The 67,201-nt window shown below is 46.6% G+C and overlaps 2 protein-coding genes and 1 long non-coding RNA gene across 3 annotated transcripts in view; 1 reads left to right on the top strand and 2 right to left on the bottom strand.

Annotated features, from left to right (window-relative positions):
- The first annotated feature begins 2,950 nt into the window (after nt 1–2,950).
- LOC146548476 (uncharacterized) lies at nt 2,951–3,869 on the top strand. The gene is made up of 4 exons (XR_014890450.1): nt 2,951–3,037; nt 3,135–3,246; nt 3,497–3,585; nt 3,698–3,869. It is a non-coding gene; the product is annotated as an uncharacterized LOC146548476 (long non-coding RNA).
- A 10,160-nt stretch (nt 3,870–14,029) lies between these two features.
- Nucleotides 14,030–56,281, bottom strand: LOC146548477 (uncharacterized). Its single transcript, XM_085263353.1, has 10 exons — nt 56,278–56,281; nt 50,257–52,544; nt 48,283–48,350; nt 27,994–28,100; nt 24,063–24,776; nt 22,354–22,637; nt 20,695–21,210; nt 19,395–19,614; nt 15,884–16,598; nt 14,030–14,344 (listed from the first exon to the last, which is right to left on the bottom strand). Exons 1-10 carry the CDS (start codon nt 56,279–56,281, stop codon nt 14,257–14,259), a joined length of 5,004 nt encoding a protein of 1,667 aa, XP_085119479.1. The 3' UTR covers nt 14,030–14,256.
- A 7,107-nt stretch (nt 56,282–63,388) lies between these two features.
- The window catches only part of LOC146548478 (uncharacterized), a 32,412-nt gene continuing 28,599 nt past the window's right edge, over nt 63,389–67,201 (bottom strand). Inside the window, exons 4-5 of the mRNA XM_085263354.1 lie at nt 63,760–63,910; nt 63,389–63,615 (exon numbers count right to left, since the gene is read on the bottom strand). Coding sequence (XP_085119480.1) covers nt 63,389–63,615; nt 63,760–63,910 — 378 coding nt within the window. The remainder of the gene's footprint in view (nt 63,616–63,759; nt 63,911–67,201) is intronic.

A 67,201-nucleotide genomic window follows, 5' to 3' on the forward strand; every position in this document is an offset into this window, starting at 1 on the left:
AATGGGGACTCTAACCCACAAAATGACCAACCAAGGTCTGACCTAATGACCAACCGGGACTTTAACCCACAAAATGACCAAATTTCCTACCAAACTACTTGAGACTCTAACTCAATTTCTTTGGGACTTCAACCCAGTATTTAAACTTTTCCTGGCAGACTCTAACTGCTTTAGCAGACTTTACTGCTTTCATTTCTTCTTAGCAGAACTCTAACTGCTTCAACTCATGAGATTTTTCATCAAAATCAAAACAGACATCCACCAGTAATTTCAGTGAGTAGACTTAAATTTTATCATGTCCAATTTGGCACACTTTGGAAATAATTCAACAGGTAGTGCCTTACCTTTGGATCAGCCGGCTTATGTCCACTCACTTCGACCACTGGAATTCATGTCTGCCCGTCAGACCACCTAAGACCAAATTTCTCCATCTACACCTTCAATTCTCCCTCCTCAACCACCGGACGAGCCCCCAAATGTTAAGGTTCAAAATTGAGGAAGGAGAATACAAACCACCCATGGTCCAGGAGCTCTTGGTCAAACAATGATTTTAATGAATACACACGTGTGGGAAGACAACTCTGTATGCAGACAGCAAGTAGTCTTCAACTTAATCAAAGCATGAACAGATATTTTATAGCATCAGGGTTTGATTTACTGACGCCCCTTCATGCGTCACAGATACATTTTATACATAGATCAGATCAACACCACAATGACTTTTAACCCAGAAGATCATCTTCTATTTTCATGGCTGGTACTTTCCGTTCTTGTCTTAAAGTGAATCATTCCTCTTTCTTACCGAGACATGACTAATCTCTCCTCTAAATAAATCTAACTCATGTGTGTGTGTATGTTGACCTCACATGCTCTCTGTGTCACCTCTTCACCTACTAACTGTCTGTGTCTCGTCCTCAAATGCTCTTTCTCAATTCACCTGTTGCACTTCTGACCTTTCACCAGACCAGAGGCTCACTGAGACTATATGTATGTCTTCTACTAAATAAATGTTTTAACCAAGAACTTCTACTAAAACCTTAATATAAAATGACCTGATATAAGTGTTTTGTAAGCATGTATTGCAATTCCTTCTATGGCTCCAAGTCACTTGCACAATAGATTGTCCGGACATCGCGCCGAACAAAGCTTCCAACCCCCAATTAATTGACCGAGCTCCAACTCTTTAATAAGCACAGATATGCATTGTGTATAAAATAGTCATAACTGCACCTGAAATACAAGGTCAACATAATAACTGTATGCATAACATCTTAAGGCCTTCTTAAAGCTATCTGTTACATTGTTAAAGCCTCGTCTTAGCCTGCTGCTCAAAATAACTTCCTGCTTCTGCAAACTCTCTGCAAGCCTGTTTCCTGTCAGCCTGTGACTTTTAGCCTTTCTGAAAGACACACACTGTTCAACCCCTGAATGCAATATAAACTCCAGATTATATTATTAATGCAATGGTAATAATGATGATTATTTAACAATAGCAGTAAAATAATTTCCCTGCTCCACACAACACAAAACCAATGTTGAAACAACATTGAAATACTGATGAAACCTTACACTGACATTGAATTAACATTGATTCACTGTTGTTCTGTCATCGTTGATTGTTGATCTATTTATAGTTGACAAGGTGACAACAATCACGTTGAAAAATCATCAATTTATGGTTGAGCGGGAAATCAAAGCTGCTACCATTGGACTATTCCGCAGCACCCCTATCACATTGGTACATCCCTCCAGGTAACCATTGTCTTGTACAGTAGAGCGGGACATTAGATTTACTCTCAGCGGAATTGACCGGAGAAGGCATCAGTTCATGCACTGCACTGGCCTGCACCACGATTAGTATAAGGTAAGAATGAATGACTTTTGTTCTATTCGTTATTTCCACGGTCGCATTTGAATAACAGTAAAAAAAACAAACAAACTTGTTAATGTAAAGTTTCGGATAAAATGTGGGAGCCCGAAATTGTGTCTACTTTCATCTTACAATCCGGCAACAAATAAATTGCACTGTGAACAAAGTCTATCAACAAAGAAAACATTTTCGTTTCATACTTTTCCGTTATATTCCCTTACAAAGCTAGCTTTAACGCTTCGAGGGTTCCTTTGTTCTTGCCGTCGCCTCGACGCTTGACGCAGACTTTCGCTCTGTTGCTTTTTAGCATAGTACTACAAAAAATTGTAAATATGATTGATAAACGTAAAGGTAACTGTATAAATGTGTTCAATGACTTTGTTACTTTTAATGATTGGAGAGCACCCGCTTCGATTCGCACTCAATTCAAACTTTACGTTGCACGCTCACCTACCTTTACGTTGCACGCTCACCTACCTTGCTTTTGCACCTTTTGTCCACACGTAAACTGCGTTTTTGTTAACTGAAAACTGAGATTTTTAAAGACGCCTGCCAGGGCGGATATTTTCGAAAACTCCGTTTAGCATTTATGTGTGGACGAGGAAGACGGAGAAAACGCAGCGTCAAAGGTGTGCGCCTATTTTGACGCCACACTGTGCGCCAAGTTTTTGCCTCGGTGCCATGAATTCCTACAATGGCAGACTTAGAGAAAATACAGTTAATTTTATTATCTTCAGTGTTTAAATGCTTACATATACACACGCAGTTGTATGTAAAAAAAAAAAAGAGTTTGTTTTATCGGGTTTGCTTGTAATTGTTGCCTATATACATTTTAAGCTATTATTTATTATTTAGTTCAATCAATAGATCAAGTTTTGTAGTGACTATGAAATATATTGTAATTATCTGTTTCCTGTTTATCCTAGACAGGACAAAAAAGGACTCCAAATTTTAAAAAAAAGATAAAAATGAAAGACTGGTGCATTGTGCAGTTTAGCACTGGTGGTACAGAAATAGTCCCTAGATCATGGATAAATGGAGAGAAATTGTCATGGCCTCCATATCCTCCATGAGACACATTCAGGATCCACGACGCAGTAAAGAGGAGAGTTCATCCTGGTGCAACATGGCTCACCTATGCACCAGTCCGACTTCTAATAAGCCATGGTGGGTATCATCTGGATTGGTGTTGTATAAATGTAACAATAACAAGTTTTTCGTGTCCTAATTTATGTCTGGCCATACATTGTGTTTGTACTTCCAGACACATTTCACGAAGCAGAACGCAGTCTTCAGAAATATCTAAGTGAACACTGTGACACGTCTGACCTTCAGTCCGAAGCTGAAACTCAGACCAGTCATAAAAGAAAGCACAAGTAAAACTGTTTTTATTTCACAAACATATCTTTGATTGCTAAGAATTTATGATCTTGTCTTTTATACATATCTGCATAAATGCAAAACCGTGTACACTTGTGCACTTCAAAAATTCCTTGTATACTGTACCTTCTTGCACATCTCCGTTTCCTGTGTGTGTTGTTATAAATCAAACTGTAACTTCAGGAAAAAATATTCCAAAAGCACATTTGTAATTACTTATGACCATTTTCAACTTTTTTTCTTTAGACCAAATCCCCTGTACACATATAGTGACTCAGAGGATGAGCAGCCCACAAAAAAATGGTTTCCCCAGGCCCCTCGAGTGAAAATACCAGGTAATAAAATACTGTCTAGTGTCTTTGTACATATCTGTGTGTGACACAAGGAGACTTTTGACAAGTTGTCTGTATTCTTAAATACTTAAAAAAAATTATCTTTTTCTGTCAGACCTGACGAGAGCTGTTAACGAACTCCGTGAGGAGGTCAGAGCCATCCGCAATACCGGCTGCAATGAATCGGTAGATGCTGGGGTACTGCCTCTGGATTTGCCCTTGCACAACATTGAGGAGCTAAACAATGCAGAGCCAGCTCTTCAATCACAAGAGGCAAATAAGGCAATGGTAAGTATATAAAGGTTATGTACACTTTGTAACTATAAAGTGTAATAGCTGTCAGATGTGATTTAAATACATAACAACGACCTGTTGATTAAACACACAAGCACTTGCATACACATTTAAGACATGAGACACGCTAATTCCATCTCTTAAAATGTGTCTATAGGTGAGACGCTTTGCCTTGATTGGAGGGACCACACTGGAGGTGCGAGTCCGCCGTGTAATGACTTATGCTATTACAAACGAGCTGGCCTCGGTACTAAACTGGGCAGGGAAAAAAACCAAGGACCAGACAAAGCAAAAAAGGGCATTTAAAGATACAGCGCTCTGCAAATGCATATTTGGTAAGTTTTACCGTTTTTTTGCTATATTACTTTTTCTTTCTTAATAACAAGACTTTCATGTCCGGTTAATCTGGAGATGGAGTCTTTGGTCTTTGGCTTGTTTAGTCCTCGGGTTGTAGTTTGTACAGCCCGAGGACCCCATGTTTATTTTGTTTTAAAGGATACACGGCACACCATGCTAATAAGACTTATCACTTTTTCCACTCATAGCTCTTTGGGAATCAAATGCAGCAGTTTGCAGATTTACGCCTGGTGACTTTCATGTTTATCAGCCTAGGAGTTTACATACTTTCTCCCCGCTGAAGACAGTTAAAAAGAGCTTATTCATGTGCTCTAATTCACTTTTTTTGTTTGTGTGTGTGTGTGTGTATTTTTGTCCTAGATGGCCTGACGCAGCAGTTAGGGGCAAACTCTATGTCCGAGTTTGTCTTTGCACAAGCAGTGCAGAAATGGCTCCGATACGCCCCAGATCGTTTGGGTGGTGCAGGACGCACATCATGCATCCCCATCCCAGAGTAAAAAATTACAATCTTCTGTGAAACATATAAATGTAAATAGGAAACTGTCTTTTAATAAAGTATTTAGCAAACGAAACATGCCTATTTACCTTTTTTTGTTTATTTTTTTCTCTGTTACATCACATGCAATGCTTTCTTATTTTAGGATATTAATATTGACATGATACATTGTGAGACATTTGTTTTTTGTTTTTTTTATAAAGGGTGTCCAATTTGAGGAATAAGTACAATTATGTGTTTAGGTGGTTGAAGTATTGATGGAAACATGCAGTAGTTTAGTATTGGTTAAAATACCTATAAAGAAAGGTAGATTTCCAGTCATGATTTAACTGTTTTAATAAAAAGCAACTGTGCGAAAGAGGTGGAAAATCAACACCATAGCTCACCCCCAATTTTGTTGATGTTGTGTTGTATATATTTATACAACACAACATCAACAAAGTCTTTCTTTTAAAAGTTCTAGCTGAAACCAAACCTGTGATCGTATAGTAGCAGTATTATTTATTTATTTTTTTCTATACAACAGCATCAATTAAAACTTATACTTAACAGCGCCTACCTGGTACAAAGAAAACAGCACACAGTCTTCATTAACAGTGTGCAAAGCAACTGCAACATTCAGTTCTGTTAAAAAGAATTAGAACAATTACAATCTCATAGAGAAGCACATACACATAGCCTTTAAGCATGTTAAAGTGGCAAACACTCAGTTTTCTCTTTCATCAGGAGTTTTTATTGCATAGCTAGTGTCACTTATCTTTTTGTCCACCTCAAAGGGACCGGAAAACTGAGCATGGAGGCTAGACCCAACTAAAGGAAGCAACACCAGAACTTTTTCACCAGGAGCAAAATGTCGGACCACCGTCTTTTTGTCATACCGGGCTTTCATGTTGCCTTGAGGTTGTTCCAAATTGTCACGGGCCAACTGACATGCACGGAAAAGACGCGCTTTAAAACTGCAAACATAATCTAACACATTATGTTCGGCTTGCTGCGACTCGGATAACCACTTTTCTTTAAGCAGTCGCAGGGGACCGCGCACAGTGTGTTCAAAAACTAAGTCAGCCGGACTAAATCCAAGGGATTCCTGAGTGGTTTCTCTAACAGCAAAAAGCAAAAGTGGAAGTCCCTCAGCCCATTCTTTACCGGATTCAAGGCAGTATTTGCGCAACATAGTTTTTAGGGTTTCATGAAATCGTTCCAGTGCACCCTGACTGGGTAACCCAAAAGTTGAAAAGAATTTTGTGAGGGCTTTCACAACGTTCTTTGCCTTTAATGAACGTAATGGAATTGCCTCTGGAAAACGAGTGGCAGCACAACGGGTCCACACAGTCCAGCCGCGCTGGAATCGGGTGAAGAGGCGCTGGCGGAATCAGTTTATTTGGCTTTCCCACTACCTGGCAAGTATGACATGAGCGACAATATTTCACCACATCCAATCACATTCTTCTGCACCTCTGTGGTTGTAAAAGCAGTTGTATGTGAGTGTCAACTGTTAGTTGTGTTAGATTACCACTGTCAAGTTTAATAATCAAATTGGATATTTATGTTGATTGGTTACATTACAAGGAGATATCAGACCCCATAAAACCACAGTCATATAGTCTGGATTATCAGAATCACTCAGACTTTTGCTTTAAAATATCATAATTTTTATGCGTATATACTCTCTCTGTGTGTGTTTATATACAACTGCAGGATGTCACTCAATATTCTCCCACAGTTTGTGCTTGCTTGTTTTGTCTTCCAAATACTGCACGGTCTTTAATTTACAAAATGTGATGAGAGAACTATTGTGAGTTGCAGCAAAATTAAAAAAAAGCTGAATAAGTTAGTATTAACACTGACTATTGTAGAGAAATTATTATTATGAGAAATTATTCTCATCCTTTTTTTTTTTTTTTTTTTTTGCCTGTCCCGTTTGGCTCTTTTGCCCTCAGAATTATTGTCTAAAGGCAAAGAAAGATGCCCAACGGATTTACTTTACCAAATTGACCATCCCAGCCTTGCCGTAATGGTCCATTTGATTCATCTTTTATTGTTTATTTTATTTTCACTTACTGAATACGGGACAGACTTGACTGGGGGAAAGAAGGGGAGAAAGAAAGAGGGAAAGAGAAACAGCTGAGAAGAGGGACGGGGGAGAAGGGCAAAAAACAAAAACCAACAGAATGGGCAGAAAAAAAAAAGAAAAAGCATATGGATCACCTGCTGAGAAAGAAAAAAGAAAACAAGCAGAAGAGAACAAGAGTAATAGAATAAACAGCATCACAATGATATATGGGAATATGACAGTAAATACTAAATATTAAACATTATTGTGCAGCACATAAGATCAACAGAACACAGTGTGCTTTGAGGTAGGAGCCAAAAAGGGTGTAGTTTGTGGGTGTGATCACCCGTGTGTACACCTGTGAGCATGGACGCGCTTCTTTTTTTTTTTTAAAAGGTTCCTCCATGTAATGATCTGCTAGAGGGTGTGGGGGGGCCACAGCCCCGTCCTCCAGGGCATGAAGCAGGTATGGAGGAGATCAAAACTCCAGACATCCAGAGGCCCCCAGAACACAAGAGACCAAGGAAGACCAACAGAGGGGCAGCTGCGCCACTGTCCCAGAAAGAGCTGAGGAGAGTCCCAGATGAGGGCTCACTCAGCAGCCGCGGAGCAGAAGCCAGGGGGAGTTGCAGTGACGCGCCCGTGAGCTCCGCCGGCAGCCAGCCGTGCCTGAGTGACCAAGCCCCAGGCCGAGAGGCCGGGGGCACCCCACCTCCGAAGTGGCCCGAGCGAGCCCCAGACTCCAGGCCCCGATAAGCGGCCGCCAAGGAGTGAGCCGGTGTGTACCTGGACGCCCATCCCCGGACACAAAGAACCACCAACGCACCGATGTCTGAGGGAGTCCGCCACTGGCAGGGGACGTGGTGGTGGGGGGAGATAGGCCTCCAAACCTTGGAGGGCCTGAGATGTCCCCAGAGAGGTGGCGCCTGACACCCAACCTGACATATAGACACAGACATACAGGCACACACAGATACAAACATCCATTCCCACCCTCATGCTCTCATATGCACTTACTCCACACTCAACCAACGTGGAGACAGACATAAAGAGACGCTGTACACACGATCACACTCCCCAAGCGTACTCTACAAACCAGGTCTAGGTACCCTTGCCCCTGGAGGGGGGAACTGCACCCAGACCCAGGTGGTGTTACCCTTTTCCCTGCGGTGGGGGGGAGACCGCCCCGACTCCGCAGCAGCAGGGAGGCCCCACACTCCAGACTGCAGTCGGACGGCCAACTCCTCCTCCTAGCCCCCCTGCTCCAGCAGGTCGCAGAGAACGGGGGTGAGAGAAGACTCCAAACCTCCCTCCACCCGCTCATTGTAGTGTTGATGCATGTGTGTTCTAAGGTGCATTTAAAACCCAGGAGGGCATGGAGCTACCTGCCAGAGAGCAGCAGGTAAGCGCATGGTCCCTCCTGCTAGCCCTCAATGTCTACGTGTATTTAACATTGAGAGGTGGGCACCGACGCCAGGGGTGGGGTGTACACCCTGATGGTACTTTGGATTCCGTGTATCGTGCCCACCCCCAAGATCCTACATGTATGTGTAATGAGAGTGTGAGTAATGTGAATGTCTAAGTTGTGGGATAAAATTGAGGCAGAAGCAGCCAGAAGGGGACAGGGGGGGGGGGGGGGGGTTGCCTCCTCTGCACCCTGGTGACATACCCCAACTCCAAGGTCCTGCATGTGTGGGTGGTTGTGGTGGAGCGGGAAGAGGGAGGCAGCTGGAGATGGGGAGGGAAGGAAGGGAGGGGCAAGTGATCCCTCCCTGGGGCCAGCTCCCCCGCTGACCCCAGTAGGCACCCCCATACTCGCGACCCACCAGGGAAAGGGGGCCCAGGCCCATCCAGACCGGGGCCCAGCGCAACAGCGCCTCCCGGCCCCACAGAGGCCGGGACAGTCCACCCAACCCCACCACAGAGAAAACTGCACCCACCCCACCATCCACTCATCTTCCAGACTACATGAGACAATAGACGCCCAGGCTGAGATCTTCCTCCACCTCTCCTGTATCTCCCCCTCCTGCAGAGAGAGCCCCTGAGGAGAGGAAAGCTCCTGCAAGATGTGACAATCTTCCCCACCAGTTGAAGAGCCCCCCAGGTGGCTCGATGCACCGGCGGCACCCTGCTCCAGGGCTGGGCCCCCATGCACCCACCCGCCCACAACCCCGGCAACACACCAACCAGGACCCAAGCCCCCGAGGCCCCAGCCCGGGCCCCAGCCCAGAGACGGAGCGCCCCCAGAACCTCACGCCCATCCCGGACCCACCCAGGGGCAGCCAGGCTACCAGGTCAGTAACCCACGTCCGTCAGCACAGACCCTCCCCTAGCCCCGCTGCACGCAGCCGCGAGGAAACAGTCACCTGAGAGCCAACAGAGCCCCTAACCGGACATGACCGCTACCCCGGGTTGAGCCCCCCAAGGAAGATGCCTCCGGGGAACCCCCCGACGCCCTAAGCCTGTCCCTACCCCCACACCAATCACAACAGTGAAGGTGGGACCAAACTATGACCCCCCACCCCCACTAGGTGATGGAGCTGATCAAAGGAGCCCAGAGCAATTGATCTGATGTGGTGGCAGAGGCTGTATCAAGACTAATGTAATCTAATAGATAATTTCTATATTGGTTAGAATTAAGATTATTTTTATTTTTCCAGTTCATGAGGACTGTTTTCTTGGCTATGCATAGGGCAGTGAAAACCATATGGGCTATATTCTTTTCTGAAGTGACATTATCTAAGCTGCCCAACAAACACACTAAGGGGGAAGTTGGAATGTTACATTTCAGACACTTCGATAAGTCTTCACATATCTCGCGCCAAAACTTCTGAACTGGTGGACAGAACCAAAGAGCGTGGATATAATTGTCCGGTGAATTGGTTTGGCAGTGTGAGCAGTTGTTGGTAGACGTAAAGCCCATCTTGAACATTCGATGACCTGTATAGTGCACTCTATGTAATATTTTGTATTGAATTAATTGAAGACTGGGATTTCTAATTAGATGAAAGGTTTTTAAGCAAATCTGAGACCAGAAGTTTAGGTCTCAGTTAACTGATAAATCCGCTTCCCATTTTGCAATAGGAAGTGATATTGATTCATCTGTTTTAGAAAGCATTCTGTATATTTTGGAAAGTAATTTGGGGGTTTTAAGAGTAAGAAATTGAACCACACTTGGTGGTGTTTGTAGTTCAACTTGACCCGGTTTAAATTTCTTTTTTACTATGGATTTAATTTGTTGATATTCTAAAAATCTTTTCTTGTTGATCCCATATTGTGTAACTAGTCCGTCAAATGAAATAAATTCTGTTCCTTCTAGTATATGTTCTAAATATTTGATTCCTTTACCACTCCAATCTGGAAAGTTTATCATATTATTGTTTTGTAATATGTCAGGGTTGTTCCAGATAGGTGTACGTTTGCATGGGATTAATGAAGACGCCGTCAATTTTAGAAACTCCCACCATGCTGTCAGAGAAGAGCTGATGTTGATGCTTTTAAAGCATTCATGTCGTTGGATGTTTGAGCTGATAAATGGTAGGTCTGAGATCTCTAGATTATTGCAGAGTGCTTGTTCTACATCTAGCCAAGGTTCATCTAAGAGGGTGTGTTTTAGCCATCCTGAGATAAATTGAAGCCTGTTGGCTAAGAAGTAGTGCTGAAAGTTAGGCAGTTCTAGTCCTCCTTTATCCTTGGTCTTTTGTAGTGTTTTTAAGCTTATACGTGGGGGTTTATTTTTCCAAAGGAATTTGGACATACATGAATCTAGAGATCTGAACCAATCTTGTGGCGGTTTAGTTGGGATCATTGAGAATAAATAATTAATTTTTGGTAAGACCATCATTTTTATAGCGGCAACCCTTCCCATGAGTGATATGGGTAGACATTTCCATCTAGCCAGATCATCTTCTACCTTCTTTAAAAGTGGGATATGGTTTAATTTAGTTAGATCTGCAAGCTTGGGAGAAACATTAATACCTAAATATTATATATTTCCCGATTGCAGTGGTGTAGAAGAGGAATTATGGAGGGAGCAATTAATCGGTAGAACTGTAGATTTTGGCCAGTTAATTGAGTAATCTGATATTCTTGCAAAAGAGTTTATCAATTCAATCACCCCAGAGATATTGGTTTGTGAATTTTGGAGAAAGAGTAACACATCATCCGCATAAAGGCTGATTTTATGTTCCACATTCTTGCATTTTATGCCCTTAATTACTGAATTCTGTCTAATTGCTGCTGCTAGTGGTTCAATAAAAATTGCAAACAGTGAAGGGGAGAGTGGGCATCCCTGCCTGGTGCCCCTCAAGAGACAGAAGCTGGAGGATGTTTGGTCATTTGTTCTAACACAAGCTGTTGGGGAATTATATAATATTTTTAACCAGTTTATGAAAGAGGATCCAAAACCAAATTTGTGTAAAGTTGCAAATAGAAATTTCCAGTTAACTCTGTCAAATGCTTTTTCTGCGTCTAAAGAGAATATTGTAGTTTCTAGGTTTTTACTGTATGAGTAGTCTATCAAATTAAGTAATCTACGTGTATTTGTTGATGAGTGCCTACCTTTTATGAAACCAGTTTGGTCAGGATGAATTAAGAGGGGGGTTATTTTCTCCAGTCTCTTTGAGAGAGCTTTGCAGATTATTTTAAGGTCTACATTTATAAGGGATATTGGACGATAGCTTGAGGGATATACAGGGTCTTTGCCTGGTTTTAGCAGGAGATTAATGTTTGCAGAATTCATATTTGATGGAAGTCTGCCCTTTTCTTTAATTTCCAACAACGTTCTGTAGAAAACTGGTGCTAGAATCGACCAGCATTCTTTGTAGAATTCTGCAGGAAAGCCATCTGGACCTGGAGCCTTATTATTGGGCATACTTATCAGGGCTTCCTGGAGTTCACCTGGTGTCAGTGGTGAATCCAGTGCCATTGCTTGAGTGTCCAATAATTTTGGAAGAGTTATGTTGTCCAAAAACTGATCAATTTCTTTTTTAGACGGGTTTATTTGTGGTGAATACAACGTTTTATAGAAATCCCTGAAAATGTTGTTTATTTGTATCGGGTCATATATTGTGTTCCCAGATGAATCTTGAACAGCACATATAGTTGTTTTTTCTTTCTTTATTTTTAGCTGGTTTGCTAGAAATTGACCGGATTTATTACCGTGTTCGTAATTTTGTAGGCGTAGTCTTTGTACTAAGAATTTTGTTTTTTTATCAATTATCTCATTTAATTCTAGTTTTGTTTTGCGTATTTTGTTCAATGTTTCCTGATCTTGGTGGGACGCGTAGGCTTCTTCTAGTGATTTGATGTTTTTTTCTAATTCCTGAATATTTTTGTTTTCTTTTTTCTTTTTATGTGATGAGAAAGAAATTATTTTACCTCTCATCACAGCTTTCCCTGCTTCCCATAGAACAGAAGCTGATGTTTCGGGAGTGTCATTATAGTTCAAATATGAAGTCCACTCTTTTTTAAAATATTTAATAAAGTCTTCATCTTTAAGTAGTGATATATTAAATCTCCAGTTTTTTCTTGGCGTAGTATTATTCTTGTGCATTAGTGTTAAAGATACAGGACCATGATCGCTGACAGCTATAGGGTGAATCTCAGTGTCTGAAATGTCGTTCAGCAGTGAGCTGCTGACCAAAAAATAATCCAGACGAGAGTAGGAGTGATGGACATGTGAGAAAAAAGTATATTCCTTATAGGGGTGGGTTTTTATAATCGATTCATCGATTAAAATCGATTCTGGCTTGGATAACGTAAAATCGATTCATTTAAATCCTGAATCGATTTTTTTAATATAAATTTATTTTGCTTGAAATGCCAGAATCTTTGGTGACATCTCACAAAATTTCAAGAACCACCAAACAGTTAAGACAGTAAATGAGAGCAGGTACACGGATTCTGCACATAGACTTAAACACACAGTGCGACCCGCGGATCACAATCAGTTAGATGTCACCTTTCTCACGGTTGGGGCTGAAAGCCGACAGCTCGCTGATCCTGATGTTTTGGCGGGTCCGCGCTTTGTGTTTACGCCCTTTTTGCGCCGATTCTAAAGCTGTTAGTTTGATCTCTCTCCAAACAATATTGACCGAACCAGCAGCAAAAGAAGATCCAAACGATTCACATAAAATTGTCATGAATTCACTCTGACTTTTACTGTTTTGCTTCCACCGCGATGCACAGCTCTCTCTCTCTCTCCCTCTCTCTCTCTCTCTCTCTCTCTGTACTTCAAGAACAGTTTCCCTTTCTTCATTATTCGCTTGCTTGTTACGCACCAGTCTACCGTAGTTTACAGCGCTGTCAGCCGCTGTTTTTTTCCCTTTTACATTCTTCCGAAAAGAAAAACTCATTTCTGCTGTTCAATACTGAACAAATTTAAACTTTTTAAAATTATTCAAAATGCAAAACGCTTAACCGTGTCTCTAATAAAACCGCTGTAACTTCAGAGGTAATGTTCATATGTTGATTAATGGTTTTCTTTCGTTTTTGATGTACTGCAGAATATTTTTATAAAATCCCAGGCCAGGAAAACCACCTTCATGTTTTTCTGTGTTTTATCTTCAGCTACTTTGACACAAAGGCATCTGCTGTGATGCTCACACCTTTGATAAAGTCTTGCGTGTGTCAGCTTCCTTTTTATTGATACAAAAATATGTAAATGTACTGATTTGAATTATAATATTTCTGACTGTCAAAATTTCCTAGATTTAAATCGAATCGAATCGAATTAAATCGAATTAAATCGAATCGTGGATCGAATCGATTCAGGACCTTGTGAATCGGAATTGAATCGATTCTAGAAATCAGTGACGATACCCAGCCCTAATTCCTTACTGGTGGGGTGAAGGGAGCGCCATGCATCGCGAAGACCAAAGTCACTCATATACTGTTTGATTATATTTGTGGACTGCCAATTACGCTGAGTTCGCGCTGTATTGAGCCTATCCATGTCTTCATTTAGTCCAAGGTTGAGGTCGCCTCCAAGAACAAGTGTGCCATCTAAGTGTTCAGAGAGTGCACTGAAAAAACCGTGAAAGAATGAGGGATCATCAACATTGGGACCATATACACTTGCAATACATAGCTTTTTATCACGTATAGATAGTTTAATGATTAAGAATCTGCCCTTATTCTCATCCTTAAAAAGTCAGGGGACATTTATTAATCAATGCAAAAAGACTTTATTTATGATAGTTTTGAAAAGTGCCATGATAAGATCAGTGTTGAGATAGCAGACATTACAATATTTTTATCAGTTATCAAATCAAACGTTTGGATGATACATACACAAACATCATCTCGAGGAGGAAAACACTAAAACTGTTAAAATTAACTTTTCTCTGTCAAACCAAAAGTGATGAACCCACAATGAAGACAAATTAAAATTTACATACTTAATTATTTTACATTTCCACATGTATTTTGGTTTGTGACTTCATTTAACGAATGTGAACGTAAGAGAAAATTATTAAAAATATGAGCTAAGAACATGTGGTATTAGAGCCAGAACTAGGGACAAAAAGCTGAAGTTGTTAACAATAGCAGAGGAGGTGGTTTTTGTTGTGGTTGATGATTTAGTTGGGGTTGATGTTGCTGTACTTCGGGTTGTTGTTGGTGCAGTTGTGGTTGTTGTTTTCACAGTTGTGGTTTTTGTTGGGGCGGCAGTTGTGGTTGGCGCAGTTGTGGTTGTTGTTGGTGCAGTTGTGGTTGTTGTTTTCACAGTTGTGGCTTTTGTTGGGGTGGCAGTTGTGGTTGGCGCAGTTGTGGTTGTTGTTGGAGCAGCTGTGGCTGTTGTTGGGGCAGCTGTACTTGTTGTTGCAGCACCTATGGTTGAGGGTGCAGTTGGTATTGAGGTTGGAGCAGCTGTGGTTGTTGTTAGAGAAGCTGTAGTTGTTTTTGGAGCAGCTGTAGTTGTTTTTGGAGCAGCTGTGGTTGTTGTGGGTCCAGTTGTGGTTATTGTTGAGGCAACAGTTGTGGTTGTTGTTGGAGCATCTGTAGTTGTTGTTGGAGCAGCTGTCGTTGTTGTTGGAACAGGTCTAGTTGTTGTTGGAGCAGCTGTGGTTGTGGCCGCAGTTGTGGTTGTTGTTGGGGAGACAGTTGTGGTTGTTGTTGGGGAGACAGTTGTGGTTTTTGTTGGAGCAGCTGTGGTTATTGGTGGAGCAGCTGTGGTTGTTGTGGGTGCAGCTGTGGTTGTTGTGGCGAAAGTTGTGGTTGTTGTTGGGGCGACAGTTGTGGTTGTTCTTGGAACAGCTGTAGTTGTTGGAGCACCTGTACTTGAGGATCTAGTTGTTGTTGTTGGTGGCAAAGCTGTGGTTGTTGTTGGAGCAGCTGTAGTTGTTGTTGGAGCAGCTGTGGTTGTTGTGGGTGCAGTTGTGGTTGTTGTTGGAGCAGCTGTGGTTATTGTGGGTGCAGTTGTGGTAGTTGTTGGAGCAGCTGTAGTTGTTGTGGGTGCAGCTGTGGTTGAGGGTGTTGTTGTTGTTGTTGGGGAAGCTGTGGTTGATGTTGGAGCAGCTGTAGTTGTTGTTGGAGCAGCTGTGTTTGTTGTGGGTGCAATTGTGGTAGTTGTTGGGGAGACAGTTGTGGTTGTTGTTGGAACAGCTGTAGTTGTTGTTGGAGCAGCTGCAGTTGTGGCCACAGTTGTGGTTGTGGTTGTTGGAGCAGTTGTGGTTGTCTTTGGAGCAGCTGTAGTTGTTGTTGGAGCAGCTGTGGTTGTTGTGGGTGCAGCTGTGGTTGAGGGAGTGTTTGTTGTTGTTGTTGTTGAGGAAGCTGTGGTTGTTGTTGAGGAAGCTGTAGTTGTGGCCGCAGTTGTGGTTGTTGTTGGGGAGACAGTTGTTGTTGTTGGCGCAGTTGTGGTTGTTGTTGGAGCACCTGTAGTTGTTGTTGGAGCAGTTGTGGTTGTTGTTGGGGCAGCTGTGGTTGTTGTGTGTGCAGTTGTGGCTGTTGTTGCTGTTGGGGAATCTGTGGTTGTTGTTGGAGCAGCTGTAGTTGTTGTTGGAGCAGCTGTGGTTGTTGTGGATGCAGTTGTGGTAGTTGTTGGGGCGAGAGTTGTGGTTGTTCTTGGAACAGCTGTAGTTGTTGGAGCACCTGTACTTGAGGGTGCAGTTGTTGTTGTTGGTGGCAAAGCTGTGGTTGTTGTTGGAGCAGCTGTGGTTGTTGTTGGAGCAGTTGTGGTTGTTGTTGGAGCAGCTGTAGTTGTTGTTGGAGCAGCTGTGGTTGTTGTGGGTGCAGCTGTGGTTGTTGTTGGAGCAGCTGTAGTTGTTGTGGGTGCAGCTGTGGTTGAGGGTGTTGTTGTTGTTGTTGTTTGGGAAGCTGTGGTTGTTGTTGGGGCAGCTGTAGTTGTTGTTGGCGAAGCTGTGGTTGTTGTGGCCTCAGTTGTGGTTGTTGTTGGAGCAGCTGTGGTTGTTGTGGGTGCAGTTGTGGTAGTTGTTGGAGCAGCTGTGGTTGTTGTTGGAGCAGCTGTGGTTGAGGGTGTTGTTGTTTTTGTTGTTGAGGAAGCTGTGGTTGTTGTTGGGGCAGCTGTAGTTGTTGTTGGCGAAGCTGTGGTTGTTGTGGCCTCAGTTGTGGTTGTTGTTGGAGCAGTTGTGGTTGTTGTTGGAGCAGCTGTAGTTGTTGTTGGAGCAGCTGCAGTTGTGGCCACAGTTGTTGTTGTTGTTGGAGCAGCTGTGGTTGAAGGTGTTGTTGTTTTTGTTGTTGAGGAAGCTGTTGGGGCAGCTGTAGTTGTTGTTGGAGCAGCTGTGGTTGTTGTGGTTGCAGCTATGGTTGAGGGTGTTGTTGTTGTTGTTGGGGAAGCTGTGGTTGTTGTTGGAGCAGCTGTAGTTGTTGTTGGAGCAGCTGCAGTTGTGGCCACAGTTGTGGTTGTTGTTAGAGCAGTTGTGGTTGTTGTTGGAGCAGCTGTAGTGGTTGTTGGAGCAGCTGTGGTTGTTGTGGTTGCAGCTGTGGTTGAGGGTGTTGTTGTTGTTGTTGTTGAGGAAGCTGTGGTTGTTGTTGGAACAGCTGTAGTTGTTGTGGGTGCAGCTGTGGTTGAAGGTGTTGTTGTTGTTGTTGTTGAGGAAGCTGTGGTTGTTGTTGGAACAGCTGTAGTTGTTGTTGGAGCAGCTGTGGTTGTTGTTGGGGAAGCTGTGGTTGTTGTGGGTGCAGTTGTGGTAGTTGTTGGAGCAGCTGTGGTTGGTGTTGGAGCAGCTGTGGTTGTTGTGGCCTCAGTTGTGGTTGTTGTTGGAGCAGTTGTAGTTGTTGTTGGAGCAGCTGTGGTTGTTGTGGGTGCAGTTGTGGTAGTTGTTGGAGCAGCTGTGGTTGTTGTTGGAGCAGCTGTGGTTGAGGGTGTTGTTGTTTTTGTTGTTGAGGAAGCTGTGGTTGTTGTTGGGGCAGCTGTAGTTGTTGTTGGCGAAGCTGTGGTTGTTGTGGCCTCAGTTGTGGTTGTTGTTGGAGCAGTTGTGGTTGTTGTTGGAGCAGCTGTAGTTTTTGTTGGAGCAGCTGTAGTTGTGGCCACAGTTGATGTTGTTGTTGGAGCAGCTGTGTTTGTTGTGGGTGCAATTGTGGTAGTTGTTGGGGAGACAGTTGTGGTTGTTGTTGGAGCAGTTGTGGTTGTTGTTGGAGCAGCTGTAGTTGTTGTTGGAGCAGCTGTGGTTGTTGTGGGTGCAGCTGTGGTTGTTGTTGGAGCAGCTGTAGTTGTTGTGGGTGCAGCTGTGGTTGAGGGTGTTGTTGTTGTTGTTGTTTGGGAAGCTGTGGTTGTTGTTGGGGCAGCTGTAGTTGTTGTTGGCGAAGCTGTGGTTGTTGTGGCCTCAGTTGTGGTTGTTGTTGGAGCAGTTGTGGTTGTTGTTGGAGCAGCTGTGGTTGTTGTGGGTGCAGTTGTGGTAGTTGTTGGAGCAGCTGTGGTTGTTGTTGGAGCAGCTGTGGTTGAGGGTGTTGTTGTTTTTGTTGTTGAGGAAGCTGTGGTTGTTGTTGGGGCAGCTGCAGTTGTTGTTGGCGAAGCTGTGGTTGTTGTTGGAGCAGCTGTAGTAGTTGTTTGAGCAGCTGTGTTTGTTGTGGGTGCAATTGTGGTAGTTGTTGGGGAGACAGTTGTGGTTGTTGTTGGAGCAGTTGTGGTTGTTGTTGGAGCAGCTGTAGTTGTTGTTGGAGCAGCTGTGGTTGTTGTTGGGGAAGCTGTGGTTGGTGTTGGAGCAGCTGTGGTTGTTGTGGCCTCAGTTGTGGTTGTTGTTGGAGCAGTTGTAGTTGTTGTTGGAGCAGCTGTGGTTGTTGTGGGTGCAGTTGTGGTAGTTGTTGGAACAGCTGTGGTTGTTGTTGGAGCAGCTGTGGTTGAGGGTCTTGTTGTTTTTGTTGTTGAGGAAGCTGTGGTTGTTGTTGGGGCAGCTGTAGTTGTTGTTGGCGAAGCTGTGGTTGTTGTGGCCTCAGTTGTGGTTGTTGTTGGAGCAGTTGTGGTTGTTGTTGGAGCAGCTGTAGTTGTTGTTGGAGCAGCTGCAGTTGTGGCCACAGTTGTTGTTGTTGTTGGAGCAGCTGTGTTTGTTGTGGGTGCAATTGTGGTAGTTGTTGGGGAGACAGTTGTGGTTGTTGTTGGAGCAGTTGTGGTTGTTGTTGGAGCAGCTGTAGTTGTTGTTGGAGCAGCTGTGGTTGTTGTGGGTGCAGCTGTGGTTGTTGTTGGAGCAGCTGTAGTTGTTGTGGGTGCAGCTGTGGTTGAGGGTGTTGTTGTTGTTGTTGTTTGGGAAGCTGTGGTTGTTGTTGGGGCAGCTGTAGTTGTTGTGGGAGCAGCTGTGGTTGTTGTTGGGGCAGCTGTAGTTGTTGTTGGAGCAGCTGTGGTTGAGGGAGTTGTTGTTGTTGTTGTTGTTGTTGTGGAAGTTGTGGTTGTTGTTGGGGCAGCTGTAGTTGTTGTTGGAGCAGCTGTGGTTGAGGGAGTTGTTGTTGTTGTTGTTGTTGTTGATGATGAAGCTGTGGTTGTTGTTGGGGCAGCTGTGGTTGTTGTTGGTGCAGTTGTGGCTGTTGTTACGGCGGCAGTTGTGGTTGGCGCAGTTGTGGTTGTGGGTGTTGGAGCAGCGGTTGTTGTTTTTGGAGCACCTGTAGTTGAGGGTGCAGTTGTTGTTGTTGTTGCTGTTGGGGAAGCTGTGGTTGTTGTGGCCTCAGTTGTGGTTGTTGTTGGAGCAGTTGTGGTTGTTGTTGGAGCAGCTGTAGTTGTTGTTGGAGCAGCTGCACTTGTGGCCACAGTTGTTGTTGTTGTTGGAGCAGCTGTGGTTGAGGGTGTTGTTGTTTTTGTTGTTGAGGAAGCTGTGGTTGTTGTTGGGGCAGCTGTAGTTGTTGTTGGCGAAGCTGTGGTTGTTGTGGCCTCAGTTGTGGTTGTTGTTGGAGCAGTTGTGGTTGTTGTTGGAGCAGCTGTAGTTGTTGTTGGAGCAGCTGCAGTTGTGGCCACAGTTGTGGTTGTTGTTGGAGCAGCTGTAGTTGTTGTTGGAGCAGCTGCAGTTGTGGCCACAGTTGTGGTTGTTGTTAGAGCAGTTGTGGTTGTTGTTGGAGCAGCTGTAGTGGTTGTTGGAGCAGCTGTGGTTGTTGTGGGTGCAGCTGTGGTTGAGGGTGTTGTTGTTGTTGGTGGTGGCAAAGCTGTGGTTGTTGTTGGAGCAGCTGTACTTGTTGTGGGTGCAGCTGTGGTTGAGGGTGTTGTTGTTGTTGGGGAAGCTGTGGTTGGTGTTGGAGCAGCTGTAGTTGTTGTTGGAGCAGCTGTGGTTGTTGTGGGAGCAGCTGTAGTTGTTGTTGGAGCGGCTGTAGTTGTTGTTGGAGCAGCTGTGGTTGTTGTGGGTGCAGCTGTGGTTGTTGTTGGAGCAGCTGTAGTTGTTGTGGGTGCAGCTGTGGTTGAGGGTGTTGTTGTTGTTGTTGTTTGGGAAGCTGTGGTTGTTGTTGGGGCAGCTGTAGTTGTTGTGGGAGCAGCTGTGGTTGTTGTTGGGGCAGCTGTAGTTGTTGTTGGAGCAGCTGTGGTTGAGGGAGTTGTTGTTGTTGTTGTTGTTGAGGAAGTTGTGGTTGTTGTTGGGGCAGCTGTAGTTGTTGTTGGAGCAGCTGTGGTTGAGGGAGTTGTTGTTGTTGTTGTTGTTGTTGATGAAGCTGTGGTTGTTGTTGGGGCAGCTGTGGTTGTTGTTGGTGCAGTTGTGGCTGTTGTTACGGCGGCAGTTGTGGTTGGCGCAGTTGTGGTTGTGGGTGTTGGAGCAGCGGTTGTTGTTGTTGGAGCACCTGTAGTTGAGGGTGCAGTTGTTGTTGTTGTTGCCGTTGGGGAAGCTGTGGTTGTTGTTGGAGCAGTTGTGGTTGTTGTTGGAGCAGCTGTAGTTGTTGTTGGAGCAGCTGCAGTTGTGGCCACAGTTGTTGTTGTTGTTGGAGCAGCTGTGGTTGAAGGTGTTGTTGTTTTTGTTGTTGAGGAAGCTGTTGGGGCAGCTGTAGTTGTTGTTGGAGCAGCTGTAGTTGTTGTTGGAGCAGCTTCAGTTGTGGCCACAGTTGTGGTTGTTGTTAGAGCACCTGTAGTTGAGGGTGCAGTTGTTGTTGTTGTTGCTGTTGAGGAAGCTGTGGTTGTTGTTCTAGCAGCTGCAGTTGTGGCCACAGTAGTGGTTGTTGTTGGAGCAGCTGTAGTTGTTGTTGGAGCAGCTGTGGTTGTTGTGGGTGCAGCTGTGGTTGTTGTTGGAGCAGCTGTGGTTGTTGTGGGTGCAGTTGTGGTAGTTGTTGGGGCGGCAGTTGTTGTTGTTGTTGGAACAGCTGTAGTTGTTGTTGGAGCACCTGTAGTTGATGGTGTAGTTGTTGTTGTTGTTGGGGAAGCTGTGGTTGTTGTTGGAGCAGCTGTAGTTGTTGTTGTTGTTGGAGCAGCTGTGGTTGAAGGTGTTGTTGTTTTTGTTGTTGAGGAAGCTGTTGGGGCAGCTGTACTTGTTGTTGGAGCAGCTGTGGTTGTTGTGGGTGCAGTTGTGGTAGTTGTTGGAGCAGCTGTGGTTGTTGTTGGAGCAGCTGTGGTTGAGGGTGTTGTTGTTTTTGTTGTTGAGGAAGCTGTGGTTGTTGTTGGGGCAGCTGTAGTTGTTGTTGGCGAAGCTGTGGTTGTTGTGGGTGCAATTGTGGTAGTTGTTGGGGAGACAGTTGTGGTTGTTGTTGGAGCAGTTGTGGTTGTTGTTGGAGCAGCTGTAGTTGTTGTTGGAGCAGCTGTGGTTGTTGTGGGTGCAGCTGTGGTTGTTGTTGGAGCAGCTGTAGTTGTTGTGGGTGCAGCTGTGGTTGAGGGTGTTGTTGTTGTTGTTGTTTGGGAAGCTGTGGTTGTTGTTGGGGCAGCTGTAGTTGTTGTTGGCGAAGCTGTGGTTGTTGTGGCCTCAGTTGTGGTTGTTGTTGGAGCAGTTGTGGTTGTTGTTGGAGCAGCTGTGGTTGTTGTGGGTGCAGTTGTGGTAGTTGTTGGAGCAGCTGTGGTTGTTGTTGGAGCAGCTGTGGTTGAGGGTGTTGTTGTTTTTGTTGTTGAGGAAGCTGTGGTTGTTGTTGGGGCAGCTGTAGTTGTTGTTGGAGCAGCTGTAGTTGTTGTTGGAGCAGCTGCAGTTGTGGCCACAGTTGTTGTTGTTGTTGGAGCAGCTGTGGTTGAAGGTGTTGTTGTTTTTGTTGTTGAGGAAGCTGTTGGGGCAGCTGTAGTTGTTGTTGGAGCAGCTGTGGTTGTTGTGGTTGCAGCTATGGTTGAGGGTGTTGTTGTTGTTGTTGGAGAAGCTGTGGTTGTTGTTGGAGCAGCTGTAGTTGTTGTTGGAGCAGCTGCAGTTGTGGCCACAGTTGTGGTTGTTGTTAGAGCAGTTGTGGTTGTTGTTGGAGCAGCTGTAGTGGTTGTTGGAGCAGCTGTGGTTGTTGTGGTTGCAGCTGTGGTTGAGGGTGTTGTTGTAGTTGTTGGGGAAGCTGTGGTTGTTGTTGGAGCAGCTGTAGTAGTTGTTTGAGCAGCTGTGTTTGTTGTGGGTGCAATTGTGGTAGTTGTTGGGGAGACAGTTGTGGTTGTTGTTGGAGCAGCTGTAGTTGTTGTGGGTGCAGCTGTGGTTGAAGGTGTTGTTGTTGTTGTTGTTGAGGAAGCTGTGGTTGTTGTTGGAACAGCTGTAGTTGTTGTTGGAGCAGCTGTGGTTGTTGTTGGGGAAGCAGTTGTGGTTGTTGTGGGTGCAGTTGTGGTAGTTGTTGGAGCAGCTGTGGTTGGTGTTGGAGCAGCTGTGGTTGTTGTGGCCTCAGTTGTGGTTGTTGTTGGAGCAGTTGTAGTTGTTGTTGGAGCAGCTGTGGTTGTTGTGGGTGCAGTTGTGGTAGTTGTTGGAGCAGCTGTGGTTGTTGTTGTAGCAGCTGTGGTTGAGGGTGTTGTTGTTTTTGTTGTTGAGGAAGCTGTGGTTGTTGTTGGGGAAGCTGTAGTTGTTGTTGGCGAAGCTGTGGTTGTTGTGGCCTCAGTTGTGGTTGTTGTTGGAGCAGCTGTAGTTGTTGTTGGAGCAGCTGCAGTTGTGGCCACAGTTGTTGTTGTTGTTGGAGCAGCTGTGTTTGTTGTGGGTGCAATTGTGGTAGTTGTTGGGGAGACAGTTGTGGTTGTTGTTGGAGCAGTTGTGGTTGTTGTTGGAGCAGCTGTAGTTGTTGTTGGAGCAGCTGTGGTTGTTGTGGGTGCAGCTGTGGTTGTTGTTGGAGCAGCTGTAGTTGTTGTGGGTGCAGCTGTGGTTGAGGGTGTTGTTGTTGTTGTTGTTTGGGAAGCTGTGGTTGTTGTTGGGGCAGCTGTAGTTGTTGTTGGCGAAGCTGTGGTTGTTGTGGCCTCAGTTGTGGTTGTTGTTGGAGCAGTTGTGGTTGTTGTTGGAGCAGCTGTGGTTGTTGTGGGTGCAGTTGTGGTAGTTGTTGGAGCAGCTGTGGTTGTTGTTGGAGCAGCTGTGTTTGAGGGTGTTGTTGTTTTTGTTGTTGAGGAAGCTGTGGTTGTTGTTGGGGCAGCTGTAGTTGTTGTTGGCGAAGCTGTGGTTGTTGTTGGAGCAGCTGTAGTAGTTGTTTGAGCAGCTGTGTTTGTTGTGGGTGCAATTGTGGTAGTTGTTGGGGAGACAGTTGTGGTTGTTGTTGGAGCAGTTGTGGTTGTTGTTGGAGCAGCTGTAGTTGTTGTGGGTGCAGCTGTGGTTGAGGGTGTTGTTGTTGTTGTTGTTGAGGAAGCTGTGGTTGTTGTTGGAACAGCTGTAGTTGTTGTTGGAGCAGCTGTGGTTGTTGTTGGGGAAGCTGTGGTTGGTGTTGGAGCAGCTGTGGTTGTTGTGGCCTCAGTTGTAGTTGTTGTTGGAGCAGCTGTGGTTGTTGTGGCCTCAGTTGTGGTTGTTGTTGGAGCAGCTGTAGTTGTTGTTGGAGCAGCTGCAGTTGTGGCCACAGTTGTTGTTGTTGTTGGAGCAGCTGTGGTTGTTGTGGGTGCAATTGTGGTAGTTGTTGGGGAGACAGTTGTGGTTGTTGTTGGAGCAGTTGTGGTTGTTGTTGGAGCAGCTGTAGTTGTTGTTGGAGCAGCTGTGGTTGTTGTGGGTGCAGTTGTGGTTGTTGTTGGGGCAGCTGTAGTTGTTGTTGGAGCAGCTGTGGTTAAGGGAGTTGTTGTTGTTGTTGTTGTTGGGGAAGTTGTGGTTGTTGTTGGGGCAGCTGTAGTTGTTGTTGGAGCAGCTGTGGTTGAGGGAGTTGTTGTTGTTGTTGTTGTTGTTGATGATGAAGCTGTGGTTGTTGTTGGGGCAGCTGTGGTTATTGTTGGTGCAGTTGTGGCTGTTGTTACGGCGGCAGTTGTGGTTGGCGCAGTTGTGGTTGTGGGTGTTGGAGCAGCGGTTGTTGTTGTTGGAGCACCTGTAGTTGAGGGTGCAGTTGTTGTTGTTGTTGCTGTTGGGGAAGCTGTGGTTGTTGTGGCCTCAGTTGTGGTTGTTGTTGGAGCAGTTGTGGTTGTTGTTGGAGCAGCTGTAGTTGTTGTTGGAGCAGCTGCACTTGTGGCCACAGTTGTTGTTGTTGTTGGAGCAGCTGTGGTTGAGGGTGTTGTTGTTTTTGTTGTTGAGGAAGCTGTGGTTGTTGTTGGGGCAGCTGTAGTTGTTGTTGGAGCAGCTGTAGTTGTTGTTGGAGCAGCTGCAGTTGTGGCCACAGTTGTGGTTGTTGTTGGAGCAGCTGTAGTTGTTGTTGGAGCAGCTGCAGTTGTGGCCACAGTTGTGGTTGTTGTTAGAGCAGTTGTGGTTGTTGTTGGAGCAGCTGTAGTGGTTGTTGGAGCAGCTGTGGTTGTTGTGGGTGCAGCTGTGGTTGAGGGTGTTGTTGTTGTTGGTGGTGGCAAAGCTGTGGTTGTTGTTGGAGCAGCTGTACTTGTTGTGGGTGCAGCTGTGGTTGAGGGTGTTGTTGTTGTTGGGGAAGCTGTGGTTGGTGTTGGAGCAGCTGTAGTTGTTGTTGGAGCAGCTGTGGTTGTTGTGGGAGCAGCTGTAGTTGTTGTTGGAGCAGCTGTAGTTGTTGTTGGAGCAGCTGTGGTTGTTGTGGGTGCAGCTGTGGTTGTTGTTGGAGCAGCTGTAGTTGTTGTGGGTGCAGCTGTGGTTGAGGGTGTTGTTGTTGTTGTTGTTTGGGAAGCTGTGGTTGTTGTTGGGGCAGCTGTAGTTGTTGTGGGAGCAGCTGTGGTTGTTGTTGGGGCAGCTGTAGTTGTTGTTGGAGCAGCTGTGGTTGAGGGAGTTGTTGTTGTTGTTGTTGTTGAGGAAGTTGTGGTTGTTGTTGGGGCAGCTGTAGTTGTTGTTGGAGCAGCTGTAGTTGTTGTTGGAGCAGCTGTGGTTGTTGTGGGTGCAGCTGTGGTTGTTGTTGGAGCAGCTGTAGTTGTTGTGGGTGCAGCTGTGGTTGAGGGTGTTGTTGTTGTTGTTGTTTGGGAAGCTGTGGTTGTTGTTGGGGCAGCTGTAGTTGTTGTTGGCGAAGCTGTGGTTGTTGTGGCCTCAGTTGTGGTTGTTGTTGGAGCAGTTGTGGTTGTTGTTGGAGCAGCTGTGGTTGTTGTGGGTGCAGTTGTGGTAGTTGTTGGAGCAGCTGTGGTTGTTGTTGGAGCAGCTGTGGTTGAGGGTGTTGTTGTTTTTGTTGTTGAGGAAGCTGTGGTTGTTGTTGGGGCAGCTGTAGTTGTTGTTGGCGAAGCTGTGGTTGTTGTGGCCTCAGTTGTGGTTGTTGTTGGAGCAGTTGTGGTTGTTGTTGGAGCAGCTGTAGTTGTTGTTGGAGCAGCTGCAGTTGTGGCCACAGTTGTTGTTGTTGTTGGAGCAGCTGTGGTTGAAGGTGTTGTTGTTTTTGTTGTTGAGGAAGCTGTTGGGGCAGCTGTAGTTGTTGTTGGAGCAGCTGTGGTTGTTGTTGGAGCAGCTGTAGTTGTTGTCGGAGCAGCTGCAGTTGTGGCCACAGTTGTGGTTGTTGTTAGAGCAGTTGTGGTTGTTGTTGGAGCAGCTGTAGTGGTTGTTGGAGCAGCTGTGGTTGTTGTGGTTGCAGCTGTGGTTGAGGGTGTTGTTGTAGTTGTTGGGGAAGCTGTGGTTGTTGTTGGAGCAGCTGTAGTAGTTGTTTGAGCAGCTGTGTTTGTTGTGGGTGCAATTGTGGTAGTTGTTGGGGAGACAGTTGTGGTTGTTGTTGGAGCAGCTGTAGTTGTTGTGGGTGCAGCTGTGGTTGAAGGTGTTGTTGTTGTTGTTGTTGATGAAGCTGTGGTTGTTGTTGGAACAGCTGTAGTTGTTGTTGGAGCAGCTGTGGTTGTTGTTTGGGAAGCAGTTGTGGTTGTTGTGGGTGCAGTTGTGGTAGTTGTTGGAGCAGCTGTGGTTGGTGTTGGAGCAGCTGTGGTTGTTGTGGCCTCAGTTGTGGTTGTTGTTGGAGCAGTTGTAGTTGTTGTTGGAGCAGCTGTGGTTGTTGTGGGTGCAGTTGTGGTAGTTGTTGGAGCAGCTGTGGTTGTTGTTGTAGCAGCTGTGGTTGAGGGTGTTGTTGTTTTTGTTGTTGAGGAAGCTGTGGTTGTTGTTGGGGCAGCTGTAGTTGTTGTTGGCGAAGCTGTGGTTGTTGTGGCCTCAGTTGTGGTTGTTGTTGGAGCAGCTGTAGTTGTTGTTGGAGCAGCTGCAGTTGTGGCCACAGTTGTTGTTGTTGTTGGAGCAGCTGTGTTTGTTGTGGGTGCAATTGTGGTAGTTGTTGGGGAGACAGTTGTGGTTGTTGTTGGAGCAGTTGTGGTTGTTGTTGGAGCAGCTGTAGTTGTTGTTGGAGCAGCTGTGGTTGTTGTGGGTGCAGCTGTGGTTGTTGTTGGAGCAGCTGTAGTTGTTGTGGGTGCAGCTGTGGTTGAGGGTGTTGTTGTTGTTGTTGTTTGGGAAGCTGTGGTTGTTGTTGGGGCAGCTGTAGTTGTTGTTGGCGAAGCTGTGGTTGTTGTGGCCTCAGTTGTGGTTGTTGTTGGAGCAGTTGTGGTTGTTGTTGGAGCAGCTGTGGTTGTTGTGGGTGCAGTTGTGGTAGTTGTTGGAGCAGCTGTGGTTGTTGTTGGAGCAGCTGTGGTTGAGGGTGTTGTTGTTTTTGTTGTTGAGGAAGCTGTGGTTGTTGTTGGGGCAGCTGTAGTTGTTGTTGGCGAAGCTGTGGTTGTTGTTGGAGCAGCTGTAGTAGTTGTTTGAGCAGCTGTGTTTGTTGTGGGTGCAATTGTGGTAGTTGTTGGGGAGACAGTTGTGGTTGTTGTTGGAGCAGTTGTGGTTGTTGTTGGAGCAGCTGTAGTTGTTGTGGGTGCAGCTGTGGTTGAGGGTGTTGTTGTAGTTGTTGGGGAAGCTGTGGTTGTTGTTGGAGCAGCTGTAGTAGTTGTTTGAGCAGCTGTGGTTGTTGTTGGGGAAGCTGTGGTTGGTGTTGGAGCAGCTGTGGTTGTTGTGGCCTCAGTTGTAGTTGTTGTTGGAGCAGCTGTGGTTGTTGTGGCCTCAGTTGTGGTTGTTGTTGGAGCAGTTGTGGTTGTTGTTGGAGCAGCTGTAGTTGTTGTTGGAGCAGCTGCAGTTGTGGCCACAGTTGTTGTTGTTGTTGGAGCAGCTGTGGTTGTTGTGGGTGCAATTGTGGTAGTTGTTGGGGAGACAGTTGTGGTTGTTGTTGGAGCAGTTGTGGTTGTTGTTGGAGCAGCTGTAGTTGTTGTTGGAGCGGCTGTGGTTGTTGTCGGTGCAGCTGTGGTTGAGGGTGTTGTTGTTGTTGGGGAAGCTGTGGTTGGTGTTGGAGCAGCTGTGGTTGTTGTGGCCTCAGTTGTGGTTGTTGTTGGAGCAGTTGTAGTTGTTGTTGGAGCAGCTGTGGTTGTTGTGGGTGCAGTTGTGGTAGTTGTTGGAGCAGCTGTGGTTGTTGTTGGAGCAGCTGTGGTTGAGGGTGTTGTTGTTTTTGTTGTTGAGGAAGCTGTGGTTGTTGTTGGGGCAGCTGTAGTTGTTGTTGGAGCAGCTGTAGTTGTTGTTGGAGCAGCTGTGGTTGTGGCCACAGTTGTGGTTGTTGTTGGAACAGCTGTAGTTGTTGTTGGAGCAGCTGCAGTTGTGGCCACAGTTGTGGTTGTTGTTGGAACAGCTGTAGTTGTTGTTGGAGCAGCTGTGGTTGTTGTTGGGGCAGCTGTAGTTGTTGTTGGAGCAGCTGTGGTTGAGGGAGTTGTTGTTGTTGTTGTTGTTGTTGAGGAAGTTGTGGTTGTTGTTGGGGCAGCTGTAGTTGTTGTGGGTGCAGCTGTGGTTGAGGGTGTTATTGTTGTTGGGGAAGCTGTGGTTGTTGTGGGTGCAATTGTGGTAGTTGTTGGGGAGACAGTTGTGGTTGTTGTTGGAGCAGCTGTAGTTGTTGTTGGAGCAGCTGCAGTTGTGGCCACAGTTGTGGTTGTTGTTAGAGCAGTTGTGGTTGTTGTTGGAGCAGCTGTAGTGGTTGTTGGAGCAGCTGTGGTTGTTGTGGGTGCAGCTGTGGTTGAGGGTGTTGTTGTTGTTGGTGGTGGCAAAGCTGTGGTTGTTGTTGGAGCAGCTGTACTTGTTGTGGGTGCAGCTGTGGTTGAGGGTGTTGTTGTTGTTGGGGAAGCTGTGGTTGGTGTTGGAGCAGCTGTAGTTGTTGTTGGAGCAGCTGTGGTTTTTGTGGGAGCAGCTGTAGTTGTTGTTGGAGCAGCTGCAGTTGTGGCCACAGTTGTGGTTGTTGTTGGAACAGCTGTAGTTGTTGTTGGAGCAGCTGTGGTTGTTGTTGGGGCAGCTGTAGTTGTTGTTGGAGCAGCTGTGGTTGTTGTGGGAGCAGCTGTAGTTGTTGTTGGAGCAGCTGCAGTTGTGGCCACAGTTGTGGTTGTTGTTGGAACAGCTGTAGTTGTTGTTGGTGCAGTTGTGGCTGTTGTTACGGCGGCAGTTGTGGTTGGCGCAGTTGTGGTTGTGGGTGTTGGAGCAGCGGTTGTTGTTGTTGGAGCACCTGTAGTTGAGGGTGCAGTTGTTGTTGTTGTTGCCGTTGGGGAAGCTGTGGTTGTTGTTGGAGCAGTTGTGGTTGTTGTTGGAGCAGCTGTAGTTGTTGTTGGAGCAGCTGCAGTTGTGGCCACAGTTGTTGTTGTTGTTGGAGCAGCTGTGGTTGAAGGTGTTGTTGTTTTTGTTGTTGAGGAAGCTGTTGGGGCAGCTGTAGTTGTTGTTGGAGCAGCTGTGGTTGTTGTGGTTGCAGCTATGGTTGAGGGTGTTGTTGTTGTTGTTGGGGAAGCTGTGGTTGTTGTTGGAGCAGCTGTAGTTGTTGTTGGAGCAGCTGCAGTTGTGGCCACAGTTGTGGTTGTTGTTAGAGCAGTTGTGGTTGTTGTTGGAGCAGCTGTAGTGGTTGTTGGAGCAGCTGTGGTTGTTGTGGTTGCAGCTGTGGTTGAGGGTGTTGTTGTAGTTGTTGGGGAAGCTGTGGTTGTTGTTGGAGCAGCTGTAGTAGTTGTTTGAGCAGCTGTGTTTGTTGTGGGTGCAATTGTGGTAGTTGTTGGGGAGACAGTTGTGGTTGTTGTTGGAGCAGTTGTGGTTGTTGTTGGGGCAGCTGTAGTTGTTGTGGGTTCAGCTGTGGTTGAGGGTGTTGTTGTTGTTGTTGTTGAGGAAGCTGTGGTTGTTGTTGGAACAGCTGTAGTTGTTGTTGGAGCAGCTGTGGTTGTTGTTGGGGAAGCTGTGGTTGGTGTTGGAGCAGCTGTGGTTGTTGTGGCCTCAGTTGTGGTTGTTGTTGGAGCAGCTGTAGTTGTTGTTGGAGCAGCTGTGGTTGTTGTTGGGGAAGCTGTGGTTGGTGTTGGAGCAGCTGTGGTTGTTGTGGCCTCAGTTGTGGTTGTTGTTAGAGCAGTTGTGGTTGTTGTTGGAGCAGCTGTAGTGGTTGTTGGAGCAGCTGTGGTTGTTGTGGGTGCAGCTGTGGTTGAGGGTGTTGTTGTTGTTGGTGGTGGCAAAGCTGTGGTTGTTGTTGGAGCAGCTGTACTTGTTGTGGGTGCAGCTGTGGTTGAGGGTGTTGTAGTTGTTGGGGAAGCTGTGGTTGGTGTTGGAGCAGCTGTAGTTGTTGTTGGAGCAGCTGTGGTTGTTGTGGGAGCAGCTGTAGTTGTTGTTGGAGCAGCTGTAGTTGTTGCTGGAGCAGCTGTGGTTGTTGTGGGTGCAGCTGTGGTTGTTGTTGGAGCAGCTGTAGTTGTTGTGGGTGCAGCTGTGGTTGAGGGAGTTGTTGTTGTTGTTGTTGTTGTTGTTGATGAAGCTGTGGTTGTTGTTGGGGCAGCTGTGGTTGTTGTTGGTGCAGTTGTGGCTGTTGTTACGGCGGCAGTTGTGGTTGGCGCAGTTGTGGTTGTGGGTGTTGGAGCAGCGGTTGTTGTTGTTGGAGCACCTGTAGTTGAGGGTGCAGTTGTTGTTGTTGTTGCCGTTGGGGAAGCTGTGGTTGTTGTTGGAGCAGTTGTGGTTGTTGTTGGAGCAGCTGTAGTTGTTGTTGGAGCAGCTGCAGTTGTGGCCACAGTTGTTGTTGTTGTTGGAGCAGCTGTGGTTGAAGGTGTTGTTGTTTTTGTTGTTGAGGAAGCTGTTGGGGCAGCTGTAGTTGTTGTTGGAGCAGCTGTGGTTGTTGTGGTTGCAGCTATGGTTGAGGGTGTTGTTGTTGTTGTTGTTTGGGAAGCTGTGGTTGTTGTTGGGGCAGCTGTAGTTGTTGTGGGAGCAGCTGTGGTTGTTGTTGGGGCAGCTGTAGTTGTTGTTGGAGCAGCTGTGGTTGAGGGAGTTGTTGTTGTTGTTGTTGTTGAGGAAGTTGTGGTTGTTGTTGGGGCAGCTGTAGTTGTTGTTGGAGCAGCTGTGGTTGAGGGAGTTGTTGTTGTTGTTGTTGTTGTTGATGAAGCTGTGGTTGTTGTTGGGGCAGCTGTGGTTGTTGTTGGTGCAGTTGTGGCTGTTGTTACGGCGGCAGTTGTGGTTGGCGCAGTTGTGGTTGTGGGTGTTGGAGCAGCGGTTGTTGTTGTTGGAGCACCTGTAGTTGAGGGTGCAGTTGTTGTTGTTGTTGCCGTTGGGGAAGTTGTGGTTGTTGTTGGAGCAGTTGTGGTTGTTGTTGGAGCAGCTGTAGTTGTTGTTGGAGCAGCTGCAGTTGTGGCCACAGTTGTTGTTGTTGTTGGAGCAGCTGTGGTTGAAGGTGTTGTTGTTTTTGTTGTTGAGGAAGCTGTTGGGGCAGCTGTAGTTGTTGTTGGAGCAGCTGTGGTTGTTGTGGTTGCAGCTATGGTTGAGGGTGTTGTTGTTGTTGTTGGGGAAGCTGTGGTTGTTGTTGGAGCAGCTGTAGTTGTTGTTGGAGCAGCTGCAGTTGTGGCCACAGTTGTGGTTGTTGTTAGAGCAGTTGTGGTTGTTGTTGGAGCAGCTGTAGTGGTTGTTGGAGCAGCTGTGGTTGTTGTGGTTGCAGCTGTGGTTGAGGGTGTTGTTGTAGTTGTTGGGGAAGCTGTGGTTGTTGTTGGAGCAGCTGTAGTAGTTGTTTGAGCAGCTGTGTTTGTTGTGGGTGCAATTGTGGTAGTTGTTGGGGAGACAGTTGTGGTTGTTGTTGGAGCAGTTGTGGTTGTTGTTGGAGCAGCTGTAGTTGTTGTGGGTGCAGCTGTGGTTGAGGGTGTTGTTGTTGTTGTTGTTGAGGAAGCTGTGGTTGTTGTTGGAACAGCTGTAGTTGTTGTTGGAGCAGCTGTGGTTGTTGTTGGGGAAGCTGTGGTTGGTGTTGGAGCAGCTGTGGTTGTTGTGGCCTCAGTTGTGGTTGTTGTTGGAGCAGTTGTAGTTGTTGTTGGAGCAGCTGTGGTTGTTGTGGGTGCAGTTGTGGTAGTTGTTGGAGCAGCTGTGGTTGTTGTTGGAGCAGCTGTGGTTGAGGGTGTTGTTGTTTTTGTTGTTGAGGAAGCTGTGGTTGTTGTTGGGGCAGCTGTAGTTGTTGTTGGCGAAGCTGTGGTTGTTGTGGCCTCAGTTGTGGTTGTTGTTGGAGCAGTTGTGGTTGTTGTTGGAGCAGCTGTAGTTGTTGTTGGAGCAGCTGCAGTTGTGGCCACAGTTGTTGTTGTTGTTGGAGCAGCTGTGTTTGTTGTTGGAGCAGCTGTAGTTGTTGTTGGAGCGGCTGTGGTTGTTGTTGGAGCGGCTGTGGTTGTTGTGGGTGCAGCTGTGGTTGTTGTTGGAGGAGCTGTAGTTGTTGTGGGTGCAGCTGTGGTTGAGGGTGTTGTTGTTGTTGTTGTTTGGGAAGCTGTGGTTGTTGTTGGGGCAGCTGTAGTTGTTGTGGGAGCAGCTGTGGTTGTTGTTGGGGCAGCTGTAGTTGTTGTTGGAGCAGCTGTGGTTGAGGGAGTTGTTGTTGTTGTTGTTGTTGTTGTTGTTGTTGTGGTTGTTGTTGGGGCAGCTGTAGTTGTTGTTGGAGCAGCTGTGGTTGAGGGAGTTGTTGTTGTTGTTGTTGTTGTTGATGAAGCTGTGGTTGTTGTTGGGGCAGCTGTGGTTGTTGTTGGTGCAGTTGTGGCTGTTGTTACGGCGGCAGTTGTGGTTGGCGCAGTTGTGGTTGTGGGTGTTGGAGCAGCGGTTGTTGTTGTTGGAGCACCTGTAGTTGAGGGTGCAGTTGTTGTTGTTGTTGCTGTTGGGGAAGCTGTGGTTGTTGTGGCCTCAGTTGTGGTTGTTGTTGGAGCAGTTGTGGTTGTTGTTGGAGCAGCTGTAGTTGTTGTTGGAGCAGCTGCACTTGTGGCCACAGTTGTTGTTGTTGTTGGAGCAGCTGTGGTTGAGGGTGTTGTTGTTTTTGTTGTTGAGGAAGCTGTGGTTGTTGTTGGGGCAGCTGTAGTTGTTGTTGGCGAAGCTGTGGTTGTTGTGGCCTCAGTTGTGGTTGTTGTTGGAGCAGTTGTGGTTGTTGTTGGAGCAGCTGTAGTTGTTGTTGGAGCAGCTGCAGTTGTGGCCACAGTTGTGGTTGTTGTTGGAGCAGCTGTAGTTGTTGTTGGAGCAGCTGCAGTTGTGGCCACAGTTGTGGTTGTTGTTAGAGCAGTTGTGGTTGTTGTTGGAGCAGCTGTAGTGGTTGATGGAGCAGCTGTGGTTGTTGTGGGTGCAGCTGTGGTTGAGGGTGTTGTTGTTGTTGGTGGTGGCAAAGCTGTGGTTGTTGTTGGAGCAGCTGTACTTGTTGTGGGTGCAGCTGTGGTTGAGGGTGTTGTTGTTGTTGGGGAAGCTGTGGTTGGTGTTGGAGCAGCTGTAGTTGTTGTTGGAGCAGCTGTGGTTGTTGTGGGAGCAGCTGTAGTTGTTGTTGGAGCAGCTGTGGTTGAGGGAGTTGTTGTGATTGTTGGGGCAACAGTTGTGGTTCTTGTTGTTTGGGCAACGGTTGTGGTTGTTGTTGGAGCAGCTGTAGTTGTTGTTGGAGCAGCTGTAGTTGTTGTTGGAGCAGCTGTGGTTGAGGGTGTTGTTGTTGTTGTTGGTGGCAAAGCTTTGGTTGTTGTTTGAGCAGCTGTGGTTGTTGTGGCCTCAGTTGTGGTTTTTGTGGGTGCAGTTGTGGTTGTTGTTGGAGTAGCTGTAGTTATTGTGGGTGCAGTTGTGGTAGTTGTTGGAACAGCTGTAGTTGTTGTGGGTGCAGCTGTGGTTGAGGGTGTTGTTGTTGTTGGTGGTGGCAAAGCTGTGGTTGTTGTTGGAGCAGCTGTAGTTGTTGTTGGAGCAGCTGTGGTTGAGGGTGTTGTTGTTGTTGTTGGTGGCAAAGATGTGGTTGTTGTTGGAGCAGCTGTAGTTGTTGTTGAAGCAGCTGTGGTTGTTGTGGGAGCAGCTGTAGTTGTTGTGGGTGCAGCTGTGGTTGAGGGTGTTATTGTTGTTGGGGAAGCTGTGGTTGTTGTGGGTGCAATTGTGGTAGTTGTTGGGGAGACAGTTGTGGTTGTTGTTGGAGCAGCTGTAGTTGTTGTTGGAGCAGCTGCAGTTGTGGCCACAGTTGTGGTTGTTGTTAGAGCAGTTGTGGTTGTTGTTGGAGCAGCTGTAGTGGTTGTTGGAGCAGCTGTGGTTGTTGTGGTTGCAGCTGTGGTTGAGGGAGTTGTTGTTGTTGTTGTTGTTGAGGAAGTTGTTGTAGTTGTTGGGGAAGCTGTGGTTGTTGTTGGAGCAGCTGTAGTTGTTGTTGGAGCAGCTGTGGTTGTTGTGGGTGCAGCTGTGGTTGTTGTTGGAGCAGCTGTAGTTGTTGTGGGTGCAGCTGTGGTTGAGGGTGTTGTTGTTGTTGTTGTTTGGGAAGCTGTGGTTGTTGTTGGGGCAGCTGTAGTTGTTGTTTGAGCAGCTGTGGTTGTTGTGGCCTCAGTTGTGGTTGTTGTGGGTGCAGTTGTGGTTGTTGTTGGAGTAGCTGTAGTTATTGTGGGTGCAGTTGTGGTAGTTGTTGGAACAGCTGTAGTTGTTGTGGGTGCAGCTGTGGTTGAGGGTGTTGTTGTTGTTGGTGGTGGCAAAGCTGTGGTTGTTGTTGGAGCAGCTGTAGTTGTTGTTGGAGCAGCTGTGGTTGAGGGTGTTGTTGTTGTTGTTGGTGGCAAAGATGTGGTTGTTGTTGGAGCAGCTGTAGTTGTTGTTGAAGCAGCTGTGGTTGTTGTGGGAGCAGCTGTAGTTGTTGTGGGTGCAGCTGTGGTTGAGGGTGTTATTGTTGTTGGGGAAGCTGTGGTTGTTGTGGGTGCAATTGTGGTAGTTGTTGGGGAGACAGTTGTGGTTGTTGTTGGAGCAGCTGTAGTTGTTGTTGGAGCAGCTGCAGTTGTGGCCACAGTTGTGGTTGTTGTTAGAGCAGTTGTGGTTGTTGTTGGAGCAGCTGTAGTGGTTGTTGGAGCAGCTGTGGTTGTTGTGGTTGCAGCTGTGGTTGAGGGAGTTGTTGTTGTTGTTGTTGTTGAGGAAGTTGTTGTAGTTGTTGGGGAAGCTGTGGTTGTTGTTGGAGCAGCTGTAGTTGTTGTTGGAGCAGCTGTGGTTGTTGTGGGTGCAGCTGTGGTTGTTGTTGGAGCAGCTGTAGTTGTTGTGGGTGCAGCTGTGGTTGAGGGTGTTGTTGTTGTTGTTGTTTGGGAAGCTGTGGTTGTTGTTGGGGCAGCTGTAGTTGTTGTGGGAGCAGCTGTGGTTGTTGTTGGGGCAGCTGTAGTTGTTGTTGGAGCAGCTGTGGTTGAGGGAGTTGTTGTTGTTGTTGTTGTTGTTGTTGAGGAAGTTGTGGTTGTTGTTGGGGCAGCTGTAGTTGTTGTTGGAGCAGCTGTGGTCGAGGGAGTTGTTGTCGTTGTTGTTGTTGTTGAGGAAGTTGTGGTTGTTGTTGGAGCAGCTGTAGTTGTTGTTGGAGCAGCTGTAGTTGTTGTTGGAGCAGCTGTGGTTGAGGGTGTTGTTGTTGTTGTTGTTGGTGGCAAAGCTTTGGTTGTTGTTTGAGCAGCTGTGGTTGTTGTGGCCTCAGTTGTGGTTGTTGTGGGTGCAGTTGTGGTTGTTGTTGGAGTAGCTGTAGTTATTGTGGGTGCAGTTGTGGTAGTTGTTGGAACAGCTGTAGTTGTTGTGGGTGCAGCTGTGGTTGAGGGTGTTGTTGTTGTTGGTGGTGGCAAAGCTGTGGTTGTTGTTGGAGCAGCTGTAGTTGTTGTTGGAGCAGCTGTGGTTGAGGGTGTTGTTGTTGTTGTTGGTGGCAAAGATGTGGTTGTTGTTGGAGCAGCTGTAGTTGTTGTTGGAGCAGCTGTGGTTGTTGTGGGAGCAGCTGTAGTTGTTGTGGGTGCAGCTGTGGTTGAGGGTGTTATTGTTGTTGGGGAAGCTGTGGTTGTTGTGGGTGCAATTGTGGTAGTTGTTGGGGAGACAGTTGTGGTTGTTGTTGGAGCAGCTGTAGTTGTTGTTGGAGCAGCTGCAGTTGTGGCCACAGTTGTGGTTGTTGTTAGAGCAGTTGTGGTTGTTGTTGGAGCAGCTGTAGTGGTTGTTGGAGCAGCTGTGGTTGTTGTGGTTGCAGCTGTGGTTGAGGGAGTTGTTGTTGTTGTTGTTGTTGAGGAAGTTGTTGTAGTTGTTGGGGAAGCTGTCGTTGTTGTTGGAGCAGCTGTAGTTGTTGTTGGAGCAGCTGTGGTTGTTGTTGGTGCAGCTGTGGTTGTTGTTGGAGCAGCTGTAGTTGTTGTGGGTGCAGCTGTGGTTGAGGGTGTTGTTGTTGTTGTTGTTTGGGAAGCTGTGGTTGTTGTTGGGGCAGCTGTAGTTGTTGTGGGAGCAGCTGTGGTTGTTGTTGGGGCAGCTGTAGTTGTTGTTGGAGCAGCTGTGGTTGAGGGAGTTGTTGTTGTTGTTGTTGTTGTTGAGGAAGTTGTGGTTGTTGTTGGGGCAGCTGTAGTTGTTGTTGGAGCAGCTGTGGTCAAGGGAGTTGTTGTCGTTGTTGTTGTTGTTGATGAAGCTGTGGTTGTTGTTGGGGCAGCTGTGGTTGTTGTTGGTGCAGTTGTGGCTGTTGTTACGGCGGCAGTTGTGATTGGCGCAGTTGTGGTTGTGGGTGTTGGAGCAGCGGTTGTTGTTGTTGGAGCACCTGTAGTTGAGGGTGCAGTTGTTGTTGTTGTTGCTGTTGGGGAAGCTGTGGTTGTTGTGGCCTCAGTTGTGGTTGTTGTTGGAGCAGTTGTGGTTGTTATTGGAGAAGCTGTAGTTGTTGTTGGAGCAGCTGCAGTTGTGGCCACAGTTGTTGTTGTTGTTGGAGCAGCTGTGGTTGAGGGTGTTGTTGTTTTTGTTGTTGAGGAAGCTGTGGTTGTTGTTGGGGCAGCTGTAGTTGTTGTTGGAGCAGCTGTAGTTGTTGTTGGAGCAGCTGTGGTTGAGGGTGTTGTTGTTGTTGTTGGTGGCAAAGCTGTGGTTGTTGTTTGAGCAGCTGTGGTTGTTGTGGCCTCAGTTGTGGTTGTTGTTGGAGCAGTTGTGGTTGTTGTTGGAGCAGCTGTAGTTGTTGTTGGAGCAGCTGTGGTTGTTGTGGCCTCAGTTGTGGTTGTTGTTGGAGCAGCTGTGGTTGTTGTTGGAGCAGCTGTGGTTGTTGTGGGTGCAGTTGTGGTTGTTGTTGGAGCAGCTGTGGTTATAGTGGGTGCAGTTTTGGTAGTTGTTGGAGCAGCTGTACTTGTTGTCGGTGCAGCTGTGGTTGAGGGTGTTGTTGTTGTTGGGGAAGCTGTGGTTGGTGTTGGAGCAGCTGTGGTTGTTGTGGCCTCAGTTGTGGTTGTTGTTGGAGCAGTTGTAGTTGTTGTTGGAGCAGCTGTGGTTGTTGTGGGTGCAGTTGTGGTAGTTGTTGGAGCAGCTGTGGTTGTTGTTGGAGCAGCTGTGGTTGAGGGTGTTGTTGTTTTTGTTGTTGAGGAAGCTGTGGTTGTTGTTGGGGCAGCTGTAGTTGTTGTTGGAGCAGCTGTAGTTGTTGTTGGAGCAGCTGTGGTTGTGGCCACAGTTGTGGTTGTTGTTGGAACAGCTGTAGTTGTTGTTGGAGCAGCTGCAGTTGTGGCCACAGTTGTGGTTGTTGTTGGAACAGCTGTAGTTGTTGTTGGAGCAGCTGTGGTTGTTGTTGGGGCAGCTGTAGTTGTTGTTGGAGCAGCTGTGGTTGAGGGAGTTGTTGTTGTTGTTGTTGTTGTTGAGGAAGTTGTGGTTGTTGTTGGGGCAGCTGTAGTTGTTGTGGGTGCAGCTGTGGTTGAGGGTGTTATTGTTGTTGGGGAAGCTGTGGTTGTTGTGGGTGCAATTGTGGTAGTTGTTGGGGAGACAGTTGTGGTTGTTGTTGGAGCAGCTGTAGTTGTTGTTGGAGCAGCTGCAGTTGTGGCCACAGTTGTGGTTGTTGTTAGAGCAGTTGTGGTTGTTGTTGGAGCAGCTGTAGTGGTTGTTGGAGCAGCTGTGGTTGTTGTGGGTGCAGCTGTGGTTGAAGGTGTTGTTGTTGTTGGTGGTGGCAAAGCTGTGGTTGTTGTTGGAGCAGCTGTACTTGTTGTGGGTGCAGCTGTGGTTGAGGGTGTTGTTGTTGTTGGGGAAGCTGTGGTTGGTGTTGGAGCAGCTGTAGTTGTTGTTGGAGCAGCTGTGGTTTTTGTGGGAGCAGCTGTAGTTGTTGTTGGAGCAGCTGCAGTTGTGGCCACAGTTGTGGTTGTTGTTGGAACAGCTGTAGTTGTTGTTGGAGCAGCTGTGGTTGTTGTTGGGGCAGCTGTAGTTGTTGTTGGAGCAGCTGTGGTTGTTGTGGGAGCAGCTGTAGTTGTTGTTGGAGCAGCTGCAGTTGTGGCCACAGTTGTGGTTGTTGTTGGAACAGCTGTAGTTGTTGTTGGTGCAGTTGTGGCTGTTGTTACGGCGGCAGTTGTGGTTGGCGCAGTTGTGGTTGTGGGTGTTGGAGCAGCGGTTGTTGTTGTTGGAGCACCTGTAGTTGAGGGTGCAGTTGTTGTTGTTGTTGCCGTTGGGGAAGCTGTGGTTGTTGTTGGAGCAGTTGTGGTTGTTGTTGGAGCAGCTGTAGTTGTTGTTGGAGCAGCTGCAGTTGTGGCCACAGTTGTTGTTGTTGTTGGAGCAGCTGTGGTTGAAGGTGTTGTTGTTTTTGTTGTTGAGGAAGCTGTTGGGGCAGCTGTAGTTGTTGTTGGAGCAGCTGTGGTTGTTGTGGTTGCAGCTATGGTTGAGGGTGTTGTTGTTGTTGTTGGGGAAGCTGTGGTTGTTGTTGGAGCAGCTGTAGTTGTTGTTGGAGCAGCTGCAGTTGTGGCCACAGTTGTGGTTGTTGTTAGAGCAGTTGTGGTTGTTGTTGGAGCAGCTGTAGTGGTTGTTGGAGCAGCTGTGGTTGTTGTGGTTGCAGCTGTGGTTGAGGGTGTTGTTGTAGTTGTTGGGGAAGCTGTGGTTGTTGTTGGAGCAGCTGTAGTAGTTGTTTGAGCAGCTGTGTTTGTTGTGGGTGCAATTGTGGTAGTTGTTGGGGAGACAGTTGTGGTTGTTGTTGGAGCAGTTGTGGTTGTTGGAGCAGCTGTGGTTGTTGTGGTTGCAGCTGTGGTTGAGGGTGTTGTTGTAGTTGTTGGGGAAGCTGTGGTTGTTGTTGGAGCAGCTGTAGTAGTTGTTTGAGCAGCTGTGTTTGTTGTGGGTGCAATTGTGGTAGTTGTTGGGGAAGCTGTGGTTGTTGTTGGAGCAGCTGTAGTAGTTGTTTGAGCAGCTGTGTTTGTTGTGGGTGCAATTGTGGTAGTTGTTGGGGAGACAGTTGTGGTTGTTGTTGGAGCAGCTGTAGTGGTTGTTGGAGCAGCTGTGGTTGTTGTGGTTGCAGCTGTGGTTGAGGGTGTTGTTGTAGTTGTTGGGGAAGCTGTGGTTGTTGTTGGAGCAGCTGTAGTAGTTGTTTGAGCAGCTGTGTTTGTTGTGGGTGCAATTGTGGTAGTTGTTGGGGAGACAGTTGTGGTTGTTGTTGGAGCAGTTGTGGTTGTTGTTGGAGCAGCTGTAGTTGTTGTGGGTGCAGCTGTGGTTGAGGGTGTTGTTGTTGTTGTTGTTGAGGAAGCTGTGGTTGTTGTTGGAACAGCTGTAGTTGTTGTTGGAGCAGCTGTGGTTGTTGTTGGGGAAGCTGTGGTTGGTGTTGGAGCAGCTGTGGTTGTTGTGGCCTCAGGTGTGGTTGTTGTTGGAGCAGTTGTAGTTGTTGTTGGAGCAGCTGTGGTTGTTGTGGGTGCAGTTGTGGTAGTTGTTGGAGCAGCTGTGGTTGTTGTTGGAGCAGCTGTGGTTGAGGGTGTTGTTGTTTTTGTTGTTGAGGAAGCTGTGGTTGTTGTTGGGGCAGCTGTAGTTGTTGTTGGCGAAGCTGTGGTTGTTGTGGCCTCAGTTGTGGTTGTTGTTGGAGCAGTTGTGGTTGTTGTTGGAGCAGCTGTAGTTGTTGTTGGAGCAGCTGTGGTTGTTGTGGGTGCAGCTGTGGTTGTTGTTGGAGCAGCTGTAGTTGTTGTGGGTGCAGCTGTGGTTGAGGGTGTTGTTGTTGTTGTTGTTTGGGAAGCTGTGGTTGTTGTTGGGGCAGCTGTAGTTGTTGTTGGCGAAGCTGTGGTTGTTGTGGCCTCAGTTGTGGTTGTTGTTGGAGCAGTTGTGGTTGTTGTTGGAGCAGCTGTGGTTGTTGTGGGTGCAGTTGTGGTAGTTGTTGGAGCAGCTGTGGTTGTTGTTGGAGCAGCTGTGGTTGAGGGTGTTGTTGTTTTTGTTGTTGAGGAAGCTGTGGTTGTTGTTGGGGCAGCTGTAGTTGTTGTTGGCGAAGCTGTGGTTGTTGTTGGAGCAGCTGTAGTAGTTGTTTGAGCAGCTGTGTTTGTTGTGGGTGCAATTGTGGTAGTTGTTGGGGAGACAGTTGTGGTTGTTGTTGGAGCAGTTGTGGTTGTTGTTGGAGCAGCTGTAGTTGTTGTGGGTGCAGCTGTGGTTGAGGGTGTTGTTGTTGTTGTTGTTGAGGAAGCTGTGGTTGTTGTTGGAACAGCTGTAGTTGTTGTTGGAGCAGCTGTGGTTGTTGTTGGGGAAGCTGTGGTTGGTGTTGGAGCAGCTGTGGTTGTTGTGGCCTCAGTTGTGGTTGTTGTTGGAGCAGTTGTAGTTGTTGTTGGAGCAGCTGTGGTTGTTGTGGGTGCAGTTGTGGTAGTTGTTGGAGCAGCTGTGGTTGTTGTTGGAGCAGCTGTGGTTGAGGGTGTTGTTGTTTTTGTTGTTGAGGAAGCTGTGGTTGTTGTTGGGGCAGCTGTAGTTGTTGTCGGCGAAGCTGTGGTTGTTGTGGCCTCAGTTGTGGTTGTTGTTGGAGCAGTTGTGGTTGTTGTTGGAGCAGCTGTAGTTGTTGTTGGAGCAGCTGCAGTTGTGGCCACAGTTGTTGTTGTTGTTGGAGCAGCTGTGTTTGTTGTGGGTGCAATTGTGGTAGTTGTTGGGGAGACAGTTGTGGTTGTTGTTGGAGCAGTTGTGGTTGTTGTTGGAGCAGCTGTAGTTGTTGTTGGAGCGGCTGTGGTTGTTGTGGGTGCAGCTGTGGTTGTTGTTGGAGCAGCTGTAGTTGTTGTGGGCTCAGCTGTGGTTGAGGGTGTTGTTGTTGTTGTTGTTTGGGAAGCTGTGGTTGTTGTTGGGGCAGCTGTAGTTGTTGTGGGAGCAGTTGTGGTTGTTGTTGGGGCAGCTGTAGTTGTTGTTGGAGCAGCTGTGGTTGAGGGAGTTGTTGTTGTTGTTGTTGTTGTTGTTGTTGTTGTTGTGTTTGTTGTTGGGGCAGCTGTAGTTGTTGTTGGAGCAGCTGTGGTTGAGGGAGTTGTTGTTGTTGTTGTTGTTGTTGTTGATGAAGCTGTGGTTGTTGTTGGGGCAGCTGTGGTTGTTGTTGGTGCAGTTGTGGCTGTTGTTACAGCGGCAGTTGTGGTTGGCGCAGTTGTGGTTGTGGGTGTTGGAGCAGCGGTTGTTGTTGTTGGAGCACCTGTAGTTGAGGGTGCAGTTGTTGTTGTTGTTGCTGTTGGGGAAGCTGTGGTTTTTGTGGCCTCAGTTGTGGTTGTTGTTGGAGCAGTTGTGGTTGTTGTTGGAGCAGCTGTAGTTGTTGTTGGAGCAGCTGCACTTGTGGCCACAGTTGTTGTTGTTGTTGGAGCAGCTGTGGTTGAGGGTGTTGTTGTTTTTGTTGTTGAGGAAGCTGTGGTTGTTGTTGGGGCAGCTGTAGTTGTTGTTGGCGAAGCTGTGGTTGTTGTGGCCTCAGTTGTGGTTGTTGTTGGAGCAGTTGTGGTTGTTGTTGGAGCAGCTGTAGTTGTTGTTGGAGCAGCTGCAGTTGTGGCCACAGTTGTGGTTGTTGTTGGAGCAGCTGTAGTTGTTGTTGGAGCAGCTGCAGTTGTGGCCACAGTTGTGGTTGTTGTTAGAGCAGTTGTGGTTGTTGTTGGAGCAGCTGTAGTGGTTGATGGAGCAGCTGTGGTTGTTGTGGGTGCAGCTGTGGTTGAGGGTGTTGTTGTTGTTGGTGGTGGCAAAGCTGTGGTTGTTGTTGGAGCAGCTGTAGTTGTTGTTGGAGCAGCTGTGGTTGAGGGTGTTGTTGTTGTTGTTGGTGGCAAAGATGTGGTTGTTGTTGGAGCAGCTGTAGTTGTTGTTGAAGCAGCTGTGGTTGTTGTGGGAGCAGCTGTAGTTGTTGTGGGTGCAGCTGTGGTTGAGGGTGTTATTGTTGTTGGGGAAGCTGTGGTTGTTGTGGGTGCAATTGTGGTAGTTGTTGGGGAGACAGTTGTGGTTGTTGTTGGAGCAGCTGTAGTTGTTGTTGGAGCAGCTGCAGTTGTGGCCACAGTTGTGGTTGTTGTTAGAGCAGTTGTGGTTGTTGTTGGAGCAGCTGTAGTGGTTGTTGGAGCAGCTGTGGTTGTTGTGGTTGCAGCTGTGGTTGAGGGAGTTGTTGTTGTTGTTGTTGTTGAGGAAGTTGTTGTAGTTGTTGGGGAAGCTGTGGTTGTTGTTGGAGCAGCTGTAGTTGTTGTTGGAGCAGCTGTGGTTGTTGTGGGTGCAGCTGTGGTTGTTGTTGGAGCAGCTGTAGTTGTTGTGGGTGCAGCTGTGGTTGAGGGTGTTGTTGTTGTTGTTGTTTGGGAAGCTGTGGTTGTTGTTGGGGCAGCTGTAGTTGTTGTGGGAGCAGCTGTGGTTGTTGTTGGGGCAGCTGTAGTTGTTGTTGGATTAGCTGTGGTTGAGGGAGTTGTTGTTGTTGTTGTTGTTGTTGAGGAAGTTGTGGTTGTTGTTGGGGCAGCTGTAGTTGTTGTTGGAGCAGCTGTGGTCGAGGGAGTTGTTGTCGTTGTTGTTGTTGTTGAGGAAGTTGTGGTTGTTGTTGGAGCAGCTGTAGTTGTTGTTGGAGCAGCTGTAGTTGTTGTTGGAGCAGCTGTGGTTGAGGGTGTTGTTGTTGTTGTTGGTGGCAAAGCTTTGGTTGTTGTTTGAGCAGCTGTGGTTGTTGTGGCCTCAGTTGTGGTTGTTGTGGGTGCAGTTGTGGTTGTTGTTGGAGTAGCTGTAGTTATTGTGGGTGCAGTTGTGGTAGTTGTTGGAACAGCTGTAGTTGTTGTGGGTGCAGCTGTGGTTGAGGGTGTTGTTGTTGTTGGTGGTGGCAAAGCTGTGGTTGTTGTTGGAGCAGCTGTAGTTGTTGTTGGAGCAGCTGTGGTTGAGGGTGTTGTTGTTGTTGTTGGTGGCAAAGATGTGGTTGTTGTTGGAGCAGCTGTAGTTGTTGTTGGAGCAGCTGTGGTTGTTGTGGGAGCAGCTGTAGTTGTTGTGGGTGCAGCTGTGGTTGAGGGTGTTATTGTTGTTGGGGAAGCTGTGGTTGTTGTGGGTGCAATTGTGGTAGTTGTTGGGGAGACAGTTGTGGTTGTTGTTGGAGCAGCTGTAGTTGTTGTTGGAGCAGCTGCAGTTGTGGCCACAGTTGTGGTTGTTGTTAGAGCAGTTGTGGTTGTTGTTGGAGCAGCTGTAGTGGTTGTTGGAGCAGCTGTGGTTGTTGTGGTTGCAGCTGTGGTTGAGGGAGTTGTTGTTGTTGTTGTTGTTGAGGAAGTTGTTGTAGTTGTTGGGGAAGCTGTCGTTGTTGTTGGAGCAGCTGTAGTTGTTGTTGGAGCAGCTGTGGTTGTTGTTGGTGCAGCTGTGGTTGTTGTTGGAGCAGCTGTAGTTGTTGTGGGTGCAGCTGTGGTTGAGGGTGTTGTTGTTGTTGTTGTTTGGGAAGCTGTGGTTATTGTTGGGGCAGCTGTAGTTGTTGTGGGAGCAGCTGTGGTTGTTGTTGGGGCAGCTGTAGTTGTTGTTGGAGCAGCTGTGGTTGAGGGAGTTGTTGTTGTTGTTGTTGTTGTTGAGGAAGTTGTGGTTGTTGTTGGGGCAGCTGTAGTTGTTGTTGGAGCAGCTGTGGTCGAGGGAGTTGTTGTCGTTGTTGTTGTTGTTGATGAAGCTGTGGTTGTTGTTGGGGCAGCTGTGGTTGTTGTTGGTGCAGTTGTGGCTGTTGTTACGGCGGCAGTTGTGATTGGCGCAGTTGTGGTTGTGGGTGTTGGAGCAGCGGTTGTTGTTGTTGGAGCACCTGTAGTTGAGGGTGCAGTTGTTGTTGTTGTTGCTGTTGGGGAAGCTGTGGTTGTTGTGGCCTCAGTTGTGGTTGTTGTTGGAGCAGTTGTGGTTGTTGTTGGAGAAGCTGTAGTTGTTGTTGGAGCAGCTGCAGTTGTGGCCACAGTTGTTGTTGTTGTTGGAGCAGCTGTGGTTGAGGGTGTTGTTGTTTTTGTTGTTGAGGAAGCTGTGGTTGTTGTTGGGGCAGCTGTAGTTGTTGTTGGAGCAGCTGTAGTTGTTGTTGGAGCAGCTGTGGTTGAGGGTGTTGTTGTTGTTGTTGGTGGCAAAGCTGTGGTTGTTGTTTGAGCAGCTGTGGTTGTTGTGGCCTCAGTTGTGGTTGTTGTTGGAGCAGTTGTGGTTGTTGTTGGAGCAGCTGTAGTTGTTGTTGGAGCAGCTGTGGTTGTTGTGGCCTCAGTTGTGGTTGTTGTTGGAGCAGCTGTGGTTGTTGTTGGAGCAGCTGTGGTTGTTGTGGGTGCAGTTGTGGTTGTTGTTGGAGCAGCTGTGGTTATAGTGGGTGCAGTTTTGGTAGTTGTTGGAGCAGCTGTACTTGTTGTCGGTGCAGCTGTGGTTGAGGGTGTTGTTGTTGTTGGGGAAGCTGTGGTTGGTGTTGGAGCAGCTGTGGTTGTTGTGGCCTCAGTTGTGGTTGTTGTTGGAGCAGTTGTAGTTGTTGTTGGAGCAGCTGTGGTTGTTGTGGGTGCAGTTGTGGTAGTTGTTGGAGCAGCTGTGGTTGTTGTTGGAGCAGCTGTGGTTGAGGGTGTTGTTGTTTTTGTTGTTGAGGAAGCTGTGGTTGTTGTTGGGGCAGCTGTAGTTGTTGTTGGAGCAGCTGTAGTTGTTGTTGGAGCAGCTGTGGTTGTGGCCACAGTTGTGGTTGTTGTTGGAACAGCTGTAGTTGTTGTTGGAGCAGCTGCAGTTGTGGCCACAGTTGTGGTTGTTGTTGGAACAGCTGTAGTTGTTGTTGGAGCAGTTGTGGTTGTTGTTGGGGCAGCTGTAGTTGTTGTTGGAGCAGCTGTGGTTGAGGGAGTTGTTGTTGTTGTTGTTGTTGTTGAGGAAGTTGTGGTTGTTGTTGGGGCAGCTGTAGTTGTTGTGGGTGCAGCTGTGGTTGAGGGTGTTATTGTTGTTGGGGAAGCTGTGGTTGTTGTGGGTGCAATTGTGGTAGTTGTTGGGGAGACAGTTGTGGTTGTTGTTGGAGCAGCTGTAGTTGTTGTTGGAGCAGCTGCAGTTGTGGCCACAGTTGTGGTTGTTGTTAGAGCAGTTGTGGTTGTTGTTGGAGCAGCTGTAGTGGTTGTTGGAGCAGCTGTGGTTGTTGTGGTTGCAGCTGTGGTTGAGGGAGTTGTTGTTGTTGTTGTTGTTGAGGAAGTTGTTGTAGTTGTTGGGGAAGCTGTGGTTGTTGTTGGAGCAGCTGTAGTAGTTGTTTGAGCAGCTGTGTTTGTTGTGGGTGCAATTGTGGTAGTTGTTGGGGAGACAGTTGTGGTTGTTGTTGGAGCAGTTGTGGTTGTTGTTGGAGCAGCTGTAGTTGTTGTTGGAGCAGCTGTGGTTGTTGTGGGTGCAGCTGTGGTTGTTGTTGGAGCAGCTGTAGTTGTTGTGGGTGCAGCTGTGGTTGAGGGTGTTGTTGTTGTTGTTGTTTGGGAAGCTGTGGTTGTTGTTGGGGCAGCTGTAGTTGTTGTGGGAGCAGCTGTGGTTGTTGTTGGGGCAGCTGTAGTTGTTGTTGGAGCAGCTGTGGTTGAGGGAGTCTTTGTTGTTGTTGTTGTTGTTGAGGAAGTTGTGGTTGTTGTTGGGGCAGCTGTAGTTGTTGTTGGAGCAGCTGTGGTCGAGGGAGTTGTTGTCGTTGTTGTTGTTGTTGATGAAGCTGTGGTTGTTGTTGGGGCAGCTGTGGTTGTTGTTGGTGCAGTTGTGGCTGTTGTTACGGCGGCAGTTGTGGTTGGCGCAGTTGTGGTTGTGGGTGTTGGAGCAGCGGTTGTTGTTGTTTGAGCACCTGTAGTTGAGGGTGCAGTTGTTGTTGTTGTTGCTGTTGGGGAAGCTGTGGTTGTTGTGGCCTCAGTTGTGGTTGTTGTTGGAGCAGTTGTGGTTGTTGTTGGAGAAGCTGTAGTTGTTGTTGGAGCAGCTGCAGTTGTGGCCACAGTTGTTGTTGTTGTTGGAGCAGCTGTGGTTGAGGGTGTTGTTGTTTTTGTTGTTGAGGAAGCTGTGGTTGTTGTTGGGGCAGCTGTAGTTGTTGTTGGAGCAGCTGTAGTTGTTGTTGGAGCAGCTGTGGTTGTTGTGGGTGCAGTTGTGGTAGTTGTTGGAGCAGCTGTGGTTGTTGTTTGAACAGCTGTGGTTGTTGTGGCCTCAGTTGTGGTTGTTGTTGGAGCAGTTGTGGTTGTTGTTGGAGCAGCTGTAGTTGTTGTTGGGGCAGCTGTAGTTGTTGTTGGAGCAGCTGTGGTTGTTGTTGGAGCAGCTGTGGTTGTTGTGGGTGCAGTTTTGGTAGTTGTTGGAGCAGCTGTACTTGTTGTGGGTGCAGCTGTGGTTGAGGGTGTTGTTGTTGTTGGGGAAGCTGTGGTTGGTGTTGGAGCAGCTGTGGTTGTTGTGGCCTCAGTTGTGGTTGTTGTTGGAGCAGTTGTAGTTGTTGTTGGAGCAGCTGTGGTTGTTGTGGGTGCAGTTGTGGTAGTTGTTGGAGCAGCTGTGGTTGTTGTTGGAGCAGCTGTGGTTGAGGGTGTTGTTGTTTTTGTTGTTGAGGAAGCTGTGGTTGTTGTTGGGGCAGCTGTAGTTGTTGTTGGAGCAGCTGTAGTTGTTGTTGGAGCAGCTGTGGTTGTGGCCACAGTTGTGGTTGTTGTTGGAACAGCTGTAGTTGTTGTTGGAGCAGCTGCAGTTGTGGCCACAGTTGTGGTTGTTGTTGGAACAGCTGTAGTTGTTGTTGGAGCAGCTGTGGTTGTTGTTGGGGCAGCTGTAGTTGTTGTTGGAGCAGCTGTGGTTGAGGGAGTTGTTGTTGTTGTTGTTGTTGTTGAGGAAGTTGTGGTTGTTGTTGGGGCAGCTGTAGTTGTTGTGGGTGCAGCTGTGGTTGAGGGTGTTATTGTTGTTGGGGAAGCTGTGGTTGTTGTGGGTGCAATTGTGGTAGTTGTTGGGGAGACAGTTGTGGTTGTTGTTGGAGCAGCTGTAGTTGTTGTTGGAGCAGCTGCAGTTGTGGCCACAGTTGTGGTTGTTGTTAGAGCAGTTGTGGTTGTTGTTGGAGCAGCTGTAGTGGTTGTTGGAGCAGCTGTGGTTGTTGTGGGTGCAGCTGTGGTTGAGGGTGTTGTTGTTGTTGGTGGTGGCAAAGCTGTGGTTGTTGTTGGAGCAGCTGTACTTGTTGTGGGTGCAGCTGTGGTTGAGGGTGTTGTTGTTGTTGGGGAAGCTGTGGTTGGTGTTGGAGCAGCTGTAGTTGTTGTTGGAGCAGCTGTGGTTGTTGTGGGAGCAGCTGTAGTTGTTGTTGGAGCAGCTGTGGTTGAGGGAGTTGTTGTTGTTGTTGTTGTTGAGGAAGTTGTGGTTGTTGTTGGGGCAGCTGTAGTTGTTGTTGGAGCAGCTGTGGTCGAGGGAGTTGTTGTCGTTGTTGTTGTTGTTGATGAAGCTGTGGTTGTTGTTGGGGCAGCTGTGGTTGTTGTTGGTGCAGTTGTGGCTGTTGTTACGGCGGCAGTTGTGGTTGGCGCCGTTGTGGTTGTGGGTGTTGGAGCAGCGGTTGTTGTTGTTTGAGCACCTGTAGTTGAGGGTGCAGTTGTTGTTGTTGTTGCTGTTGGGGAAGCTGTGGTTGTTGTGGCCTCAGTTGTGGTTGTTGTTGGAGCAGTTGTGGTTGTTGTTGGAGAAGCTGTAGTTGTTGTTGGAGCAGCTGCAGTTGTGGCCACAGTTGTTGTTGTTGTTGGAGCAGCTGTGGTTGAGGGTGTTGTTGTTTTTGTTGTTGAGGAAGCTGTGGTTGTTGTTGGGGCAGCTGTAGTTGTTGTTGGAGCAGCTGTAGTTGTTGTTGGAGCAGCTGTGGTTGAGGGTGTTGTTGTTGTTGGTGCCAAAGCTGTGGTTGTTGTTTGAGCAGCTGTGGTTGTTGTGGCCTCAGTTGTGGTTGTTGTTGGAGCAGTTGTGGTTGTTGTTGGAGCAGCTGTAGTTGTTGTTGGGGCAGCTGTAGTTGTTGTTGGAGCAGCTGTGGTTGTTGTTGGAGCAGCTGTGGTTGTTGTGGGTGCAGTTGTGGTTGTTGTTGGAGCAGCTGTGGTTATAGTGGGTGCAGTTTTGGTAGTTGTTGGAGCAGCTGTACTTGTTGTGGGTGCAGCTGTGGTTGAGGGTGTTGTTGTTGTTGGGGAAGCTGTGGTTGGTGTTGGAGCAGCTGTGGTTGTTGTGGCCTCAGTTGTGGTTGTTGTTGGAGCAGTTGTAGTTGTTGTTGGAGCAGCTGTGGTTGTTGTGGGTGCAGTTGTGGTAGTTGTTGGAGCAGCTGTGGTTGTTGTTGGAGCAGCTGTGGTTGAGGGTGTTGTTGTTTTTGTTGTTGAGGAAGCTGTGGTTGTTGTTGGGGCAGCTGTAGTTGTTGTTGGAGCAGCTGTAGTTGTTGTTGGAGCAGCTGTGGTTGTGGCCACAGTTGTGGTTGTTGTTGGAACAGCTGTAGTTGTTGTTGGAGCAGCTGCAGTTGTGGCCACAGTTGTGGTTGTTGTTGGAACAGCTGTAGTTGTTGTTGGAGCAGCTGTGGTTGTTGTTGGGGCAGCTGTAGTTGTTGTTGGAGCAGCTGTGGTTGAGGGAGTTGTTGTTGTTGTTGTTGTTGTTGAGGAAGTTGTGGTTGTTGTTGGGGCAGCTGTAGTTGTTGTGGGTGCAGCTGTGGTTGAGGGTGTTATTGTTGTTGGGGAAGCTGTGGTTGTTGTGGGTGCAATTGTGGTAGTTGTTGGGGAGACAGTTGTGGTTGTTGTTGGAGCAGCTGTAGTTGTTGTTGGAGCAGCTGCAGTTGTGGCCACAGTTGTGGTTGTTGTTAGAGCAGTTGTGGTTGTTGTTGGAGCAGCTGTAGTGGTTGTTGGAGCATCTGTGGTTGTTGTGGGTGCAGCTGTGGTTGAGGGTGTTGTTGTTGTTGGTGGTGGCAAAGCTGTGGTTGTTGTTGGAGCAGCTGTGGTTGTTGTGGGTGCAGTTGTGGTAGTTGTTGGGGCGGCAGTTGTGGTTGTTGTTGGAACAGCTGTGGTTGTGGGAGTTGTTGTTGTTGTTGTTGTTGAGGAAGTTGTGGTTGTTGTTGGGGCAGCTGTAGTTGTTGTTGGAGCAGCTGTGGTTGAGGGAGTTGTTGTTGTTGTTGTTGTTGATGAAGCTGTGGTTGTTGTTGGGGCAGCTGTGGTTGTTGTTGGTGCAGTTGTGGCTGTTGTTACGGCGGCAGTTGTGGTTGGCGCAGTTGTGGTTGTGGGTGTTGGAGCAGCGGTTGTTGTTGTTGGAGCACCTGTAGTTGAGGGTGCAGTTGTTGTTGTTGTTGCTGTTGGGGAAGCTGTGGTTGTTGTGGCCTCAGTTGTGGTTGTTGTTGGAGCAGTTGTGGTTGTTGTTGGAGCAGCTGTAGTTGTTGTTGGAGCAGCTGCACTTGTGGCCACAGTTGTTGTTGTTGTTGGAGCAGCTGTGGTTGAGCTTGTTGTTGTTTTTGTTGTTGAGGAAGCTGTGGTTGTTGTTGGGGCAGCTGTAGTTGTTGTTGGCGAAGCTGTGGTTGTTGTGGCCTCAGCTGTGGTTGTTGTTGGAGCAGTTGTGGTTGTTGTTGGAGCAGCTGTAGTTGTTGTTGGAGCAGCTGCAGTTGTGGCCACAGTTGTTGTTGTTGTTGGAGCAGCTGTGGTTGAGGGTGTTGTTGTTTTTGTTGTTGAGGAAGCTGTGGTTGTTGTTGGGGCAGCTGTAGTTGTTGTTGGAGCAGCTGTAGTTGTTGTTGGAGCAGCTGTGGTTGTTGTGGGTGCAGTTGTGGTAGTTGTTGGAGCAGCTGTGGTTGTTGTTGGAGCAGCTGTGGTTGAGGGTGTTGTTGTTTTTGTTGTTGAGGAAGCTGTGGTTGTTGTTGGGGCAGCTGTAGTTGTTGTTGGCGAAGCTGTGGTTGTTGTGGCCTCAGTTGTGGTTGTTGTTGGAGCAGTTGTGGTTGTTGTTGGAGCAGCTGTAGTTGTTGTTGGAGCAGCTGCAGTTGTGGCCACAGTTGTTGTTGTTGTTGTTGGAGCAGCTGTGGTTGAGGGTGTTGTTGTTTTTGTTGTTGAGGAAGCTGTGGTTGTTGTTGGGGCAGCTGTAGTTGTTGTTGGAGCAGCTGTAGTTGTTGTTGGAGCAGCTGTGGTTGTGGCCACAGTTGTGGTTGTTGTTGGAACAGCTGTAGTTGTTGTTGGAGCAGCTGCAGTTGTGGCCACAGTTGTGGTTGTTGTTGGAACAGCTGTAGTTGTTGTTGGGGCAGCTGTAGTTGTTGTTGGAGCAGCTGTGGTTGTTGTTGGAGCAGCTGTAGTTGTTGTTGGAGCAGCTGTGGTTGTTGTTGGAGCAGCTGTGGTTGTTGTGGGTGCAGTTGTGGTTGTTGTTGGAGCAGTTGTGGTTGTTGTTGGAGCAGCTGTAGTTGTTGTTGGGGCAGCTGTAGTTGTTGTTGGAGCAGCTGTGGTTGTTGTTGGAGCAGCTGTGGTTGTTGTGGGTGCAGTTGTGGTTGTTGTTGGAGCAGCTGTGGTTGTTGTGGGTGCAGTTGTGGTTGTTGTTGGAGCAGCTGTGGTTATAGTGGGTGCAGTTTTGGTAGTTGTTGGAGCAGCTGTACTTGTTGTGGGTGCAGCTGTGGTTGAGGGTGTTGTTGTTGTTGGGGAAGCTGTGGTTGGTGTTGGAGCAGCTGTGGTTGTTGTGGCCTCAGTTGTGGTTGTTGTTGGAGCAGTTGTAGTTGTTGTTGGAGCAGCTGTGGTTGTTGTGGGTGCAGTTGTGGTAGTTGTTGGAGCAGCTGTGGTTGTTGTTGGAGCAGCTGTGGTTGAGGGTGTTGTTGTTTTTGTTGTTGAGGAAGCTGTGGTTGTTGTTGGGGCAGCTGTAGTTGTTGTTGGCGAAGCTGTGGTTGTTGTGGCCTCAGTTGTGGTTGTTGTTGGAGCAGTTGTGGTTGTTGTTGGAGCAGCTGTAGTTGTTGTTGGAGCAGCTGCAGTTGTGGCCACAGTTGTTGTTGTTGTTGGAGCAGCTGTGGTTGAGGGTGTTGTTGTTTTTGTTGTTGAGGAAGCTGTGGTTGTTGTTGGGGCAGCTGTAGTTGTTGTTGGAGCAGCTGTAGTTGTTGTTGGAGCAGCTGTGGTTGTGGCCACAGTTGTGGTTGTTGTTGGAACAGCTGTAGTTGTTGTTGGAGCAGCTGCAGTTGTGGCCACAGTTGTGGTTGTTGTTGGAACAGCTGTAGTTGTTGTTGGAGCAGCTGTGGTTGTTGTTCGGGCAGCTGTAGTTGTTGTTGGAGCAGCTGTGGTTGAGGGAGTTGTTGTTGTTGTTGTTGTTGTTGAGGAAGTTGTGGTTGTTGTTGGGGCAGCTGTAGTTGTTGTTGGAGCAGCTGTGGTTGAGGGAGTTGTTGTTGTTGTTGTTGTTGTTGTTGAGGAAGCTGTGGTTGTTGTTGGGGCAGCTGTGGTTGTTGTTGGTGCAGTTGTGGCTGTTGTTAGGGCGGCAGTTGTTGTTGGGGCAGCTGTAGTTGTTGTTGGAGCAGCTGTAGTTGTTGTTGGAGCAGCTGTGGTTGAGGGTGTTGTTGTTGTTGTTGGTGGCAAAGCTGTGGTTGTTGTTTGAGCAGCTGTAGTTGTTGTTGGCGAAGCTGTGGTTGTTGTGGCCTCAGTTGTGGTTGTTGTTGGAGCAGTTGTGGTTGTTGTTGGAGCAGCTGTAGTTGTTGTTGGGGCAGCTGTAGTTGTTGTTGGAGCAGCTGTGGTTGTTGTTGGAGCAGCTGTGGTTGTTGTGGGTGCAGTTGTGGTTGTTGTTGGAGCAGCTGTGGTTATAGTGGGTGCAGTTTTGGTAGTTGTTGGAGCAGCTGTACTTGTTGTGGGTGCAGCTGTGGTTGAGGGTGTTGTTGTTGTTGGGGAAGCTGTGGTTGGTGTTGGAGCAGCTGTGGTTGTTGTGGCCTCAGTTGTGGTTGTTGTTGGAGCAGTTGTAGTTGTTGTTGGAGCAGCTGTGGTTGTTGTGGGTGCAGTTGTGGTAGTTGTTGGAGCAGCTGTGGTTGTTGTTGGAGCAGCTGTGGTTGAGGGTGTTGTTGTTTTTGTTGTTGAGGAAGCTGTGGTTGTTGTTGGGGCAGCTGTAGTTGTTGTTGGCGAAGCTGTGGTTGTTGTGGCCTCAGTTGTGGTTGTTGTTGGAGCAGTTGTGGTTGTTGTTGGAGCAGCTGTAGTTGTTGTTGGAGCAGCTGCAGTTGTGGCCACAGTTGTTGTTGTTGTTGGAGCAGCTGTGGTTGAGGGTGTTGTTGTTTTTGTTGTTGAGGAAGCTGTGGTTGTTGTTGGGGCAGCTGTAGTTGTTGTTGGAGCAGCTGTAGTTGTTGTTGGAGCAGCTGTGGTTGTGGCCACAGTTGTGGTTGTTGTTGGAACAGCTGTAGTTGTTGTTGGAGCAGCTGCAGTTGTGGCCACAGTTGTGGTTGTTGTTGGAACAGCTGTAGTTGTTGTTGGAGCAGCTGTGGTTGTTGTTCGGGCAGCTGTAGTTGTTGTTGGAGCAGCTGTGGTTGAGGGAGTTGTTGTTGTTGTTGTTGTTGTTGAGGAAGTTGTGGTTGTTGTTGGGGCAGCTGTAGTTGTTGTTGGAGCAGCTGTGGTTGAGGGAGTTGTTGTTGTTGTTGTTGTTGTTGTTGAGGAAGCTGTGGTTGTTGTTGGGGCAGCTGTGGTTGTTGTTGGTGCAGTTGTGGCTGTTGTTAGGGCGGCAGTTGTTGTTGGGGCAGCTGTAGTTGTTGTTGGAGCAGCTGTAGTTGTTGTTGGAGCAGCTGTGGTTGAGGGAGTTGTTGTTGTTGTTGTTGTTGTTGAGGAAGTTGTGGTTGTTGTTGGGGCAGCTGTAGTTGTTGTTGGAGCAGCTGTGGTTGAGGGAGTTGTTGTTGTTGTTGTTGTTGTTGTTGAGGAAGCTGTGGTTGTTGTTGGGGCAGCTGTGGTTGTTGTGGGTGCAGTTGTGGTTGTTGTTGGAGCAGCTGTGGTTATAGTGGGTGCAGTTTTGGTAGTTGTTGGAGCAGCTGTACTTGTTGTGGGTGCAACTGTGGTTGAGGGTGTTGTTGTTGTTGGGGAAGCTGTGGTTGGTGTTGGAGCAGCTGTGGTTGTTGTGGCCTCAGTTGTGGTTGTTGTTGGAGCAGTTGTAGTTGTTGTTGGAGCAGCTGTGGTTGTTGTGGGTGCAGTTGTGGTAGTTGTTGGAGCAGCTGTGGTTGTTGTTGGAGCAGCTGTGGTTGAGGGTGTTGTTGTTTTTGTTGTTGAGGAAGCTGTGGTTGTTGTTGGGGCAGCTGTAGTTGTTGTTGGCGAAGCTGTGGTTGTTGTGGCCTCAGTTGTGGTTGTTGTTGGAGCAGTTGTGGTTGTTGTTGGAGCAGCTGTAGTTGTTGTTGGAGCAGCTGCAGTTGTGGCCACAGTTGTTGTTGTTGTTGGAGCAGCTGTGGTTGAGGGTGTTGTTGTTTTTGTTGTTGAGGAAGCTGTGGTTGTTGTTGGGGCAGCTGTAGTTGTTGTTGGAGCAGCTGTAGTTGTTGTTGGAGCAGCTGTGGTTGTGGCCACAGTTGTGGTTGTTGTTGGAACAGCTGTAGTTGTTGTTGGAGCAGCTGCAGTTGTGGCCACAGTTGTGGTTGTTGTTGGAACAGCTGTAGTTGTTGTTGGAGCAGCTGTGGTTGTTGTTGGGGCAGCTGTAGTTGTTGTTGGAGCAGCTGTGGTTGAGGGAGTTGTTGTTGTTGTTGTTGTTGTTGAGGAAGTTGTGGTTGTTGTTGGGGCAGCTGTAGTTGTTGTTGGAGCAGCTGTGGTTGAGGGTGTTGTTGTTGTTGTTGTTGTTGTTGAGGAAGCTGTAGTTGTTGTTGGAGCAGCTGTGGTTGAGGGAGTTGTTGTTGTTGTTGTTGTTGTTGTTGAGGAAGCTGTGGTTGTTGTTAGGGCGGCAGTTGTTGTTGGGGCAGCTGTAGTTGTTGTTGGAGCAGCTGTGGTTGAGGGAGTTGTTGTTGTTGTTGTTGTTTGGGAAGCTGTGGTTGTTGTTGGGGCAGCTGTAGTTGTTGTGGGAGCAGCTGTGGTTGTTGTTGGGGCAGCTGTAGTTGTTGTTGGAGCAGCTGTGGTTGAGGGAGTTGTTGTTGTTGTTGTTGTTGAGGAAGTTGTGGTTGTTGTGGCAGCTGTAGTTGTTGTTGGAGCAGCTGTGGTTGAGGGAGTTGTTGTTGTTGTTGTTGTTGTTGATGAAGCTGTGGTTGTTGTTGGGGCAGCTGTGGTTGTTGTTGGTGCAGTTGTGGCTGTTGTTACGGCGGCAGTTGTGGATGGCGCAGTTGTGGTTGTGGGTGTTGGAGCAGCGGTTGTTGTTGTTGGAGCACCTGTAGTTGAGGGTGCAGTTGTTGTTGTTGTTGCTGTTGGGGAAGCTGTGGTTGTTGTGGCCTCAGTTGTGGTTGTTGTTGGAGCAGTTGTGGTTGTTGTTGGAGCAGCTGTAGTTGTTGTTGGAGCAGCTGCAGTTGTGGCCACAGTTGTGGTTGTTGTTGGAGCAGCTGTGGTTGAGGGTGTTGTTGTTGTTGTTGTTGAGGAAGCTGTGGTTGTTGTTGGGGCAGCTGTAGTTGTTGTTGGGGCGGCTGTGGTTGTTGTTGGGGCAGTTGTGGCTGTTGTTACGGCGGCAGTTGTGGTTGGCGCAGTTGTGGTTGGAGCAGTTGTGGTTGTTGTTGGAGCAGCTGTGGTTGTTGTTGGAGCAGCTGTAGTAGTTGTTTGAGCAGCTGTGTTTGTTGTGGGTGCAATTGTGGTAGTTGTTGGGGAGACAGTTGTGGTTGTTGTTGGAACAGCTGTAGTTGTTGTTGGAGCAGCTGAGGTTGTTGTTGGAGCAGCTGTGGTTGAGGGAGTTGTTGTTGTTGTTGTTGTTGAGGAAGCTGTGGTTGTTGTTGGTGCAGTTGTGGCTGTTGTTAGGGCGGCAGTTGTGGTTGGAGCAGTTGTAGTTGTTGTTGGAGCAGCTGTAGTTGTTGTTGGAGCAGCTGTGGTTGTGGGTGTTGGAGCAGCGGTTGTTGTTGTTGGAGCACCTGTAGTTGAGGGTGCAGTTGTTGTTGTTGTTGCTGTTGGGGAAGCTGTGGTTGTTGTTGGAGCAGCTGTAGTTGTTGTTGGAGAAGATGTGGTTGTTGTGGGTGTAGTTGTTGTTGTTGAGGGTGCAGTTGTGGTTGTTGTTGGAGCAGCTGTAGTTGTTGTTGGAGCAGCTGTGGTTGTTGTGGTTGCAGCTGTGGTTGAGGGTGTTGTTGTTGTTTTTGGGGAAGCTGTGGTTGTTGTTGGAGCAGCTGTAGTAGTTGTTTGAGCAGCTGTGTTTGTTGTGGGTGCAATTGTGGTAGTTGTTGGGGAGACAGTTGTGGTTGTTGTTGGAACAGCTGTAGTTGTTGTTGGAGCAGCTGAGGTTGTTGTTGGAGCAGCTGTGGTTGAGGGAGTTGTTGTTGTTGTTGTTGTTGTTGAGGAAGCTGTGGTTGTTGTTGGGGCAGCTGTAGTTGTTGTTGGAGCAGCTGTGGTTGAGGGAGTTGTTGTTGTTGTTGTTGTTGAGGAAGCTGTGGTTGTTGTTGGGGCAGCTGTGGTTGTTGTTGGTGCAGTTGTGGCTGTTGTTAGGGCGGCAGTTGTGGTTGGAGCAGTTGTAGTTGTTGTTGGAGCAGCTGTAGTTGTTGTTGGAGCAGCTGTGGTTGTTGTGGGTGCAGTTGTGGTTGTTGTTGGAGCAGCTGTGGTTGTGGGTGTTGGAGCAGCGGTTGTTGTTGTTGGAGCACCTGTAGTTGAGGGTGCAGTTGTTGTTGTTGTTGCTGTTGGGGAAGCTGTGGTTGTTGTTGGAGCAGCTGTAGTTGTTGTTGGAGAAGATGTGGTTGTTGTGGGTGTAGTTGTTGTTGTTGAGGGTGCAGTTGTGGTTGTTGTTGGAGCAGCTGTAGTTGTTGTTGGAGCAGCTGTGGTTGTTGTGGTTGCAGCTGTGGTTGAGGGTGTTGTTGTTGTTTTTGGGGAAGCTGTGGTTGTTGTTGGAGCAGCTGTAGTAGTTGTTTGAGCAGCTGTGTTTGTTGTGGGTGCAATTGTGGTAGTTGTTGGGGAGACAGTTGTGGTTGTTGTTGGAACAGCTGTAGTTGTTGTTGGAGCAGCTGAGGTTGTTGTTGGAGCAGCTGTGGTTGAGGGAGTTGTTGTTGTTGTTGTTGTTGTTGAGGAAGCTGTGGTTGTTGTTGGGGCAGCTGTAGTTGTTGTTGGAGCAGCTGTGGTTGAGGGAGTTGTTGTTGTTGTTGTTGTTGAGGAAGCTGTGGTTGTTGTTGGGGCAGCTGTGGTTGTTGTTGGTGCAGTTGTGGCTGTTGTTAGGGCGGCAGTTGTGGTTGGAGCAGTTGTAGTTGTTGTTGGAGCAGCTGTAGTTGTTGTTGGAGCAGCTGTGGTTGTTGTGGGTGCAGTTGTGGTTGTTGTTGGAGCAGCTGTGGTTGTTGTTGGAGCAGCTGTAGTTGTTGTTGGAGCAGCTGCAGTTGTGGCCACAGTTGTGGTTGTTGTTGGAGCAGCTGTGGTTGAGGGTGTTGTTGCTGTTGTTGTTGTTGAGGAAGCTGTGGTTGTTGTTGGGGCAGCTGTGGTTGTTGTTGGTGCAGTTGTGGCTGTTGTTAGGGCGGCAGTTGTGGTTGGAGCAGTTGTAGTTGTTGTTGGAGCAGCTGTAGTTGTTGTTGGAGCAGCTGTGGTTGTTGTGGGTGCAGTTGTGGTTGTTGTTGGAGCAGCTGTGGTTGTTGTTGGAGCAGCTGCAGTTGTGGCCACAGTTGTGGTTGTTGTTGGAGCAGCTGTGGTTGAGGGTGTTGTTGCTGTTGTTGTTGTTGAGGAAGCTGTGGTTGTTGTTGGAGCAGCTGTAGTTGTTGTGGGTGCAGCTGTGGTTGAGGGTGTTGTTGTTGTTGTTGGGGAAGCTGTGGCTGTTGTTGGAACAGCTGTAGTTGTTGTTGGAGCAGCTGCAGTTGTGGCCACAGTTGTGGTTGTTGATGAAGCAGTTGTAGTTGTTGTTGGAGCAGCTGTGGTTGTTGTGGGGGTAGCTGTGTTTGTGGGTGCAGCTGTTGTAGTTGTTTGAGCAGTTGTGGCTATCACTGTGGTTGTTGTTGGAGCATCTGTAGTTGTTACCGCAGTTATGGTTGTTGTTGGGGCTGCAGTTGTTGATATTGGTGTGGTAGCTGTGCAGACTTAGTAGAAACTATTTTGTTATTTTTACATGTGGTTAGATAATTAAACTAAATATAACAGTTTCTCATGAATATACGTTTGTCTTACCAACAAATAGAAGAAATCTGACACCAATCTTTTCACCCATGGTGATGGTGTTTCCCTGTTGCCTTCTCCAAAAATGATAATTGATGTGGATAACATGTATTAGAGAGCCTAAAAACATAATCTGTCCACAATAGAAATTTTATTTTGTTTAACCATCCATAGAATAAAAAATTTTATTTCATTAAAAACTTTAAACATTAAAGTTCTAACATATTCCTTTTTTAATTCATGATGGAAACTTTACATTTAAAAGTCCCTTGTATTCTTTCTAGTCATAAATATTTTTCCTACCAGGGCTTTCTCGGTATACTTCTGCAACTTTTCACTTTTCTTTAGTTCATAATAGTTTCACAATTAGTCTACATGTTTCAGTACACTGTTTGTTTGAACGAAAAGCATAGTATTAATAATGGATGACAGAAAAAACTTTATAGTTGATTGGTCATCAAAGTATCATTGAATATTAGAGAAAGGGATGATTCAGTTAGACATGCTGTACATCATGTTGAATGCGATATTGTAAACCATTATTCTCTCAAACACCTTAAGTTTTCTTCCTAGTATTTTTGAAACAAAAAACTTTCCAGGAGAAAAAAATAGGCAAAGAAGTTATAAATAAATACATTTTTGTTAATATTTTATCAGTGATTTTTTGAACGTCGTTGAGTAACTCATGTGTGACTCAATATATTCTAAACTGATTACAGACGGAAAAAAGAACACACAAAAACAGTTCACCTTAAATATCACATGTTGATGTCAGTTATTTCTTTTTTTATAGGATTACTTACATATTACTTCTCTGCTTGTATGTCGTCTTCTGAAGTGGAAGAAAGTGCTTTCTGATTTGAGCTCCTCCTTTTATGAGCAGGCAAATATGTGCAGGTGGAGCAATGGTAGTTATTGTCATGGTTAAAGGTGTGTGCATTAACCATCCAATTACCTTTCTCCTATTGTCCTCCTGAAACAGTCAGCTGGGTGTGTAACACCCAGCTGACTGCCAAATCTTGATTGAGGTTTTCATTATAATGCATGACAGGTTAAATAAAAATAAGTACAATGAACCATCATACATCTATAGTAGCATTAAACAACCAGTAGGTGGCAGGGTATGGAATGGCACATCAGTGACACAAATACACTGACACAAATACAAGAAAACAAACAGAGAACAAAAAATCAAAATCCTTATCCGAAAATTACAAGACTTCAGCCATAAAGAATGCAAGATTAAGGATACTCTTAACTAAGAATAAGGAATTGCAATTCAAAATACTGAGTCAAAGACCCAGGACCATGACATAGAATGCCTTTTGGACACCTCCTAGGTGAGGTGCGGCTCACCTCACCTAGGAGATATTCTTGATCCCTACTGGGAGGAGCTCCCAGGGCAGACTCAGGACTTTGTGGAGAGATTATATCTGAACGACTCTGTGTTCCTCCTGATCAGCCAGAACAGCCAGCTGGTGAGAGGTAAGTCCGGGTTCCTCTGCTCAGACTGATGCCCCACAGCAAAAACCTGAATAAGCGGTGGAAAATTAATGGATTGATGCTTTTAAAGTAGACCCTAAACTTAAGGAAAAGGCTCATCATAACACTCCAAAGTAAGTTAAGGAACAAGTTGTAGTAAAGCACATAAAACAAGTAAAATGCCAAGCATTGTTTTAGTCTCTTTTACATCAAGTTCATACAAACCCTACCTTTATTCTGCAGATTCTACTCTTGGTTCCGAGAGGAGAAAAATAGATTTCAGTGTAGTGGCAGCCTATCCTATCCTATCCTATCCTATCCTAGCCAACCCATCTGAGATGGCAAAGCACTTTACACAACTTGCCTCATTCACCCATTCATACAAGCACTCTTTTTAGACACTTCTTCTGCACAAGTGCTTTCTATCTAACATTTATTCTTTGATGGATCCATTGGACAGCAACTTGCCCAAGGACATGTAGCGGACTGGAACAGATGAGGATCAAACCACAGAGCTTCCCATTAGTAGATGAGCTGTTCTACGTCCTTAGCCGCAGCCAGGAGCCACACGGGTGACTGCGGAATAAATGCTACCATTCATATCAATCCATAAGTTCTTTTTCAAATGTCCACTGACATTTTAAGAGTGCTACAGGAAAGCACACAAAACATTCATCAAATGCTTGTCAAAATCATTTGGGGATTGTTTTTCACCCATTTTTATGAGGTGATTTTATGTTGTTCCACCTAACTTCACTAACTCCCCATCTGCTCACCTCATTTTTCCTTCCAGTCTCTAACTTTGACTACCTTCACTGTTACCTGTTTCTTTTCGGTCTCTCCTTTTGTCTTTTTGCTGTTTCAGTTTCTCTGTCCTTCATCTGCAGTATTTGTGCTGTCACAATATATACCAGAATATAAAATATACACACAGTAAGACAATAAAAGTACATCAGCTCCTTGGCTGGCAGCTACCGATATACCAGTGTACTGTGGCTCAGAAAGCTAATAATAATAAGCTAATAATGGCTAGTGATGTAGCTGATCCAGCTAACGTGTACTATTACCTATTTAGAGAACAAATATAGATAAGCAGACGTTATTCAATTTACAGTATATAAAGTTTCGGCTGTGCAGCAGCATAAGTCATATTTGAGAATAACAAGGCATTCACAACGCCTCTGTGTGAGAGCAGTGTAACATCATTTTTTGTACTCTGTTATAGCCTTTTATCTTATATCTTGTATTTAAACCTTGTTGTAAAGCTCTTTGGTGTACCTTCGGTTTTAAATGTGCTTTATAAATAAAGTTGTATTGTATTGTATCATGAGATCAAGAATAGTGGAATTAAAAGTTGTTTTCATTCTGACCTGCAGTAGCTTCAATAAACAAAAAAACATTAATCAAACTATGTCAGAAAAAAATTATAATCAAATGCATGACTTTTGCTTCTGTTCTACTTAGTTTTAGGACTTGAAAGATTTAAGCCAATAGAGCAAATATTCTGTTTATTCAGTAGTTTGCTGGGACCTAGCAGGAAACACACACACACACGCAGATTCAGTGTCTGTAACCCTGTGATCTCTCCAGGGTGTTCCCTGCTTCTCTTACAGCAGTTACAGTATATACCACATTGCTACGTACTGAATAGTGATGTGTCGGTCGCGAACAAAATGGCTCTTAGAGCAGTCTTTGAAGTGAACGACGCAAGCTGGCTCCTTAGTGGGAGCCATGTTTTGTTTTGTTTTTTCTTTCTCTCACCCTCTCTCTTGCACTTTTTCCCGCTTCACTCCGCACGTGAGCCTTGTGCTTGCACTGGGCACAGGAACAGAGCGGGAGGGAAAGAGAGAGAAAGAAGGCCAGGGACAACAACGTCACATTAGAAAGGTATGGTAATCATCCACAACTATATACAGTTGATAAAGGATTCAGAAAGTTTATTCATGCAGGCCCATATGACAGATAATGTGCATCTTCTTTTTGTTTTCATATTATAATTTAGATTTAATTGTGTTGTGGTTTGCTATGTTTTGTGTTGTTTCACTTTAAATTTGTTTAAAAGGAAAAAGCTGAAAATTTAAATAGTTAAAAGTTGAAATGTTCTTTGTATTATATGATTTATTTATTACATTTTATGTGGAGTGAATAAATGAAAGTATATTTAAGGTGGCCCATGAGACAAAACACATACAAGCTCCAAAACACGTAAAAACTCAGAAGCACGTACAAACTCCAAAACACAACAGAAGTGCTCCAGGATGCTAGGGGGCAGTGTTGAGCTTTTGTTACCTAGAGGCTACACAAGCCAAGAAGTACCAACGACCGGATTTGGTGTGTGGTACTAACAGGTAAATAAAAATAAATTGTAAATTATTTGAATATATATGAGTGCTTGTGTATAAATATACACATATCAGGGCTCTAGAGTGCGACCAATTTGGTCGCAAATGCGACCAAATTTTTCAGTGGTGCGACTAAAAAAAAAAATTTGGTTGCACCTGTGCGACCAACTGTTCGGGTAGCAAAAAAAAAAAAAAATCTGCAACCTTCCCTGTGGTCAACAACAGACACACATTTTGCCCCTATCGTGGACTAAACCAATCAGAGATGGTAAGGGGCGGGACCTCTCTGATTGGCCGTGGTCCAGTTGAAAGTGCAGGTGGAAGTGGGAGGTGAGTAGCTTGAATAAAGCGATATCAATTCATTAAATCCTGAATCGACTTTTAAATATAACAGTGTTTTGCCAGAAACGCCAGATTCTCAGATTAAAGCTCACAAAACCATTTCAACAACAACCAAACAGCAGATGAGAGCAGGTACACGGACTCCACACAAAGACGTAAACACAGACCGACGCATCAGAATCAGCTTTGTCTTTCTCGGCTTTCTCACCCGACGGCCCGCAGACGGACACGCTGTCGGAGCTCAGCGATCCTGATGCGTCCGGTCCGCGCTGTGTTTACGTCTTTTTGCGCTGATTCTGAGCTGCAGGTTTTGTCTCTCCAACCAAAATTCACCGAGCCAGCAGCAAAAGAAGCAGCAAACTGCGCTTCACATTTGATCAATGCGTCATGAATTTTGCTGTTTTGCTTCCACGACTATTAAAATCACACTCCATGCACAGCTTTCTTTCAAAAGAGGAGTGAAATGTCATGAACCGAAGTTCCACGCACAAGCTGGACCCAGGAGCAGAACACACACACACAGCGGTACGAGAGAACAAAAAATAAACTTTATTATAACTGAGGGTGTCCCGGGAGGGTAGAAGGGAAAAAACGCACGGAACCAGAAAAACCGAGGGACCGGGAGGTGAATCGCGCAGGAACGCCGAGAGCGGGACTGTGGGAGGCTGAAACAGAAAAGGGAAAAAAGGATTATTGGGGTGTGGGAAAACGGCAGCATACGAAGGGAAGTAGAGTACGCGTCTTACGATGATAGCGGGGCCGAGGGAACCGGAGGGAGGGGTGAGGGTCCGTGGGGAGAAGCTTCAGAAAGGTCGAGGCGGCTGGGGCTGATTTTGATCCAAATTCCGGACAGGCAGGTGGACAGGCTGGTGGCTCAAACACGCCGAGCTGTGATCTGAGTATACAAGGCAGAGTTAGTGTTAGTTCACACGGATAGGTTTACATAAGGGCTTTCCCGCAGGTGTACGTTACCGCAGAAGGACGACTACGGACTGGCGTGGAGCAGCAGGCTGGGCAGGATTAAATAGTCCACCTGGTGATCGCCCGGGATGGGATGCAGGTGTGGAGTTAGCAGCCACGCCCACGGGAGTGGGCATCCCATCAGCACCTCGGACGCTGGGCCGCGGACCATGACATGAAAGAAGCCATCTATGTCCACTGTGAGCAACCATCTTTGAACAGAGGCGGGGTTTACGACACCAACTCTCTGCCATCTATAATCCAGTTTTGAGATCCTCCCCAGGCGCCTTAACGCCCACTCACATCCTGGGCCATCTGACCTCAGGAATTCGCATGATAAGGTGGGGCCAGGTTTCACAATGAACTCACCCAAAACTGTGGCTGATTGGGACCCACACCCAGTTTCACACCTTGGCTCAGGCGATTAGAGGGGCCTTTTGTCCCTCTGTGGGGGGAAACTCCCACTAGGTTTATATCTGGGACTCTCCACCATTTGACCTTAGAACTGAAGAAGCTTCTCGGATGAGAGGTGAAACGTCTTCAAGTAACTTAAAGAAGTCCAGACGCTTTTCTTTGCAAGCTCCTTTGACTTTACTAAACATAGATGTTTACATTTTTCATTTATTTTTTATATTGCAAACATTTGCACTGTTATCAGTATTTGCACACTATTTTATATTATTTTTTGAGCTTTTGATGTTTAAAGTCATTATTCAATACATTGTTATTGTTAAATAAATATCGTCAAATAATCGAGATCTCAATTTCAGTGAAAATAATCATGATTATCATTTTTGCCATAATCGAGCAGCCCTTCTCTCGGTGTTTGCTGATATCAAACTGTGGTATGAGGACCACTGTGGGTTAATCTTTCTAGTGATACTCAAAAGGTCTATCTTATAAAGTCTTTTTTTTTTATTAAGACCTGGTTTAATTCTGGTATAGAACCAATTGAATATTTGTATATAATCCCTGCAACTGTCAGATTCTATAACAGGGATCACCAGCCTTTTTTAAAACTGAGAGCTAGATAAAATTGTGAACAGTTTGGTTCATCTTTAGTTATATGATAATAACAATTCTATCTTGATATGCTGTCTTATCACAGGTTAATTTTTCAAAAAAGGCCTGGGTCGTGTAGCAGCCAAAAACTCCTCCAGAGAGGCTGTCCTGGTGAGGGAGAAGTTCATGGCCCACTTCTCGGCGGAGGGAGCAGCGTCTTGGCAAACAAAAAAATAGCCCATTTAAAGTCTCAGTGACTTCCCCCACAACGGCTCTGAGCCACCCACAAACCTCTAAAGAGCGTTCCTGCCTTTCTAAAAATATTCTTAATAAATGGAGCTTGCCTCCAAAATAAACTAACCTCTCTTTATTCTCTTAAATAATTGGTCTTCACTATGTTCCTATATAGCAATATTTTGTTTTTATTAGTATAATATGAAATTAATTCTACATGTGTCAAATTGTGTGCCAATATTTGCTGGGTAGTAGAACTGAGACATTAGTCATTACAAAAATTTATTTGAAATAATATTAAAATTCTCAAACAGAAAAACATTAAACATAAATATATAAAATATAACTATTTACAGAGAAAGTATATACAGTGGTCCCTCATTTATTACAACAGGGGTTCTCAGAATAACTAGCCCTTCACCACGCACTTTATACACTTTTTGTCACACACATAAACATTAGTCACAGTTCTCACAAGTTGATTCTCAAAGTGCAAACTTTTCTAGATTTTAAAACGTAAAAGTATTATTATGCCGCGTTTTTTCTTTGTCTATGTGCCACTTTTGTGCGCCTTTTTCCCTCCCGGTGCAGGGGTCTATTTCCGAATGAGGGTTCATAGTTATGGGTGTTTTTGTGCTGTTTTTTTTATTGGACGTGATGGTTATCAAAACCAAACATGATAAATTTGGCAAGCGCAGGAGACACGACACGGAGGAGATTTGTCAATCAGGCTGCAGAATGCAATGTGCATTGTTGAAAGTTGTACCGTGCAATAAAAAAATCTGTGAAAAAGCAATTCAGCGACAGATGAACAGTGGGACCACGGGGGGGATGTTCTCCACGGTCTTCACCATATTGCTGCTAATCTCCCGCGGGGTGAGGAAGGAGTCCAGAAACCCCATGACCACGAAGAACTTCCATCTCCTCCCTGATCCTGCTGCAGACCCACTCCTCTTTCCTTCTCCGTCCTCTTCTCTTTGTTGTATGTGTCCCTGAGGCTCTTCCACTTTCTCCTGCAGATGTCCTCTGAATAAACACATTATCTTGTTAGCGGAAAGGTATATGTTCATCAGTGGGAAAATAGCGGGACAGTAAGCGGGCTTGCTAGCTTTTGTGCGGCTTCCACGGGTCAGTCAAAAAATTTTAAAAGAGAAATGAATGAACTTACCAGGTTGCCCGATCTCTTCGCTTATCTTCTTCCAAGCTAGGTCCTTTTTATTCCTGTCACGGTACAGAAAGGAGATGGCGTCGTAAACCGTCACCAGGCTTCTGATTGGTTGTCGTGGCGCGACTTGACGCTGGAGTTCAGATTTTTCCAACTTGAGCGGTAGACGCGATACGGGCGAATACACAAAATATACTACTTGGACGCGTGACTGAGGCATTTTCGAGACACAAATCTGATTCTGAATTATCTGGTCGCGTCTATTGCGTTTGGTGTGAACGCACCGTTACACGCCTCTATGCAGCTTCTCTCTTCCTGTTACACCCCCCCCCCCCCCCCAAAAAAAAAAAAAACATCTCCACTGAGACTGTGTCAGCTCCAAAAAAGACAAAAAACAAACTAAAACCAGCAACAAACAACTTAACTAACCCTAACATAAAAAAATCAAAAAGAAAGAACAATACAGCATCCACATCTGAAGCAAAGAGTAAAACAGAGAAATGTGGGTTATTAAATATTAGGTCTCTCTCCTCCAAGTCTCTGTTAGTACATGACTTAATAATTGATCAACAAATTGATTTACTCTGCCTTACAGAAACCTGGTTGCAGCAGGATGATTATGTTAGTTTAAATGAATCAACACCCCCGAGTCATTCTAACTACCAGAAATCTCGACGCACAGGCCGAGGGGGCGGTGTGGCAGCAATTTTTCACACCAGCCTATTAATCAACCAAAGACCCAGACAGACTTTTAATTCATTTGAAGGCTGCTGCTTAGCCTCGTCCACCCCAGCTGTGAAACTCAGAAACCAGTCTTACTTGTTATCATCTATCGTCCACCTGGGCCTTACACAGAGTTTCTGTCTGATTTCTCAGACTTTTTATCTAATTTAGTTCTGAGCTCAGATAAAATAATTGTTGTGGGTGATTTTAACATCCATGCAGATGCTAAAAATGACAGCCTCAACATGGCATTTAATCTGTTATTAGTTTCCTGAAAACCCTCTCCTGTCTGATCATTTCCTGATAACATTTACATTTACAATAATTGATTACACAGCAGTGGAGAGTAGACTTTATCACAGTAGATGTCTTTCTGAAAGTGCTGCAACTAAATTTAAGAATATAATCCACCCACTGTTATCAGTTCTCTGACGACTCTGCAATAGTCGGCCTCATCACTGATGGGGATGACAAAGAGTACAGAGAACTGATCCATGACTTTGTGGACTGGTGCCAGCAGAACTACCTCCAGATCAACACTAATAAAACCAAGGAGCTGGTGGTAGACTTCCACAGGCACAAACATCCTCCACTGCAACCACTGAACATTCAAGGTATGGACATTGAGGCTGTGGACAGCTACAGGTACCTTGATGTTCATCTAAACAATAAACTAAAGTGGACTCATAACTCAGACGCCCTCTACAGGAAAGGGCAGAGCAGGCTGTACCTGCTGTGGAGACTCAGGTCGTTTGGAGTGAAGGGCCCACTCCTGAAGACCTTCTATGACTCTGTGGTGGCCTCAGCCATCTTTTATGGTGTGGTCTGCTGGGGCAGCAGCATCTCTGCCGGGGTAAGGAAGAGACTGAAAAGGCTGATCCGCATGGCCAGCTCTGTTCTAGGATGCCCTCTGGACCCAGTGGAGGTGGTGAGTGACAGGAGAATGGTGGCTAAGCTGTCACCCCTGTTGGACAACATCTCCCACCCCATGCAGGAGACTCTGACAGCACTGAGCAGCTCCTTCAGTGGCTGCAGCACCCACGGTGTGGGATGGAGAGATTTTGCAGGTCTTTCCTCCCCACTGCTGTCAGACTCCATAATAAAGACTTTAACTGAACAAACACACACATCCACACATGTGCAATAACACTAAGTGCAATAATCTTTTCTGCCATTGTTGTATTTTTACTCAGTTGTATATAGCATTTGTATTCTATTTTTATCCTATTGTTTATAATATTTTATTTTATTCTATTCTATTCTGTACGGTTGTGTACAGTATCTTATTCTTATTGTATTCCAGGGTTCTCTAATTTTTGCTATATATCTTTGCACTGACCACTTTCTGCTGTGACAAAACAAATTTCCCACGTGTGGGACTAATAAAGGTTATCTTATCTTAATGATATCCATTTAGACTCTTTTTCTCCAATTGATCTTTCTGAGTTAACTTCAATAATTACTTCCTCCAAACCATCAACGTGTCTTTTAGACCCCATTCCTACAAAACTGCTCAAAGAAGTCCTGCCATTAATTAATGCTTCAATCTTAAATATGATCAACCTATCTCTAATAATCTATGTACCACAGGCCTTCAAGCTGGCTGTAGTTAAACCTTTACTCAAAAAGCCTCTCTAGACCCAGCAGTCTTAGCTAATTATAGGCCAATCTCCAACCTTCCTTTATATCAAACATCCTTGAAAGAGTAGTTGTCAAACAGCTAACAGATCATCTGCAGAGGAATGGTTTATTTGAAGAGTTTCAGTCAGGTTTCAGAGCTCATCACAGCACAGAAACAGCTTTAGTGAAGGTTACAAATGATCTTCTTATGGCCTCTGACAGTGGACTCATCTCTGTGCTTGTCCTGCTAGACCTCAGTGCAGCGTTCGATACTGTCGACCATAATATCCTATTAGAGCGATTAGAACATGCTGTAGGTATTACAGGTACTGCACTGCAGTGGTTTGTATCATATCTATCTAATAGACTCCAGTTTGTGCATGTAAATGGAGAGTCCTCTTCACACACTGAGGTTAATTATGGAGTTCCACAGGGTTCAGTGCTAGGACCAATTCTGTTTACATTATACATGCTTCCCTTAGGCAGCATCATTAGAAGACATAGCATACATTTACACTGCTATGCAGATGACACCCAGCTCTATCTGTCCATGAAGCCAGATAACACACACCAATGAGTTAAACTGCAGGAATGTCTTAAAGACATAAAGACCTGGATGGCTGCTAACTTTCTGCTTCTTAATTCAGATCAAACTGAGGTTATTGTACTCGGCCCTGAAAAGCTTAGAAATATGGTATCTAACCAGATTCTTACTCTGGATGGCATTACCTTGGCCTCCAGTAACACTGTGAGGAACCTTGGAGTCATTTTTGACCAGGACATGTCCTTCAATGCACATATTAAACAAATATGTCAGACTGCTTTCTTCCATTTGTGCAACATCTCTAAAGTTAGAAATATCCTGTCTCAGAGTGACGCTGAAAAACTAGTTCATGCATTTATTACTTCCAGGCTGGACGACTGTAATTCATTATTATCAGGAAGTCCTAAAAACTCCCTGAAAAGCCTTCAGCTGATCCAAAATGCTGCAGCAAGAGTCCTGACAGGGACTAGAAAGAGAGAGCATATTTCTCCTGTTTTGGCTTCCTGTTAAATCCAGAATTCAAAATCCTGCTCCTCACATACAAGGTCTTAAATAATC

Source organism: Mchenga conophoros, linkage group LG22, assembly GCF_057382185.1.
Source record: "Mchenga conophoros isolate Kocher_MC1m ecotype Shallow Benthic linkage group LG22, M_conophoros_male_GT1.1, whole genome shotgun sequence".
NCBI classification, from domain to species: Eukaryota; Metazoa; Chordata; class Actinopteri; order Cichliformes; family Cichlidae; genus Mchenga; species Mchenga conophoros.

What these genes read in the sequence shown, in the direction of transcription:
- LOC146548477 (XM_085263353.1), bottom strand. An exon ending in CGCCAACCACAACTGCCGCC is followed by an intron (nt 28,101 to 48,282) that starts GTAACAACAGCC and finishes CCTCAACTACAG; the next exon opens with GTGCTCCAACAACAACAACC. An exon ending in CACCAACAACAACTACAGCT is followed by an intron (nt 24,777 to 27,993) that starts GTTCCAACAACA and finishes CCTCAACCACAG; the next exon opens with CTGCTCCAACAACAACCACA.